Source organism: Symphalangus syndactylus, chromosome 2 (genome assembly GCF_028878055.3).
Source record: "Symphalangus syndactylus isolate Jambi chromosome 2, NHGRI_mSymSyn1-v2.1_pri, whole genome shotgun sequence".
In the NCBI taxonomy this organism is placed as follows: Eukaryota; Metazoa; Chordata; class Mammalia; order Primates; family Hylobatidae; genus Symphalangus; species Symphalangus syndactylus.
Window position 1 is genome coordinate 60,258,664 of NC_072424.2, and position 72,089 is coordinate 60,330,752.

The following is a 72,089-nucleotide window of genomic DNA, read 5'->3' on the forward strand; positions in this document are numbered from 1 at the left end:
AATGTTGATTTCTAGTGCATATAAGTATAATTGATTTTGTATATTGGTCTTTTATCCTGCCAAATTGACTTGACTCATTTATTAGGACTAACAGTTTTTCTATGAATACCTTAGGATTTTCTATATACAAGATCATGTCACCTGCATATAGAAATTGTTTTAGTTCTTTCTTTACAATCTGGAATTTTTTTGGGGGGTGGGGGATGAGGCCAAATAGCCCTGGCTAGAACCTCCAGTAAAATGTTGAGTGGTATGGTGAGAGCACACAACCTTGCCATTAAGAATGATGTTAACTACTGATTTTTCATAAGTGTCATTGGTCAGATTGTGTGTGATTTTATCAAGAAAGGGGTAATTGATTTTGGCAAACCTTTTTTCTGCATCCATTAAGATGATCATGTGAATTTTTTCCTTTATTCTTTAATATGTCATATTATACCAATTGATGTTTCAGATGCAAAACCAACTCTGCATCCTTGGGACAAATCCCACTTGGTTATGGCATTTAATCTTTTAAGATGTTCCTAAATTTAGTTTGCTAATATTTGGTTGAGGATTTTTTCATCTAAATTCCTAAGAAGTATTTGTTTATAGTTTTTCTTTCTTGTGACATCTTTCTGATTTTGGTATCAACAGATTCTCTCAGATTTTGCTTTTCTAGGAAATTCTTTCCTTTTCATTTATTTTTAAGAGATAGTTTTGTTATATATATGATTTTTTGTGGATCATTTTTACTTCGTACACTTTGAAAAAGTCATCCCACTGCATTCTAGTCTCCATTGCTTCTAATATAAAGTCAGATGTTAATCTCGTTGAAGTACCCTTGTATGTGATGAGTCTTTTTTTCTCCTGCTGTTTTCAAAATTTTTCTGTTTTTGGCTAACAGCATTTTCATTTTAATGTGCCTGGGTGTAGATCTTTTATGTTTTTCCTACTTGGAGCTTATTGAGCCTCTTAAATGTGTAGATTAATGCTTGTTATCAAATTCAGGGAGATTTCAGAAACTAATTTTTTAATTTTTTTTTGCTCCTTTCTCCTTCTTTCTAGTAATCCCATTTTACATATATTGCTGCACTTAATCGTTTCATGCATTTCCATGAGTCTCTGTTTACTTTACTTAATTTCTCTTTTTCTCTGTTCTACAGATTGCATGATCTCTATTGAACTATCTTCTACTTTACAGATACTTCCTTCTGCCAGTTTAATTGTTACTTTCAGTCAATCTAGTTAATTTTTATTTTTGTTTTTTTTATTTGTCAACTCCATACTTTTTTGAGATGGAGTCTCATTTTCTGTCACCCAGGCTGGAATGCAGTGGCGTGATCTCGGCTCACTGCAACCTTCGCCTCCCAAGTTCAAGCAATTTTCCCACCTCAGCCTCCTTGGTTGCTGGGATTACAGGCACCCGCCATAATGCCCAGCTAATTTTTGTATTTTTGTAGAGACAGGGTTTCACTATGTTGGCCAGGCTGGTCTTGAACTCCTGACCTCAGGTGATCTGCCTGCCTTAGCCTCCCAAATTGCTGAGATTACAGGCATGAGCCCCCGTGCCTGGTCCATAATTTTCATTTTATTGTTTTTATACTTTCTTTATTTGATTTTTTTCTTCTATTTGATGAGACACTATCCTCAAACCTCACTTTAATTATTTAGTTCTGTTTAGTTAGTTCCTTGAATATAGCCACAATGATTGTTTTTAAGTCTTTATCTACTGTATTCGACACCTGGGTTATATCAAACAAAATTTCTATTAACAACTTTTTTTCCTCTGCATATGTGTCGTACTTTCCCGTTTCCTTATAATTCTTATTATTTAAAACTGGTCATTTTAGATAATACAGCATAGCAACTCTGAATATTAATTTGCCCAAGCCTCTGAGGTAATATTGTTGTTTGCTTGGTCATGTTTTTATTTCGTAAGTGATTTGAATAAAATAGCTGTGAAGCTGATTTCCTTTGTGTACAGCCTCTGATATTCCTGCTTAGAACATTTTTGTTATTGTTTCTATCAGTTAGCCTGGATACGTTGGGGTCTCCTCTGCATCAGAATGGGTGACTTATTTGTTAAATGTTGTGCTTAAGCTCTCTTAGACAGTCAGGTGTTTATCCTTTACCTTTGGATGTGTAAGTGGTTTAAAAGTGGCTTTCACAATTCAGTAAGTTTACATTTTTTTTTCCCCACATTCTGCTAGGTACTAGTAGCTTAAATTTTTCCTCTCTGATCTCTCCTAAAAAGGCACAGCCTTGGACACCCACACAATCTTCCAGACTGCCAGAGATGACTGCAATTTTGTTTTTAAGGCTTCTGTCCTGGGAGTCGTTCCTGGTTCAGGGTAGCTTCTCATTCAGCCAATGTTTGGTTAGGGGTTGTACTCAAACCCCTTCTTTGTATCAATTAGGTTTCTGCCTTTTACTGATGCATCTGCATGTGGCTCAGGGAATGTCATTGAGTCTATTCAGAATGTTCCAGATTAGGTGCAAATCAGTGCTTGTGCAAAGCCTTCCCAGTCCCCAGAATTGATTATGATTTCAGGAGAGCTCTTTTTGGCTGTTTACCTGTTTTGTTTTTTTCTAAAAGTTTTTATTGCTCTGCCATTTTCCTTATTTCTATAAGTATCATAGTATTATGAGTGCCCTCTTTATTATTTTCTACCAAAATCTCCATCGTTTTCAACAATACTCTTAGGTGTTGAATTCTTCACTCTCTATTCTAAATAACATGAGTCCCCTCAGACATGCTGAAGAACTCTTAGTCCTTATGGCTTACTTACTCCGACAGAAATTCTGCATCATTACATGGAATCTGGAAGCAGAGAAAATGGCCCACTTGTTTTAGAGTCACACTCCTGCTCCACAAGTGGGTGCTGGAGGTGGTAGCAGTTCTAAACTTCTTGTTTTGCCCCTTCTAATGGGGAAACTTTTTCCCTACAAACAATCTGAGGCAGGGTAATCAGGCATGGTTATCATCCTGCTGCATTACCAGCACAGTGGATTTACTGCTCCAATGCCATAGACTCTCAGTTCTTACCAAGATTTTTAGTCAATTTTCTTGAAGGAATGATTCTCAATAAGCTGTATATCTTTAGAACAATGTCCAGAAATTTAAATTGTTGGTTTTTTGTTTGATAATTTTCTCTAGTTAAGTGACTGTTTTGGCAGAAAGCACATCTACTTCATTCCCCGCTTCTCTATTTCAGGAGCCTGTCCCTGCTCATTCGCTCCTGAGGAATCTAGGCTGTTCTTCAAACCAGGAAGATAGCTCAGTGTCCATCAGAGTTTCGGCAGGGAACAGGCGGCACATTCTGACATCAACCGAGACTAGTTTATTAAAAGTATGGAGACGTTTAAGAAACAACCAGTTTTAGTGAAGTATCCAGGGTATGCGAATATTAGGAAGCATTATTAGAGGAATTAAAGAGGCAACAGAAGAAATTGTTTTAATTGAGTTTTTCAGGAGGTAAAAGCCATGAGAATGGGAACCCCCAATGGGCTGTATCTGTGGATCCTACACTTAATTAGTTTCCTGCTCTGTTGTGAGTTTTTAACCACTCAATCTCTACTGGTTTCTTCTTATCAGCCAAAATAATTCAGGTGCAGGGAAGAAGTGGAGTGTAACAAGGAAACTACAAACTCTTTCTCCTCCTTCCACAGTTGAATCTTTTGTTGGTTCTTTCTGTTGTGCAATGAACCATACCAGGAACAGGTGAGAATGGATTTGGAGCAGACAAATAGAGACTAATCAGCCCTACTATAAACATGATTACTCAAACATTCTCGATATTAAAGATTATCACAGACTATGGCTTTATGTTAACTACTACATCTGACTCCTTTAGATATTTTCACAACTGTGCATCCAGGCTGAGACTGACAATCAACCTTACATATGATTGTTTAATCTTTTTACCATTTGGACTCTGTAGAATTTATTCCTCCAGTTTTAATTTCTGGCCCTCAGCATCCTCACCAGCCTGCTAAAGGGTCCCTAAAAGGCCTTACGTCCTATACATTGGCATGGCCTTTGCTAAGTACCAATTTTAATTATAAAATCTAAGGATGAGCTAGCTACAAAATGTGCCTGAAGGCAGAAGATGAACTGAAGTGTGACTTGAGTTTATATGTTAAAGAAAGACTTACTATAAAGGTAATAATTTAATTTTGATAAAGTTGCCAAAAATGTGTTCTTTTATTAAAACATAGTAATCTAAGAGAACTCAATGTTTTAAATTATTTTTTATCTGATAGAATAAAATCATATATATTATATATATATATAAACTTGGAGAAGAACACTTACTTTTTTTTTACAGAAGGAGGAACTTCACTCAGTTTATTGGGTACCTGAAAATAATTAGAGTATAACTGAAAGGAGTATGACTTAAGGTATAATTAGATACTTTTTAATACTGAATGGGTATATGACATGAAATTACATTCACTCAATTTTAGCAGTAGCAGTGTGTTAAACACTGTGAAGTCTCTAATATATATCAAGAATATATAGTTTGGACCACAGATACTTTTTCTCAATTAAATCAAAGATTAACTTATATTGCCTTCAGCATTCTCAATTATTTTCCCGTGAAAAACAAATAAAAATTACTTAAAATCTACATATTCTTAATGCAAAAATGTTAGTTTGAAAGCTTAGTCCTACTGACATTAATTTAAAACTTAACAGTATGTTGTAAAACATATTTAATATCCTACTATGGAATTGACAATTTTTTTCCTTTCCTAAAGGCCTAATTGATTATGATCTGTACCCCTTTCAAGAGAAGGGCATCTAATATATTTACAGGAATTGGAATCCATCCTCAGAATAATGGGGGACACATTCAACAATTATGATTGCAAGAGATCACCTACTCTGGGCTTTTTGAAATTTTTCAATAATCGATCAAGTATTTTAGACAGTGTGTGATTGGAAAATGTCTGGGAAAGTCAGTGAAACATGACAAATTACAGTGCAATTCTGGTGGGTTTGTGATTCTACAATCCATCATACAAAACCCATGCCTACAAGCAACAGAAGCCCAAGCGCATGCTTTTGACTAGATTTTCAAGGGAGTTGCAGCTTCTCATTGGGATTATAATTTAGTTTAGGGGGTTAAGAAAAATGCTACTTATGGAATTTTTCTTAAGATTGAGTATCTCTAATTTTAACTTTCTAATTTAGCTTTCTGTGATTTTTGCATCCTGGCAGTGTTATATATGCATTTGAAACAGAAGGTCAAAAGAAAGCATTTCATGCTCTGTCAAGAGAATTTCCTAAAGAGTGTCTCAAAAACAGGATAATTAAAAGTGACATTGAATATAATTTTATTTGATACACACAATGAAAATGGGATATAACTTTATCTAGTCAATGATACCTAGCCATAAGAATATTTTGATTCTTTGTGTTAGGAAACTATTTTCTTCTGTAAGTATTGTAACATAGTTTTCCCAACAAGAAGCAAGTCTCCATTTATCTGAATAGATCTTGGCTGTAAATTGTCCAAAATATACTAAGCCCTAATTTCCAAGTTGGCATCCTTGCTGGGGAAAGAGAAGGGATAAGCGCTGCTCTGAATGACGTATGAGAGTTAAAGTGGTTGGTCCTCATCTGGTGGAAAGAAGTGAGAAACGTGAAGAAAGGTTTTAACCCCAGAAAACTCTGATCATAGATAACAAACCATAAATTAGGAGCACTATTTAGAAGCATATTTACCATGAAACTGATAAAATTCATGATTTACAGCCCCTCATTTTCAAAAATTCTTTCTTGGTAGATATCCTATTAATGTGTTCAAACAAGTCATGTGTTTTTGTAACATTGCAAAAGTAAATCGTTGGTTAAAATAGCGCCAATCTACAGTTTTCTTGGGTGGTATTGGCTTAGGTATAGGCAATTTTGGGATCCAACAATAGGGATGTTGAGTTCAGATACATTCGGTTACAGTTTAACAGGTACGATTTTGCAATTTGTGGTCACTTCTATCTCTAATTAAATTGTTGCTGGCTGTCTTAGTCTAAGAATGGTTACAATGTTACATAACCTCAATATTCTGAAACAGGGACTCCTGCCCGGCAGGTGAAAGAAATATGAACAAATCGTACCTTTCCAAGCACAAGTAAGTAGATAGTGCAGGAGAAATAAGGTGTGAAATGCTTACAACTCCAAGCTGATCTTCAGAAGGTCTAAATATAAGAGCTCATATATGGAAGTAAATTATAACAATTCTAAATATTTACCTGACATTATAAAAAATGAGCTATAAAGCGAAAAGTAACTTTCTTGACTACCAATAAGAAACAATTTTTGATTATGCTAAAGAAAAAATATTTTTTATTCTTTCAATTTATTGTTATGAAAGAGCTATCAAAGGCTGCAGCTGCAAAATATTAAAAAGGTAAGATATTATTATGGGGATAGATGAGGCAGTTAAATAAAAATGTGTTGTTTTTTCATGTTTTGTGATAACTTTGATATTTGTCAGCTTTTTAAAATTTGGAATTTCAAAAACGTGAAATATTTTCTCTTTCTAAATAAATATTCAATGTTGTGCTTAGTTTATGTTCTTTTGCTTATGTAGGATAATGGAAATTGTATGAGCTTTACGTTTCACGAAACCCAGATCTGCTGCTTCCTTACTGTCTTCCATGATATTTTTTGCTCTAATCTTTCTGTGACCAAATCCTACCACCCTATTGCCAACACTCCCAGAAGACTTGGGATTAGTATGAAGTTAATCTTAAATCCAAAAAAATTCATCAACTCTGCTGCAATCCATTAACAGGAAAATGTTCAGATTACAAATTGTTTTTCTCTGGGACCAGGGATGTATGATTCACTGAGGTAGATATTTGGTGTTATCCTTATCTTCAGTATCAAACCTTACCCCTTCCAAAATACTAGTTCTTTCCATTGTAGATGCCTAGAATTGAGCTTAAATTATACGGATATGTTAAGAAATTTTTAAATTAACCCCTTACACCTTCCCTTAATTACTCTAGCTATTTTAAAAGTAATTTCACAATGGATTGTCAATGTTTCCTTTCTTATGTGTATTAGTTTGTTCTCACACTGCTAATAAAGATATACCTGAGACTGGGTAATTTATAAAGAAAAAGAGGTTTAATGGATTCACAGTTTCACATGTCTGGAGAGGCCTCACAATCATGTCATAAGGTGAATGGAGGAGCAAAGTCATGTCTTACATGGCAGCAGGCAAGAGAGCTTGTGTATGAGAACTCCCTTTTATAAAACCATCAGATCTCATGAGACTTATTCACTATCACAAGAACAACATGGGAAAGACCCTCCCCCATGATTCAATTACCTCCCACTGGGTCCTTCCCAGGACATGTGGGAATTATGGGAGCTACAATTCAAGATGAGATTTGGGTGAGGACACAGCCAAACCGTGTCATCAAGAAAAGCAATTTAAGACTATATGTCTGCATTTACTTAAAATTAAATTTTCAGAAAAATGAGGATGTTTCGAAATCCTTCTTGGGAAAATTCACTTTTTCCCTTTTTCAGTGTGCCCTACTTCCTTCCAGTAAAAAAATAATGAAGTCAGTGCTCATAGAAATTACTTGTGTGCTTCTCATATTATATATGGCTTTCTGTCTTAGATTTTAGTTACAAATCAAACTGACTAAATTTGTCAATAAGTGTGTAAACTAATTGAGGACAGAGAAGACATCTTAATTCTTTGCAAATAATGAGTTCAGAAATATTTGTTAAGATATGAGTACAATTTCATTTTTGCTCTTTATTGTGTAGTCATATCCAGAGTAATATAGTAATTAATTTTTGGCTACCTACTGCTGATTACATATTTACATTTGATTAGAGAAAATATTGATTTGTTTTATTGAATTATATATCTTTTATAACTTGAATCTTTATTCTAGTTTGGAATCTGTCTTTTATTTTTAAGGATTTGACATTTTCATTTTTTAGTTATTTGGTAATTTAAACATTATAAAATATGTGAGGACTTTTTTAAAAAAATAAGATATGGAACATTATAATATATAATCCACTATCTTTCTGCCACAAGTTTTACCATGAGAAATGATGTCTTTGTAATATTTAAATCTTTAAATATAATTTACACAAATAAATTTAGATATAGTCTTGATAAAATATTGAAAAAAGCAGTATAACATATTTAATAAGAAAATTAAAAATATTTAACTTTAAAACAACAGTTATATAATATAATGTGATATTTCTATAGCATATTACTACTTTAGTGGCACATTTACCAAATAAATAAATTAGACTGATGTCTTAAGAAAATCTCCCAATTGAAATGACATAATAACCCTAAATTTTTACTATTTATACTAACAATCAATTGGTCCTTAATCACCTGGATAAATAGCATTATAAATAGCACAAAGGAGTTCAGTTGAAAGTGACTCAGATGATCCTTTTCATTGATATTTCTATTGTATATTTTCAGAAATTATTTGGAATTGAATAAAGGGCAGAAAATGTATTTGAACAGCTTTTGTTAAGCATTTCATTAATTAATTTAAACATTTGTAACTGAACAGTTAGCATTGCCTAAACAACAAAGTCCAAATCATTTTCCTGATTATCAAATTTCTTTCCTTCTTTCCTGCCTTCCTTCCTTCCTTTCTTTTTCTTTCTCTCTCTCTTTCTCTCTTTCTTGCTTGCTTGCTTTCTCACTCTCTCTCTTTTTCTCTCTCTCCCCTTCCTTCCTTCCTCCCTTCCTTCCTTCCTTCCTTCCTTCCTTCCTTCCATGGCTGAGTAGTTACCAGAGGCTGGGAAGAATAATAATGGGATGAAGGAGAAGCGGGGATGGTTAAACAAGTACAAAAACAGTTAAAGCATAAATAACATCTAGTATTTTATAGCACAACAGGGTGACCACAGTCAATAATAATTTAATTTTACATTTTAAAATAACTAAAAGAGTATACTCGGGTTGTTTGTATATTTATACACAAAGAATAAATGCTTGAAGTGATGAATATCCATTTACCCTGATGTAGTTATTACACATTGTATGTCTATACCAAAATATCCCATATACTCCATAAATATATGCATCTACTGTCTTTCCTTCAAGCTCAGGTTTCTCTTCCTCTATTAATACTTCCAAAAACATTTCAGCTCACTTTAATCTCTTTTCCCTTTCTGAACCTCTGAAACTTTTTAACCACTCATTACAAATTAATCTTTAAAATTCCTTATGGCTTCACATTTCTCCATGTCTGAAAGAGTACACTCAAATATTTTGCACTGTAATTACCATTTCCCCATTTTAACTTTCCTATATCATCCCTAGTCTATGACATCATCTAGATTTCTAGAACCCATTTATTTTTCCCTAGTTATTCACCTTACTCACTTTACACCCTTATTGACCACATCACTTTCACAACACATTTTCATGCCTCACCTTACACAAGTACCTTGCTGCACTGACCTGATAAAAACTTCTTTGACTAACCCAATAATTGCCATAGGTATATACATAATATCTAAAAAATTGATATCTTCTAGGGCGAAAATTATGCAGCCATGTAGATCAGTGCCATTGCAAATCTAGCCTTCGGCCTCATTTGAAACTTCAGTGTGCGTAGAAAATCCTTTTGTGTCTTACCTAGCTAACAATATCATTTGTTTTTATCTTCAACAATCTCTCCAGACTGCATTTTTCTTAGGCCCCTTTCACAACACCCACCACAGTCACTTTCAACAGACTTTTTCCTTTTTTCTCTGACTCTGAATGGGTGAAATTGAATTTATTTCATGAACTCCTTCAAATTCGAGATCCTAATAACAAAGTAAACAGGTTTGCTATGATACTCCTTCATTTCATTTAGTCCACGCGAAAAGGATACTCCATTTCCTCTTCAGTTCAACCGATTCATGTCCAGCTAATGGCTTCTTTAAAATCACTGTAATCCTTCTCATCTACGAGATCTTCTTCTCTACTACTTCATTATTTTTAACATTCTACATGCTTTTTTCATACCTAAAGTCTGACCAGTCCTCTTTGCACTCACGAACAAATTTGTTATCTATATTTCCATTCAGAGTTATATTTCTAATCTTGTCAGTTTTTGCAGTTTCTATTCAACCAAGAGCAGATGAAAAATATTTTTTTAAAAAAATAAAAATACAAGAAAAAAAACAAAAACAATACAATATAACAATTATTTACATAATGTTCACATTGCATTGTTATTAAGTAATCTAGAGATTATTTAAAGTATACAGAGCATGCAAATATTGTTCCATTTTATATAAGGTACTGGAGCATCTTGGGTTTTAGTATTCCCAAAAGGTCCTGGAATCACAAACACCAAGAGACAACTGTATATGTAGATTTGATACATTATTGTTTGCTCAAAATTCTCAATATCTTCTCTTTAACTTTGTTTATAACCCAATGTCTTAGCCACACTAATCAGGCCTATCATGAGTCTAGCTTATCATTCAGCTGCCCTCAAGCCACATACATCACATTTCTTATATGCCACATATTATCTTTTATTTTGTATCTTAGTATATGTTGCTGCTTCTTCCTGGAATGCCTTTTCCCAATCTTTCCTGTGAAAATTCCCACATGTAACTTAAAGTTTGCCTGTTCTATAATATTCAACCAGACAGTTCATCTTCCAATGCCCTTATCCACCAGTTTGGGTTTCACACTCTTCTTTGTGCTCTGTGGCATTGTGCTCTCTTTCTGTCTTTTGCAGTTATCTCTGCAGTGGAGGTGCAGATAGCTTCATTTACCCAAGATCACATTAGCTTTAATATGAAGGGCTTTTCCCCCAAAATTAGCTTGTTGCAAACCATCAAATGACCCCATTTATTTTCTTCTGGTTTTGCTTTAACATATAATATTTTAAAATGCTAAAGTTGTATACTCTGTCTTTAACATTGTGGGCAAAATGAATATCACTGTTTAGCACATATTATAATGTCACGTTTACTTTGGATGATTTGTATATTTTATTAAGCAGTAGGCATTATTGAACAAAGTACTTAATACTATCTGTCTAATTCTGGGCATAAAGAACTGGACTGAAGTGTCTATGATTTATTGCTATGTAGTGGGCAGTGAGAGCCTCCCTAAAGGAAGGTTTGAAGATTATGTTTAGATATATGGATACAAACACAGAAAAACCTTCATCATTCATATTTACCTCAGGTCCCGGTAGATAGTACAACTTTATTCATTTATATATTTTATTTCTCCAATATATATTTATTGAGTATCCAACAGGTTCTAGGCACTGTGTTAGTTCACAGTTATATGCTGGCTAAATACTATAGTTGTATCTTGCTGTTTGACACAGTCTTTAATCTTACCATTTCAGTTTCAAATACAAAGTGACAACAATATCACATATCAAATAAGGAGAAAATAAATGCTTCTGATCTAATATAATTATTTGCAGGTATAAGGTAGACAAAGATAAATTCATGTCCAGCCTTGAATGATGCTAGAAGAAAAATTTCCATTAGATTTCTGCATAAGCTTTCATGTAGCTCTATATGGATAATTAGCAGATTAGAGTCGTTATTAGGCAATGCATACCCACCTTATAGCTGAGGAACACTTTTCAGTTATTAGTAGTCTACTGGGTCAGAAAAAGTGTAGCCATTTTCTGTTTGGAAGTGAAGGAAGAAAATAACCATTTTGGAATACTTTTCATGATTCTGTCAGTGTGCTAGCCATTCTTATATGCTATTCCATTTGATATAACAGACCTACTATTTATATTCTTACTTTCATTCCATGAACAATGATTCAAATATTCCGAAAAAAGGCATTCCCAAGGGCAAATATTTAATACATGTCAGAGTTATTAATAAGATTTTAATTCAGCATAATACTCTTCCTATTACCTGGTTGCTATATGATCAACAGCACTGGTTTGAATGGGCCTTCATCTGACCAAAGACACAGCAAAGTCAAATAATTTCTTGCTAGACGTGTGGCTGTAGGGTAGTAAACCAATGAAATCAGGAATAAGCACAAGAAAGCTTATTTGCTTTCAAGGAAATCATATTCTACAGCTAGCAAAAAATAAATTAAAATGTGAGGAACAGTCAATACGAATATTTCAGGCCCCAGTAGATAGTACAACTGAAAAAGAATTACACTTTGAACAGAATTAATAATATCACTTAATGGAGATGTCAACGGAAAAAATTCAATAGATGAAGAAACGTGTCCATCTGATAGATTTTCAGGACAAGTTGCCAGGGAGGATTATTTCAGGAAAATGATACCACACTAGATGAATTAGTGTCAAGATTTAGCCCCTCATACTTTTAGAACTATTTTGTAGGAATTTAAGCTCTCAAATCTGTCTATGAAAGTCTTATTTTCTGCCTCAGAGCAGAGACAAACTAGCACAAGATCACCTTACATCATTTTCTATCCTCCTAAAACATTTCATGAGAATCTTAGACCGAACATAATCCAGAAGTGACACAGATATTTTCCTTTTGAAACTATAGGTTTGGCTTTATTTGTTTCCCTTATCAGAACTAAAAAGAAGTTAAGACCGAAATTATTTTAAGATGTTTTTAAATGCAAATTTAAAGTATTTGTAGCTAACTTGTATTTCAAATTTGTATTAAAAAATCTTAAAATAATTCCAGTCTTAACTTATTTTTAGTTCCCATAAGGGAAAGAGATCAAACATGACCGTATACAGTTAGAAACCCTCTGTAGTCCTTCCTTGATTTAGTCGTTCAATAATATTTGAGTGTGTATTTTGTGCCAGGCTCTGAGCATGTACTAGGAATATAGAAGTACACAAAACAGACGTGGTCTCTGCCTTCATGGAGTAGCAATGTAAGGGAAAAACACTTCATAATATTTAAAAAATGCTTTAGGGATGTGAGCCATCTTGGTATACAGTCTAGATAATCCTTCCAAAATATCTGCTGGCACAAACATTTTAATAAAAGATTAATTAACTTGCTGTTGGTTATTCTAAGGGGTAACTGACATTAAAGGAAATGTGACAGCTTTTTTGCATATCTTCTGGTATTGCTATTGTGAAGAACTTATTGGAAATACAGAACCATTTGTTTATTCTCTGTAATGAGCATCTCTCCGTTTTGCTTTCCTGGTATCCATCCCTGCTATGGTCTGGTAACAACACCTGCATTTTCTGTGAGGAATTACTGTTCTTTCATTGTACACAGTTTGTGTGTCTATCAGTTCAGGTGCCCTGTGTTCTTTTTGCCAAGAAGCACGCAAGAGACTCAGGCCAGTATAATTTGAGCATTTTTTTTTTTCCTGGGCATTTTAAGACAAAGAGCATAAAAACACAGATAAGGAAAAAGTTGATTTGTCCCCTGACAGGACCCTGAAGAGTTAGGCCAATAATTCTGCAGCCTATATTCTCTTTGTAGCTCTCTTCTTTGAATTTTCTTCAGCTAAATCCTGCCCTAAGTGTTAGGGTACAATGGTGAACAAAAGAGATGTGATCTTTGCTCTGATAGTGCTTAAAACACAGTGGGGAGGATAGACATTTATCAAATAATCAAAGAAATAAATTAGTTGCAAATTGAGATTAAATAAAGGCCAGAAAAAGATTAAGATTGAGTATAAATGAGGTGTTCTTTTTAGTTAGTATCATGGAGGGTGTAAGCCCCTCCCCATCTCTCTTACTTGGAGGGAATTCTAAGATTCATTGAGAATTATAGTTTAATTTGGTTTATATAGGTAAATACACATGAACTCACACAGAAAACCCCAAGAAACCAGACAGCCAGCAGCCTCCATCAATAATGTTTGTTCTATCTGAGGAATATGTGGTAAAAACAAAAGTGTTTTTTTTTAATTCAGTATAATACTAATATCATCAAAACTAAAATGATATGAATCAAAAAGGTGAAGCAGTTATAATATTGTTAAGCTTGTATGGAATAAATAGAAGGCACTCAACACTTCACACTATATACTTAAAGTATGGGTAGCTAAGAGATAATTGAATATTACATGAAGGTAAACCATCTGCCTTAGTGATTGTGGTACATGTTGCCTCACAGTTGAAACTTTTCTATGCAAGTTTTATATTCCTTTTGGAAGAAGGACAATCATGTTGTATTTCTCTTTATAAATCATTTTCCATGACTCAAAAAGCAAAATCAAAACAAAAAAAAAACCAAAAAAGTCATTATCAAAAATAAATTTGCCAGAAGACTGAAAATATAAATTTAAGCAAACAAAGGTAAAAATCAAGGTTGAATAGTTATTTATTTACAGGTTAACTCTTCTCCTCATATAGAATTCATGCAACTGAAAACAGCAAATATTATAACTATACTTAATCCTGTAAATTTTTAAATTTCTTATTGGGTTAAAAATATTTATAGGTGAACCCATTATCTAATTTATGGATTTAAAATATTTCTTATTAATCACAACATGTAATTCTGATAAAATATTATAAATATTAGCAATAATCTTAATCATCAACATTAACCCAAATCCAAGGAAGAAATGGAAATAATGATTGGCAATATAAAAACAAGAGTTAGAATTTCGCACGGTTCTTGGCCTTGCGTCCTGGTGTTGCGACCCAGCTCATAGGTATTCACTGCTGTTGTCATGGTTCATCCGCTAAACTGCATTGTCGTTGTTTCCCAGAAGATGGGCATCATCAGGAATGGGGACCTGCCCTGATCCCAGCTCAGAAATAAATTCAGTTCCAAAGAATGACCACACCCTCTTCAGTAGAAGGTAAACAAAATTTAGTATTTTTGATTAGGAAGACCTGGTTCTCGATTACTGAGAAGAATCAGCCTTTAAAGTATATAATTAATTTAGTTATCAGTAGAGAATCCAGGAACCACCACAAAGACCTCCTTTTCTTGACTAAAGTCTGGGTGATGCCTTAAAACGTATTGAGCAACTAAAATGAGCAAATAAACTAGACATTTTTTTACAGTGGGAGGCAGTTATGTTTATAAGGAATCCATGAATTAAGAGATCATTTTAAACTATTTGTGACATGGATCATGCAGGACTTTGAAAGTGACAATTTTTTTCCTCTAGAAGATGATTTAGAGAAATATAAACTCCCAGAATACCCACAAGGTGTTGTCTATGATGTGAAGGAGGAGAAAGGCATTAAGTACAAATTTGAAGTATATGAAAAGAATGATTAATATAAAAGTGTTTCCTGATTTATTTCAAGTTGTTCTCCCTTTCTCTAAAATCTTATATATTGTTACATTAGAAAAAAAAAAAGATTTTGTTGACTTTAGATCTATGAATTATTATTTCTAAGCAGCATTTTTTATTCCCCATTAATCTTAGACTATATCAAATACCGTTTATAAAACATTCTTGCTATAACTGTCTAAGTGCCTCTCTAAGGCCAAACTGTCTCCAGTACCTGCTGTGGATAGATGCCATTTCACACTCATCACATGTGACACATTCACCAGTCCTTGACGTTGTCAGGTTTGTAAATGTTCACAGTATTTATTAAAGGTGAAGATGCACATACCCTTAAAAAAAAGAGTTAGATTACATAAGCTTGTTTTCTGACTCCTGCTATATATACTTGCACCTATTTGTCATCATTACTTTTTCACCCCCTTTTGGAAAATATGTTTTAAAATTTTGAAGAAAAATCTTAATTATTAATTATAAAATTTTCCCAGGTTATCCATCAAAAGACACTTATGAATTCTATATGAAGTTTGCCAGTTACTGAAACATGGTACACCTCAGATGACTTCCTGATTTTAATTTTATATTTAAAGATGTACAAATAAGTATCTTTTTGTGACTTAGATTTGCAAATCATTTTGTCTTAATATTATAGACATATTTTTCTTTTTTTTTTCTTTCTTTTTAGGTTTTTAATAATCAACATAGTTGAAATGGATAGATATGGGATTTTAGCCCCCAAGCTTTTCTACATATTCAAATTTGATCTAACCCATTTTAAACTCTAAACATACTTCAGGCATATCTAAATGGCTAAAACAATTTTAAAAAATATTATTTAACTTCTCTTATTAAAACTTATTGGCCAGGCGTGGTGGCTCGTGCCTGTAACCCCAGCACTTTGGGAGGCCAAGGCGGGTGGATCACGAGGTCAGGAAATCGAGACCATCCTGGCTAACACAGTGAAACTCCATCTCTACTGAAATACAAAAAACATTAGCCCGGTGTGGTGGCGCACTCTTGTAGTCCCAGCTACTCTGGAGGCTGAGGGAGGGGAATCGCTTGAATCCGGGAGGTGGAGGTTGCAGTGAGCCGAGAACGCGCCACTGCACTCCAGCCTGGCGAGAGAGCAAGACTCCGTCTCAAAAAACAAACAAACAAACAAAAAACTTATTACAGTGAATTACACAATGATTTGAAATAATTATAGTACTCACTGTTGTAACCTGTCCTTACATTTCATTAAATACTTTGATAAAACATGAGTTTTAGAAGAGGAAGAGCCTTTTGTTTTTAAGGATATATCACAATTTATTTATCCAATCCTATTTAATGGAGCATTTTATTTATTTTCCATCTTTCTTTACTATGTAGATTTGCAGGAAACATTTTAATAAATTTTTTTGCAACTAAGTCTTTGGTTATTTTTAAATAATTATTAATTGGAATTAATAGTATTGGATTTGTGCTGTATAATTTGGAATTGTAGAACAAATTTTATTGTTTACTTTCATTTTTTGCTATATATCTTTACTTTCCAACAGAATTGATTTCATAAAATGTGTAACCATATTTTCAACAATTATTTAAATAATGATTGCATTATCTGTCCTTTCAGACCACAAATTTTCATTCTGGAGTTTTGTGGTTATTTTTTTACAGTTATTTTTTAATTGAATGTTATTCATCCTAAGCCCTCTAGCATTACAAGGTAGCTGGGGAGAGGTCAGTTTGGCTGTTTTCCCCCTTAACCTCTCCATTATCTTCTCTTGTTTAACAAAGCAGAAAGGAAACCTAATAATAAGCAACAGTTTTCTTAATGAAAAAAAATGTTTGCTCTTTGGGCTTACCCGGTATATAATTTTTAACTTATAGTTAAATACCTTTAATAGAATTTACTTGAGAATTTATCTTTCTGAATTTTGTAATATGTGAAGGACTATTTTAGATGTATAGAATTTTCTCTTTAGCAGAGAAAATTAGTTTTCTACCAAATATACTTATTATTTTTGTTCTATTTGTTTACACATTGTCCTGAAGAATACATACTAAAACTCTACTGGGGCCAGGCACGGTGGCTTACCCCTGTAATCCCAGCACTTTGGCAGGCTGAGGCGGGTGAATCATGAGGTCAGGAGTTGGAGACCCGCCTGGCCAACATGGTGAAACTCCGTCTGCATTAAAATTACAAAAAATTATCTGGGCGTAGTGGCAGGCACCTGTAATCCCAGCTACTCAGGAGGCTGGGGCAGGAGAATCGCTGGAACCTGGAAGGCAGAGGTTGCAGTGAGCCAAGATCACGCTACTGCACTCCAGCCCTAGCGACAGAGTGAGACTCTGTCTCAAACAAAACAAAACAAAACAAAGAAACAAACAAAAAATCAAGATAACTCTATTAGATTTTTTCCTTGTCTTCATAACTATCACCTTTAACTGTTTTCATCTATTTGATATTTCTCTAAATTTCTTGACCATATTTATTCCCATACAAATTATTTGGCTTTCTATAGTCCATGTCTACCTTTATGAGTACAAAACGAGTTGTTTTTTTTTTTTGGCATTGTGTCATTATAATTTGTGGTCCCTTGTAATATTTCTAACTTTATTTACCTTTTTAAAAATCTCATCTCAGTAAAAAATTATTACCCTATCTTTTAATGTGTTCTTCACAAAATTAATGTTTATTCCCAATGACCATTCTTTTCTGTTGCCCATGATATGAATTATGAAATGTCTATTTATCCTGATTATTCCTTCAAACACCATACCCCCAACTATGATATTAGAGTTTTCTTGAATTCAGACACTCCTTGTGCATGAATTTAGGATCCCCTGTTTACACCTTAAGCAATCTTGATAACTAAGGTAAACTGACATCAAAAGTCCAGGAATTCAGCATTTTGGGATAAATAGGGGCTAAAACCAGCAGTTTTCCTACTTTTCTTTCTAACATTAGCTACATTGTTGCTCCCAAATATACTTGGTTTTTCTATGTCCTCCAATAGCGTATTTGTGATCTAGAAGAGAAAGGTAGCTAAGAGATACAATATATATATATAAAAAAAGATCCCATCAAAAAGTGGGCTAAGGATATGAATAGACAATTCTCAAAAGAAGACATTTATGCAGCCAACAAACATATGAAAAAAAGCTCATCATCACTGGTCGTTAGAGAAATGCAAATCAAAACCACAATGAGATACCATCTCATGCCAGTTAGAAAGGCAACCATGAAAAAGTCAGGAAACAACCAATGCTGGAGAGGATGTGGGGAAATAGGAATGCTTTTACACTGTTGGTAGGAGTGTAAATTAGTTCAAACATTGGGGAAGACAGTGTAGTGATTCCTCAAGGATCTAGAACTAGAAATACCATTTGGCCCAGCAATCTCATTACTGGGTATATACCCAAAGGATTATAAATCAATCTACTATAAAGACACATGCATACATATGTTTATTGCAGCACTATTTACAATAGCAAAGACTTTGAACCAACCCAAATATCCATCAATGATAGACTGGATAAAGAAAATGTGTCACGTATACACCATGGAATACTATGCAGCCATAAAAAAGAATGAGTCAATGTCCTTTGCAGGGACATGGATTAAGCTGGAACCCATCATCCTCAGCAAACTAACACAGGAACAAAAAAACACCCCATGTTCTCACTCATAAATGGGAGCTGAACAATGAGAATACATGGACACAGGGAAGGGAACATCACACACCAGGGCCTTTTGGGGGGTGGGGGAAAAGGGGAGGGAGAGCATTAGGACAAATACCTAATGCACACAGAGCTTAAAACCTAGATGATGGGTTGATAGGTGCAGCAAACCACCATGGCACATGTATACCAGTGTAACAAACCTGCACGTTCAGCACATGTATCCCAGAACTTAAAGTAAAATAAAAAAATTCCTCTCCGAAAAAAAGAGGTACAACATAACAAGAATATTCAACAATATTCAGGTAATACCTTTAGACATGAGATACTGAGTTAGAGACTGGAAATTAAAGCCCTGAACACACCAGACACTGCACTACACTACACCTTCATGGAGGTCACAGTTTAGTGGGAGAAAGTAGATTTTAAATAAATCAAATATATATATGACTATATATGTATTTAACTACAACTCTTATAAATGATATAAAGGAAAATTATATAATTGCTATTTATACAGGAAAAAGAATTGGCCGGTGTGGGAGATCAGAAAGCTTTGCTGAACAATTGCCTTTTAATGAATGTGTAGGAGTAACTAGGTGAAGGCAATTGAAAACAGGGATTCAGAAAGAGGAAAAATGTACATATGAAGGAACTGAAGTAGGCTTTTTGCAGGGTTAGTGAGGTCAGATTGCCCAGAGCATAATGAAAAGAACAGAGACTGGCAAGAAATGAGGCTTGAAAGGTATTCAGGGAACAGATCATGCAGGGATTAGATAGAGGGTACTTGAAAGGATTGGCTAGCCATGCAAAAAAGTTAGGACCTCATTTTGTGGGTGGAATTTGGGGATATATTCAGGCTTTCGTGAATCAACAAATTTATTCAAAAGCACAATACGATACACCTTTGCACTCTAAAACTGTGACACTGTTAATCATACTGTTCTTTGAAGATTTTTTTCACATGCATTAATTGATATTTCTTCACAATTTTTCGAAAAAAAGTCAGTAAGGCATAACCGTTGTAATTTTACAGGTAAAGAAAATGTAGCAAAGTAAGTTGAAGTGACTATCCTAAATTTTCATAAAAGTTGGCTGATGTTATATGATTCCTAAATTATTTCTTTTCTATTTAGATTGCATTGAGGGCTATTATGCAAAAAAGCTCATAAGATCTTTGAAGTGCTTATAGATTCTCCCTTGTTTTTTATTCTGAGACCCAATTTTCCTATTCCTCATAATTATTGCCTTTATCAGTTCAGAAAAGTGGTTTATTCATCCTGTTTCTATTTTTCTTATAAAATAAAGTGGAGATAATAGCCTTCAAGAGTGATATCAAAACTAACTAGGTGATATTTATTAAAAGTGCTGATGTTGGAAACATTACATAAGAACTAAGCATTAGGCTTATCTCATATGGGATTATGGGAGAAATAACTAATCAATTATTTCAACATGCTTAGAAATTCAAAGCACAATGCAAATACTAATCAAGTGTACCATGCATAAATGCAAATTCATTAGTAGAGAACATAGAAGATGCAAAACTTTTGAGTATGGTAACAAATATCCTAAGGTGTTGTATATTTCATGTACCTCATGAAAATGAATATGAAAAAGGCATGGACTATTGCATTCTCATACTCAAAGTACCCAGTGTCATGTAAATGAATGATAGCAATTAAGTCTCCTTCAAAATTATTTTGCAAGTGACAGAGTGTCTCCTTGACCAAACTGTAGATGTGCTTCTCTGAGCCCTCTTTTCAACTTGGCCTAATCCTTGGGCCTTGTCCCCAAGCCCATCCCACGTTGTAACAAGAATCCTTTTCACTGTACTATTTACAATAGCAAAGACGTGGAATGAACCTAAATGCCCATCAGTGGTAAACTGGATAAAGAAAATGTGGAACGTAGACAACATGGAATACTACACAGCCATAAAAAAGAACGAAATTATGTCCTATGCAGCAACAAGGATAGAGCTGGAGGCCATTATACTGAGCAGACTAACACAGGAACAAAAAAACAAATACCACATGTTCTCACTTTTAAGTAGGAGCTAAACATTAAATACATATGGACACAAATAAGGGAATCAAAGATCCAGGGCCTACTTGAGGGTGGAGGTTGGGAGCAGCATGTGAATCAAAAAGCTTTTTGTCAGGTACTATACTTATTACGTGGCTGATGAAACACTCTGTACACCAAACCCCCACACCCCCACAACATGCAATTTACCTATATAACAAACCTGCACATGTACCCCTGAACCTAAAATAAAATTAAGAAAACAAAAACTAAAAAAAGAAAAAAAAAACAAAGGCAGATTTTCAGAATGGATAAAAAAGCAAGGCCCATCTAAATGCTACCTACAAGAAGTACATTTTAAATAAAAAGACACACATTGGTTAAAGGATGGAACAAGATATACCACCTTAACACTTGACAAAAGAAGGCTGATGGGGAGTGGCTATTTAATACTACAGTAGATTTCATAGTAAAAATATTACCAGCAATAAGCAAGGTCATTTCATAATGATAAAAGTTTTAATTAAGAAGATATGACAGTCCTATACATTTATGTACATAATAACATAAAAGTTTCCAAATACATGATACAAAGAAAATGGACAGAACTGCAGAAGAAATAGACAAATTAAAAAGTATAGTCTGAGATTTCTGTATCCCTTTACTCAATTGATAGAACAAGGAGACAAAAAATCAGCAAGAATACAGGAGACTTGAATACATTCTCCTCAAGTACCCATGGAACACACCAAAATAGAGCTTACTCTAAATCATACAATATATCTTAATAAAAGGAATAAGTCAAAAGGATTTAAGTCATATGAAACATACTCCGTGACTAAAAAGCAATGAAATTAGAAATCAAAAACAAAATTATATCTGAAAAAACTCAACCATTTGGAAACCAAGTAACACAGATCCAAATAACCCTGGGTCAGAGGTAATAAAAACAGAAATTAGACAGTATTTTTAACTAAGTGAAAATGAAAATACAACATATCATAAATTGTGGAATTCAGCTACAACAGTATTTAAATAAAAATTTTCAACACTGATATCTACAATAGAAGAGTCTCAAATCAATGACTTTGACTTCTACCTTAAGAAACTAGAAAAAAAAGAAGAGAAAAACCCAAAGGAAGCAGAGGAAAGGAAATGATAAATACATGTTATGGTTTGAGTTTTTGTGTTCCTCCAAAATTTATATGATAAAGCCACATCACAGCAGTGATATTATTAGGAGGTGGGGCTTTGTGGACATGATTACATCATGGGGGCCAAGCCCTCATAAGTCGATCAATGCTCTTAAACAGGTGACCCAAGAGATCCCCTTAACCTCTTCTGCCATGTAAGGTCACGGGGAAAAATAATGCATGTATGAACCATGAAGTGGTCCCTTACCAGACATTAAATCTGACAGCACCTCGATCTTGGACTTTGCAGTTTCCAGAACTGTGAGAAATCAATTTCTTTTGTTTATAAGTTACTCAGTCTATGGTATTTTGTTATAGCAGGATGAAAAGACTAAGATGTCAAAGCTGAAACCAATAAAACAGAAAAACTGTAGGAAATGTCAACACCACCAAAGAATTTGAGGAGTTCAAGAAAAGTAATAAAGCTTTATCTAGTCAGACTGCTCAGGAAAACAAGAAGATACAAATTAATAACTTTGGAAATGAGTAATGTGATAATATTATAGATTCTATAGATACTTTTAAAAAACAAGGCAATATTACAAAATTTATGTGAATAAATATGGCAATTTAGCTAAAATTGAAAAATTCTTTGAGAAATAAAAATTACCAAATCTCAATCAAGAAAGGATAATCTGTATTGCCCTATATCTGTAAAAGAAAATTTAGCCATAGTTGAAAACCTTCCTACAAAAAACTCCAGACCCAGATAGCTATACTGCTAAGTTCTATCAAATAGTCTAGGAAGAAATAATATAATTCTACATAAACTCTCCCCAAGAAATCAAAAGGAGTACATAGCAAACCCATTCAATAATGTTAGCATTACCCTCAACTAAAACCAGACAAGGATTTTACAAATAAGAAAACTTCCTCATGAGTATGGATGTACAAATTCAACCAATTTTTGAAGCAAGCAAGATATCCTCCAATAGGTGAGTGAGTAAAATGTGGTACAGCCATATAATAGCATATTACTCAGTGATAAAAATAAATGAACTATCAAGCTATGAAAAGACATGGAGGAACTTAACTGCGTATTACAAAGTAAAATAAGTCAATCTGAAAAGTCTTCTTACTGCATTATTTCAACTATGCAATATTCTGGAAAAAGCAAAATTATGAATATGGTAAAAAGATCAGTGGTTGCCAAAGGATTGGCAAGAGAAGAAAAGAATACATTGGCAGAGCAGAGGGTTTTTAGGGAAGTGAAAATACTTCATATGTTACTGTAATGATAAACACATGTCATTATACCTTTGTGTAAAGCCATGCAATGTACAACAAGAGTGAACTCTAATGGAAACTATGGACTTTGAGTGATTATATGTCAATGTAGGATCATCCATCAAAGCAACTGTACCACTGCAGTGAGCAATATTCACCATGAGGGAGGCTATGCATGTGCAGAGGTAGGGGGTATATAGAAAATCCCTGGATCTTTCTCTCAATTTTGCTGTGAACATAAAACTGCTCTAAAAAAGTAGTCTTTCTAAAAAAAAAAAAAAAGAATCCAGCTAACTAGTATACAGCCTCTATGTAAAGCCATTTATCGATAAACTAAAAATATAACTACCATATAATGCAGCAAATCTGCTTGGTATATACTCAAAAGAAAGAAAATCAATGTATCAAAATGATATCTATACTCTCATGTTTATCACAGCACCATTCACAATAATGAAGATATGGAATAAACCTAAGGCTCAACCTAAGGGAATCAACCATCAATGGATAATTTTTTTTTTAATGGGGTATACATAGTGTGTGCGTGTGTGTGTGTATACCACATTAAATAAAACCTATGTATCCACTGATGAACATTTAGGTTGATTCCATATCTTCATTATATATATGTAATATAAGTATATATATAGTACTCCATCTATATATAATGGAGTACTATTGAGACATAAAAATAATGAGATCCTTCATTTGCAACATGGATGGGACTGAAGGACAATGCTAAGTGAAATAAACCAGGCACAGAAAGACGAAAGACAAACATCATATGCTATCACTAATAGGTGGGAACCAAAAAAAAAACAAGAAAAGAAAAGAGAACTCGGGATAGAGAGTAGAATCATGGTTACTGGGAAGGGTCATGGGAAGGGAGTTTGTTAATGGGAACAAAAGTATAGTCAGATAGAAGGAATAAGATTCAATGTTTGGTAGCACAATAAGATGACTATAGTTAAATAATTTATTCTATATTTCAACATAACTAAAATGATAGAATTGAAATGTTCATAACACAAATAAATGATAAATGCTTGAGGTGATTCATTCCTGGCTTACCTAATTTGATCATTATACACTGTATGCTTGTATCAAAATATTACATGTATCCCATATATATGTACAACAATTATGTAGCCATAAAAATTAAAAATGAATACGAAAGAATCTTGCTAAGTCAGCTTAGCAAGAATCCTCTACCCTTGATATCTAATCATCTGGCTTGCCTTCAGCAAGAATCCCATTAAGTCAGTTTAGCAAGAATCCTCCTCTGAGTAATTTTCCATCTACTGATGCCTTCACTTTGCTCGTTGTCTACAAATCCCCAGCTATCATTCCTGTATTCGGAGTTGAGTCTGCTCTTTTTACCCTATTGCAAAAATCATGACATCTATTGCAAAAATCATGACATCTATTGCTAATAATTCTGAATAAAGTCTTCCTCATGTTTTAACTAGTGTCAGAATAATATTTCTTTGTTACTGGTGATTGCCTTTATGCAATCTTTTTTCCTTTTTTACTGCTACTTTCCCACTCTCTCTCTTGAAAAGAATCTAATAATCTAAACCATGAGATTTGAAATTATTAAATTTTGGCATTTGTTTTAAATAACATAGTTCTTATCTACTATGAAAAAGGAATTTAATATGAGGTAAATATCTTGTAGAGATGACTTTGAAATATGTCATTATGATTTGTGTGTGCATATTTCATCTAAATTCAACAATTCGCAGCAGAAAAAGCATATACCAGTGAGGGAAGCCAATTCCATATATTTAAGAGTGGAAAGCAAACTGAGCATTATTTATTTATTTTTAAAACATATTCTCACTAGTTTTACATTTCTGTGATCATATGTAGACAGGGCTTACGTAAATATTGTCAATAATAATTAACATTATTACTGAGCTTGATAAAGATACATTCATTTCAACCTTTTACCCCCTTAATTATTTATTTGCATGTTGGAAACTATATGGAAAGAATTTCACAATATGCATTTTTCTCTTATAATTTAAAAAGATACCTCAGAAAATGTTTAGGTATGGAATCATTTCAATGTGTAGCTCATCAGAACTGTGTTTGCATATGTCAGATGAAAACTCTTTGATTCAATGGTTTCAATGCTTTAGCATTAGAAATATTGTTTTAACATTTGACTTGTGCATGTATGCCCACCTGAGTGTGTGTATGTGAGTGTGAGCATAGACACTACTAATGAAAAATATTACTATGGTTAAAAAACTTTTTAACCTTTTATTTTATATTTAAATCTATGGTTAGAAAATAAGATTGTTTACAATAAAATACTATCTTTTATTTTTTCTGCTATTCTATAGAGCTCTTTTTTTAACCTGAATAAATATTTTTAAAAATCTGTATGTTATTCGTGAGGTAAAACACAACTTTAATGCGTACATGTCTACTAAAGAAAACAGATAAGCTTATCCAAACATCATTTTATCTGCCCAATTGTCAGCTTTCATTTTATCACCAAATGTATTTCATTACCAAATGGCAAGAATGACATTTTCACTCTCAGCTGATGAATTATTTAAAACATTTTTCAACAATTATTATCTTTCAGAAAGTTAAAAGTCAATCAATGGTAAAATGAAAGAAAACATTTGCAAGTTAACCAAAAGTATCCGCTACATAGACAAACATATAATTTGATAGATATATGTAAATTTTTACCAGAATATAAATTTGTGACTGGATTTTTATTCACGTTTCTGTATCTAATTTTTTTCTATTTAATATATTTTATGTTTAATATATTTTCTCCCTAATCTATTTGTTGAGCAATTTATACTACCACCACCCCCTCCCAAAACCACTACTTCTTCCTCATTCCTCAATGATCAAACATCTTGTAAAATAAAATCTTTGGTAAACAATTTGACATATTCTATAGATGCTGTTCCTTCAATTGACTTTTTCTCTTCTAAGTTTGAGGACTCTACCTCAGCCAAACAAAATTACAGGCACAAAATTAATTGAACTTCAGAAATATAAAGCTATTCATCTGCCTTCATTTATAATTCAACACAATATTGACCTCAAAATGCCCTTCAGACTGGCCTAACATCTTTAACTTCAACGAACTCCTCAACTTTTAGAATTTCTCACCTCCTTGATCACTTTGCACTTCCATATTTCTCAAGTGTTATTTCCCAAAATGTGCAGCATTTAAAAAGAATTAACAGGATAAATACACTAATTTTAAATTTAATTATATACAGTGCAAGAAGAATAGATTTAAGTGAAATATCAGTATTTAGGTATAGATTGCATTTTCAAGAACATCTTGCGTCATGTACAATTTATTTTACTACAAGGTGTCTTTGCACTTAAACAGAATGTCCACTAGAGTGCTGCAAGTATCCATACAAGTCAGTCACTGTTGTGTGCAGACATTCTATTAATGATAAAAACAATAAGGCTGATATATCTTTAGAACTTATGGGCCACAATCAGTGAAGAAACACCAAGATTCATTTAAACTATGCATAGTTTTATCTGTTGTACATTTATGCTGATTACGCTTTATTAGGTTAGATGCAGAAAGTATATAGATATAATTGAAATAAAGTCAATCTCTCAGTTAATAAAAATTAGTTTTACCATATTGCTATCAGCCCTTTTACAACTCACTTCATTTTAATAATATATATATAGAGAGAGAGAAGTATCCATAGAGGCATTGTTTACAAATAATTTCTTAATTTTTATTTACAAAGAACATAGGTCATGCTGGAGATAAACTTTGATTAAATTTCTAAGATATATTGTTTAGCTTATATATCTATTCACTATATCAATGAAAATATTTTTGAAAAACTCCTTTTTAATGTTTTACTGGTTTTAATTTTAAAGTTCAACTTAACACCTGTAATGCATATTTCTTGTCCTTAGGAATGAGTTTTTTTTTAAGATCAGGCAATATTTTTACTTATCTTTATAGCTGCAGTGTATACTATGTATTTTAACAAAAAAAATGTGAATGGTCATCATTTAAGAATAGATGGACGAATACAATGCATTTACTAGCAAGCATCAAGAAAAGCACTTGCCCTAGCATGTATATATTTTATTTTCTGTATTGTTTACTGTTACTTACCTTTAGTATTAGTTCACATGAAATATCTTATTTCTTCTGTTAGAATTAGAAGTATAGGGTAGTGATGTTTTCATTTTAAATATAAATTGAGAAACAGTTTGTTCCATATATTATTGATAAATACTACACTGGAATTCAGATCTCCTTAGAACAGAATTATTTAAATGATTTTTTTATATGACACTGCCTAGAATTTGCCAGAATCTCCATGTCTGATCAGTCTATACCTCAGGAAAATGTGCTATATTTTAATAGCAAACATGTCAGTACACACTAATGAAGTATAAACAGTTAACTTCAAGTTAATTAACGTAAGCATTTCTCAAATAAGGCCAAGAACTCGTATTTTCACCAAAGTCAAATGAGTAAACAAGAGATCAGAGTCATTAAGTTCCTACTTCTGTTGATTTGTCTCAAGGATTAATGGATGCACTTATATTTATAGGACTGCATGTGCATGATTGCCGGTTGTTGCCAGATAGAGCCAGTTGGCGAGACAGGTATATTCATCTCTTCCGTAAAACTCCACAGCTTCCCAATGCATGCAAGTATTCAGTTGGTTTTGCATGACACTGGAGGCAAAACTGTAACTCCGGGCTCACTTCCCACAAAAATCCTTCATAAATGCTATCACTTAAATCATTTTCTGCCCTGCCTCTGTATGCGTCATGCTCTCTTTTTCTGAAATACTTTTTTCCCAAGTCAGCTCAAATTTCAGTTCATTTGTAGTGCCTTCTATGAATCCCAAATTGGAAATAATTGCTTTCTTATGTAGAATCCCACAGGATTTTGTTTACAGATCTAATTTTAACATTATCATATGTATTTCTCTCTGTCTTACAATTAGTCTATTTTTACAAGTGTATTTCTCTCGAAAACTGACTAATTGACTCACTTATTCATTCATTTGATGAATACCTGCAAGTATACATCAATGATTACCTACTATAAGTGGTCAATGAGTACCTACTGTGAGCTCAGAATTGTTATAGGCCCTGAGAATAAAATAGTGAACACGACAAAAATTCCTGCCTTCACAGAGTTTTCCAGAATGTAGCTAAGTCAGGTTATAAATAAGTACAAACATAAATATGTGCTATAATTGCAGGAAATAAATACTATAGAAAAATTAAAGTAGGCTAAGAAAATCAAGAGCGGTTACAAGGTTCCTCTCTGTGAAGAAAGAAAAGGTGAGATCTGAGTGCCTAAAGGAGGCAAGAAATTCACTATCTAAGGAAGGAATGATTGAAAGAGAGGAAGTAGCAAGTGCAAAGAATAGAGATAGAGTAAATTTGGCAAGATAGAGAACATAGAGATTAGCAAAGGGGAAATGAAAGAAGAAAAGTTCAGAGAGTGGAAAAATTATGTCTTATCACCATGCTTAATCTTCCCTTGGTTTCTTGTATTTCATACCACATTTAGTACACAAGATTTTACAGAGTACGTACTCAATAGTAATACAATGTTGTAATTTTGAGATAAGCAAAATCTGTGTTCGAATTGAAATTTATCTCTTTATTTGTTTAATGACCTTGACCTATTTGTTTAATGACAAACTTGTTGACTTAATAGAACTGGTAAAACTCCTTAGATAATTTAAAGTCTTTCTGCATTGAAAATCAGTTCTTTTTTTTTTTTTTTTCCTTTTTTTTTTTTTTTATTATACTTTAGGGTTTTAGGGTACATGTGCACAATGTGCAGGTTTGTTACATATGTATCCATGTGCCATGTTGATTTCCTGCACCCATTAACTCGTCATTTAGCAATAGGTGTATCTCCTAATGCTGTCCCTCCCCCCTCCCCCCACCCCACAACAGTCCCCGGAGCGTGATGTTCCCCTTCCTGTGTCCATGAGTTCTCATTGTTCAATTCCCACCTATGAGTGAGAACATGCGGTGTTTGGTTTTTTGTCCTTGAGATAGTTTACTGAGAATGATGTTTTCCAGTTTCATCCATGTCCCTACAAAGGACACGAACTCATCATTTTTTATGGCTGCATAGTATTCCATGGTGTATATGTGCCACATTTTCTTAATCCAGTCGATCGTTGTTGGACATTTGGGTTGGTTCCAACTCTTTGCTATTGTGAATAGTGCCGCAATAAACATACGTGTGCATGTGTCTTTATAGCAGCATGATTTATAGTCCTTTGGGTATATACCCGTAATGGGATGGCTGGGTCAAATGGTATTTCTAGTTCGAGATCCCTGAGGAATCGCCACACTGACTTCCACAATGGTTGAACTAGTTTACAGTCCCACCAACAGTGTAAAAGTGTTCCTATTTCTCCACATCCTCTCCAGCACCTGTTGTTTCCTGATTTTTTAATGATGGCCATTCTAACTGGTGTGAGATGGTATCTCACTGTGGTTTTGATTTGCATTTCTCTGATGGCCAGTGATGAGGAGCATTTCTTCATGTGTTTTTTGGCTGCATAAATGTCTTCTTTTGAGAAGTGTCTGTTCATGTCCTCTGCCCACTTTTTGATGGGGTTGTTTGTTTTTTTCTTGTAAATTTGTTTGAGTTCATTGTAGGTTCTGGATATAAGCCCTTTGTCAGATGAGTAGGTTGCAAAAATTTTCTCCCATTGTGTAGGTTGCCTGTTCTAACAGACCACTGTTGCTCCAAAGAACAAAGTTCTTGAACTAGGCTCATCTACCTGAACTTTAGCATTCCCTGTTTAAATTGTTCTGCATTAAGTTCTGAGGTTGTCTTTTTCCCCTTTCTTTCTAGATAAGACAACTGAAAAAATCTCATTCAAATGATGTAAACCACCAACTGATGAACATCAAATTTTTTTTTTCTTTTTTTTTTTTGTTTATTTATTTATTATACTTTAGGTTTTAGGGTACATGTGCACAATGTGCAGTTTTCTTACATATGTATCCATGTGCCATGTTGATTTCCTGCACCCATTAACTCGTCATTTAGCATTAGGTATATCTCCTAATGCTGTCCCTCCCCCTTCCCCCCACCCCACAACAGTCCCCGGAGCGTGATGTTCCCCTTCCTGTGTCCATGAATTCTCATTGTTCAATTCCCACCTATGAGTGAGAACATGCGGTGTTTGGTTTTTTGTCCTTGCGATAGTTTACTGAGCATGAGAACATCAAATTTTACCAATCACTTTATGTCTATGATGAAAAGCATTTTGAGATAAGAAATAGTTACAGTGATTCTCTTCTTTTTTTTTTTTTTTTTTAAGCCCACTCACACTCAGGATGTGTACAACAATGGGTGGGGATTTGGGGGCCATCTTAGCATCTGTTTTCTGCAATATAGCATGGCACAGTGGAGTGGCTAATAGCAAGGGCCCTGGGGGAGGCTGTAGGAGTTCAGGGCTGAGCATGATTTACGAGCCATGTGACATAACTTCTTCCTGTCTTGGTTCCTCCATTTGTGAAATGAGGGAGTGATAGGTACCTATCTTGTAGAATTACTAAGAGTAAGTCAATGCAGGTAAATCCCTTGAAACGATTTCTGATGCTTAAAAAGTGTTGACTCTTATTAATACAGTTTACCTAAGCATTTGTAAGAGTTATATATTCTGAGATGTTATTACTTTATCAAAGACTTAAAAGTAAGAAGTACAAACATAGTAGAATAAAGCTGGACACATTGGCTCACACCTGTAATCCCAGCATTCTGGGAGGCCGAGGCAGGAGGATAGCTTGAGTCCAGGAGTTCAAGACCAGCCTGGGCAATACAGGGAGACCTCATCTCTTTAAAACAAATTATTATTTAAAAAAAATAGCAGAATGACATGTAACAACTCTGAGAAGCCATGGAAGAAATGCTAATTAGAGGAAATATCAAATAGTCTATGAGACTCAAGTGGAACACCAAAATGACATAGAGTGAGAACACTGAAGGAGAAGAATGACTAGAAAAGGAGGGAGTAAAATGTTCCAGGACTAATCAGATGCAAATAATCCACCCGCCATTGCTGACCTAGAAACAAGGTACATACATCTCAAATTGTCTGTATAAATATGTTCTTCTTGTTCAAAAAAGAAATCTTTTATATATTTAGTGTTTCAGTGACCGTCTTAGTCTATTTTCTGTGGCTTACAACAGAATACCCCAAACTGGGAAATCTAGGAAGAAAAGGAATGTTTTTCTTATAGTTATGGAGGCTGAGAAGTCCAAGGCCAAGGGGCTGCATCTGGTGATTCTCTTCTATTTTCAATGTGTAGATTAAAATCAGGGTCAGTAGTGAAAATGTTTTTTCTCAAATTCTAGAAGACTATGCAAATGCTATCAGTCCTGCCAGAATTATCTATTATTCTCTTTGAGATAGAATAATCTTCAGATTGTATTTATGTCCTGCACTTACAGACTTCCTACCAGTCTTCTTACATATGTCAGTAGGAAATATTGATCATTTTAAATGTGAACTGAAGCAATGTCTTCATTTACTTCTTTGATGAGAGCTTGAGAGCTAGCAGCATACTTAATATGCTTGAGAGGCTCAGGATTGCTTTACTACAGAATAATAAAATAAATAGAATAATTTTACTTTTTAATATATTTACTTTCAGAATATGCCCTGAAAAAGTAATATTGACTAATTAATTATGAGTTTAGGAATAAACTTTTTATCCATCTTATTTCTACTAGCGTCCTCCTTTGTGTTTCCACTCTTCCTTTGTGTTCCCACTCTTCCTTTGTGTTCCTTTGTGCCTTCATACCCTGGAAAACATAACCTGTTCTTTTATATCTCTGTGAGGCATATTTTGCTTTCTTTGGTATCCTAGTCTCCCTTTACCAGTTCTCATCTTTAAACATCTCCTGTTTTGCACTCAGCTACAGCCACCCCCCACCCGTTTTGGACCCCATCACAACACTGCTGCTCAAGTGAGCACATCCTTGTGTACCCTGGTTGAGTGGCCATTGCTGATGTGCATGTGCACAGATGCCAGAGGCCTTGCTCCCCAGCCTGCACTTTCACTGCCATGGGAGCAAATATATGCATGGAGTCCAGCAGCCCTGCAGGCTACCAGTGCCCAATCACTGTGCCAACACTGCTGCCAGTGTGGACAAGCACATAAATGCCAGCAGCCCTGCCCCTGGCCCCATGGTGCCACCACTGCCACTGCAAACATGCACATGGAGGCTGGCAGCCCCACGCCCACTAGCTCCCCATCCCAGTCAACCAGTATGTACCCCGTCATGCTGTTGCTGCTGCTGGAATGTGCAAATAAGCAGAGATCTCACTGCCATTGCACAAACAAGGCACATTGGTTGGCATCACACATTAGAGCATTGTGGCCCGTGATCTAGGACCACCATGGCCTTTCCAGCACAACAGGTTTCTAACCTAAACAGACCAGAGAACAAAGCTACTGGCCCAATATCAGCCCCAAAAAGTTATGGCATGCAGCCCAGGAGTGTTAACTGAGCCTTAGACCCCTAAAATCTTCCATAAACAAAGTCAACTGACTGAACCCACATTATACTACAGTGAAACCCTCAATGGCATCAAAGAAGATAAAATAAAATAAAAGAAAAAAACCTATCCAAAGAACAGCAATTTTAAAGATTAAAGAAACATCAGCCCACGTAGTCGAGAAAGAACCGGAACAAAAAAACTCTGGCAACTCAAAAAACCAGAGTGTATTCTTACCTCCAAATGCCCATAGTACTTCCCCACTAATGGTTCTTAGCCAAGCTGAAATGTCTGAAATGACAGACATAGAATTAAGAATATGGATAGAAACAAAGATAACCAAGATTCTGGAGAAAGATGAAACCTAACACAAAAATTCTAAGGAATACAATAAAATGATGTAGAAAATAAAAGATGAAATGGTCATTGTAAGAAAGAATCAAACTGACTTGATACAGCTGCAAAACTCACTTCAAGAATTTCACAATGCAGCTACAAGTATTAAAAGTAGAATTTTCCAGTCTGGGAAAACAATTTGGAGCTCAAAAACCAGTTTTCTGAAATAGCTCAGACAAAAATTAAGAAAAAAAGTTAAATAAGAATGAACAAAACTCTGAGAAATACAGAATTATGTAAAGAGATAAAATATATGACTCATTGGCATCCCTGAAGAGAATGAGAGAAAGCAAGCAACTTGAAAAACATATTTGAGAATATCACCCATGAAAATATCCCTATCATCATTAAAGAGGCTGACATTCAAATTCAGGAAATGCAGAGAACCCCCAGAAGATAGTACATAAGAAAACTACACCCAAGACACATAGTCATCAGATTCTCCAAGGTCAAAATGAAAGAAAAAATGTTAAAGGCAGCTAGAGAGAAGAGGCATGATACATACAAAGGGATCCCCATTAGGCTAAAAGAAGACCACTCAGCAGAAATGCTACAAGTCAGAAGAGATTAGGGGCATATATTCAGCTTTCTTAAATAAAACAAATTCCAACATTTCATATCCAGCCAAACTAAGCTTCGTAAGCTAAGGAGAAATAAGATCCATTTCAGGCAAGTAAATGAATTGATTACCACTGGACTTGCCTTTCAACAGGTCCTGAAGGGAATGCTGTATATGAAAATAGAAGAACATTACCAGCCATTACAAAAACACTAGTGTACATAGACCATTGACACTATTAAGCAACCATACAAACATGTGCATACAATAAACAGCTAACAACATGATGACAGAATGATCAAATCCACACATATTAATATTAGCCTTGAATGTAAACAAGCTAATTGCTCCAATTAAAGGACACAGAGTAGCAAGTTGGATAAAGAAGCAAGACCCAACTGTGTACTGTCTTTAAGATACGCATCTCAAATGCAATAATGCCCATAGGCTCAAAGTAAAAGGTTGGAAAAAAATCTACCAGTAAAATGGAAAACAGAAGAAAGAAGGGGATAATAGTCCTCTTTCAGACAAAACAGACTTTAAACCAAGAAAGGTTAAAAAAGATAAAGAAGGGCATTGCATAATGCTAAACAGTTTAATTCAACAAGAAGACCTAACTATCCTAAATATATGCCCCCAACACAGGAGCACCCAGATTCATAAAGCAAATCCTTAGAGACCTACAAAGAAACTTATATTACCATACAAAAATAAAGGGAGGCTTCAGTACCCCACTGAAAGTATCATACAGATCATCGAGGCAGAAAACTAAGATATTCAGGACCTGAACTCGCACTAGATCAAATATAGCTGATAGATATATACAGAATTGCCTACTCAAAAATGAAAAGTTATACAGTCCTTTCATCAGCACATGGAACATGCTCTAAATTGACCACATAATTGGCCATTAAAACAACAACAACAAAGAAAACCTCATTAAATGCAAAAAAAGAAATAATAGCAAACACACTCTCAGACCACAGTACAATAAAAATATAAGTCAATGCTAAGATTGTTCAAACCACAGAATTACATGAAAATTAAGCAACCTGCTCCTGAATGACTTTTGGGTGAACAATGAAATTAAGGCAGAAATCAAGAAGTTATTTGAAACTAATAAAAATGAATATACAACATATGAGAATCTCTGGGACACAGCTAAAGCATTGTTGAGATGGAAATTTATAGCACTAAATGCCCACATCAAAAAGCTGCAAATATCTCAAAATAACAACCTAACATCACACCCTACAGGAATTAGAGAAGAAAGAACAAACCAATCCCAGAGCTAGCAGAAGACAATAAATAACCAAAATTAGAGCTAAATTAAAGGATGTTGAGACACAAAAACCCATACAAAACTTGAGTTCATGAGTTACTTTCTTGAAAAAAATAAATAAGACAGATATACCACTAGCTAGAATAACAAAGAAAAAAAAGATCAAGATAAACACAATACAAAATAACAGAAGACATTAACTGTGATGCCACAGAGATACAAAAATCATCAGAGGCTACTACAACACCTCTATTTACTTATGCTAGAAAACCTAGAAGATATTGATAAATACCCGGAAACATACAACGTCCCAGTATTGAACCAGGAACAGACTGAATCACTGAACAGACCATTAATGAGTTCCAAAATTAAGTCAGTTATAAAAGGCTTACCAACCAGAAAATGACCAGGACCAGATGAATTCACTCCTGAGTTCTACCAGTTGTATAAAGAAGAACCAGTATCATTTCTACAGAAACTATTCCAAAAATATTGAAGAGAAACTCCTCCCTAACTCATTCCATCAAGCCAGCATCATCCTCATACCAAAACCTGGCGTGCGCGCACGTGCACACACACACACACACACACACCAACATTCTGGCCAATATCTTTGATGAATATAGATGTAAAAATTCTCAACAAAATACTAGCACATTGAATCCAGCAGTACATCAAAAAGCTAATCCATCACAATTAAGTAGGCTTTATCCCTGGGGTATAAGGTTGGTTCAACATATGGAAATAAATAAATGTGATTCAACAAATAAACATAATTAAAGTAAAAAAGCACATGATTATCTCAATAGATGGAATAAAGGCTTTTGATAAAATTAAACATACCTTTGTGTTAAAAACCTTCAACAAACTGGGTATTAAAGGAACATATCTCAAAATAATAAAAGCTATCTATAAAGAATACACAGCCAACATCATACTGAAGGGGCAAAACCTGAGCATTCCCCTTGAAAACTAGCACAAGACAAAGATGCTCTCTCCATCATTTCTATTCAACATAGTACTGGAAGTCCTGGCCAGAGCAATCAGGCAAGAGAAAGAAATAAAGGGCATACAAATAGGAAAAGAGGAAGCCAATCCCTATTTGCAGATGATGTTATTACTCTGTACCTAAAAAACCTAAAAAACCCACACTTTCTGTCCAAAAGCACCTAAAATTCATAAACAACTTCAGCAAAGTTTTAGGATAGATCAATGTACAAAAATCAGCAGCATTTCTATACCCAACATTATTTTTGCTGAGTGAAAATCAAGAACACCAATTCACAATAGCCACAAAAAGAATAAAATACCCAGGAATACAGCTAACCAGATAGGTTAACGATCTCTACAAGAATTACAAAGCACTACTTAAAGAAATCAGAGATGAAATATACGAGGGAAAATAGCAGATAGAGGGGAGGACTAACTTGCAGCTTCCACTCGAACAGAGACAGTAGTGTATGGAGACTCACACAGTGAGCTTTTGCTTGAAGAACTACTGCAGGAACATGCCAAGAAAGTCTAGAGAACCCACAGACCCTTTGAAGGAGTTGTATTGCCCCTGCAGGCTCCGTGTGACAGCCAGGAACTGTGAGTCTTCTGGCTTTCTCAGCTGGGAGCCTTGTACCCTTGGGCAAGTCCTCCGCTCTGCTCACCAGCTGCAAGGAAATTAACTTGGTACTATTGGAAGGGCACAGTTGGAGTGAGACTAGCCTTTCGAGCTGTGGGCTGCATGGGAGCTGGGTGAGGCCTGTGGCTGCCGGCCTGCCCCTGCTTTCCTGGCGATCTGTGTGATGCAGCAGAAGGAGCCATAATCCCCCTGGGAACATAAGTCCATTGGTCTGAAAATCACACACCCATCCATCACAGCAGCCACAGAATGCCTCACCCAAGGAGAATCTGAGCTCAGACAAGTCTAATCCTGTTTCCACCTAATGATCTTTCTCTACCTGCCCTGGTAGCTGAAGATGAAGGATATATATCTTGGGTGCCCAATGGCCCTGCTCACTGCCTGAAAGCACCACCTCCTGACTGGAGGCACTCTTGAAAGCACCACCTTTTGGCTGGAGGCCAAACAATGGCAATTAAAAAAAAAAAAGCACACTTAAAAATACAACCAAGGACCCTCACAGAGTCCACTTGACTCTGCTACCTCTACCGGAGCAGACACAGGTATCTACAGCTGAGAAAACTGAAGATTAATCACATCACAGGACTCTTTGCAGACACTCCCCAGTATCAGCACAGAGCCTGGTAGCTCCACTGGGTGGCTAGACCCAGAAGAGGAATACCAATAACTGCAGTTTGGCTCTCAGGAAGCCCCATCCTTAGGGTACAGGTGAGACCACCACATCAGGGGAGCACCCTATGGGACAACAGAATCTCAGCAGCAGCCCTCAAGCCCAAGGTCTTCCCTCTGACATAGTCTACATAAATGAGAAGGAACCAGAAAAACGATTCTGATAATATGGCAAAATAAGCTTCTTTAACAGCCCCAAAAGATCACACTAGCTCTCCAGCAATGGATCCAAACCAAGATGAAATCTCTGAATTACCAGAAAAAGAATTCAGAAGTTTGACTATTAAGCCAAACAAGGATGCACCAGAGAAAGGTGAAGTCCAACTCAAAGAAATTAAAAAAAAAAAAAATAACGCAGGATATGAAAGGAAAATTCTTCAGTGAAATAAGTAGCATAAATAAAAAACAACCACAACTTCTGGAAATGAAGGACACACTTAGAAAATTGCAAAATGCACTGGAAAGTCTTGGCAATAGAATCAAACAAGCAGAAGAAAGAACTTCAGAGCCCGAAGACACAACTTTCAAATTAACCTAATCTGACAAAGACAAAGAAAAAATAGTTTCTTAAAAATGAACAAAGCCTCCAAGAAGTTCGGGATTATATTAAATGACCAAACCTAAGAATAATTGGAGTTCCTGAGGAAAAAGAGCAATCTGAAAGTTTGGAAAACATATTTGAGGGAATAATCAAGGAAAACTTCCCTGGCCTTGTTAGAGATCCAGATATCCAAATACAAGAAGCTCAAAGAACACCTGGGAAATTCATCACCTGGGCACATCGTCATCAGGTTATCTAAAGACAAGACGAATGAAAGAATCTTAAGATCATCACCTAGGCAAATAGTCATCAGCTTATCTAAAGACAAGACAAAGGAAAGGATCTTAAGAGCTGGGAGGCAAAAGCATTAGGTAAACTATAAAGGAAAACTTATTAGTTTAACAGCAGATTCCTTAGCAGAAGTCTCACAAGCTAGAAAGAATTGGGGTCCTACTTTTACCCTCTTTAAACAAAACATCTATCAGTCAAGCATTGTGTCCAATAAAACTAAGCTTCATAAATTAAGGAAATATAAAGTTTTTTCCAGACAAACAAATGATGAGAGAATTCACCACTACCAAGCCTGCACTACAAGAACTGCTAAAAGGAGCTCTAAATCTTAAAACAAATTATCAAAATACACCAAAATAGGATCTCCTTAAAGCACAAATTTCACAGGACCTATAAAACAGCAACACAATGGAAAAAAAACATATTCAGGAAACAAATAGCATGATGAATATGACAGTACTTCACATCTCAATACCAACATTTAATTTAAACGGCCTAAATGCTCCACTTAAAAGATAAAGAAAGGCAAAATGGAATTTACTAGCCAAGTATCTGCTGTCTTCCTGAGACTCACCTTACATAAGGACTCATATAAACTTAGGTAAAGGGGTGGAAAAAGATAATCCATGCAAATGGACACCAAAAGTGAGCATTGTAGCTGTTCTTATATCAGACAAATCAAACTTTAAAGAAACAATAGTTAAAAAGACAAAGTGAAACATTATATAATGATAAAAGGACTAATCCACCAGGAAAATATTACAATAGTAAATATATTGATACCAAACAATATAAAATTTTGGTTCCCAAATTTATAAAACAACTACTACAGACCTAAGAAATGAGATAGACAGCAATACAATATTGGAAGACTTAAATACTCCACTGACAGCACTAGACAGCTAATCAAGACAGGAAGTCAACAAAGAAACATTGGACTTAATCTATATCCTAGAACAAATGGACTTAATGGATATTTACAGAACATTCTACCCAACAAGGGAAGAATATACATTCTATTCATCAGCTTATGGAACATTCTCCAAGATAGACCACAAAACAAGTCTCAACACATTTAAGGAAATCAAAATTACAGCAAATCCTTTCTCAGACTGCAGTGGAATACAATTGGAAGTCAACTCCAAGGTGAACGCTCCAAACCATGCAAATACATGGAAATTAAATAACATGCTCCTGAATGATCATTGGGTTGACAATAAAATCAAGATGGAAATTTAAAAAAAACTTTGAACTGAACAATAATAGTGGCACAACCTATCAAAATCTCTGGGATACAGCAAAGGTCATGCTGAGGGGAAAGTTCATAGCATTAAATGCCCACATCAGAAAGTCTGAAAGAGCACAAATAGACAGTCTAAGGGCACACCTGAAGAAGCTAGAGAAACAAGAACAAACCAAACCCAACCCAGCAGAAGGAAAGAAATAACCAAAATCAAAGCAGAACTAAATGAATTTGAAACAAACAAACAAAAATCCAGTTCTTTGAAAAGATAAATAAAATTGATGGACCATTAGCAAGATTAGCCAAGAAAAGAGGAGGGAAGATCCAAATAAGCTCAATTAGAAATAAAACAGGAGATATCACAACTGCTATCACAGAAATACAAAAGATCTTTCAAGGCTACTATGAACACTTTACACACATAAAGTAGAAGACCTAGAGATATGGATAAATTTCTGGGAATATACAACCCTCCTAGATTAAGCCAGAAAGAAGCAGCAACTCGGAACAGACTAATAGCAAGCAGTGAGATTATAACGGTAATTAAAAAGTTACCAGAAAAAAAAGGCCAGTACCATATGGATTCACCACTGAATTCTATCAGATGTTCAGATAAGAATTGTTTCCAATTCTGTTTACACTATTCCAAAATGTAGAGAAAGAGGAAATCCTCCCTAAATCATTCTATGAAGCCAGAATCACCATAATACCAAAACCAAGAAAGGACATAACAACAACAACAAAAAAACTACAGACTAATATCACTGATGAACATAGATAGAAAAATCATCAACAAAATACTAGCTAACTGAATACAACAGCATATCAGAAAGATGATCCACCATGATCAAGTGGGTTTAATACCAGGGATGCAGAGATGGTTTAACATCCACAAATCAATGTACCTTATACACCAAATAAACAGAATTAAAAACAAAAATCACATGATCATCTCAATAGATGCAGAAAAAAATTGACAAAATTTGCATCTTTTCATGATTAAAATCCTCAGCCAAATTGGCATACAAGGGACATACCTCAACATAATAAAAGCCGTATATGACAAACCCACAGCCAACATAATACTAAGTGTGGGAAAAGTTGAAAGCATTTCCCCTGAGAACTGGAACAAGACAATGATGCCCACTTTCACCACTTCTATTTGACATAATACTGGTAGTCCCAGCCAAAGCAATCAGACAATAAAAAGAAATGAATGTCATCCAAGTCAGTAAAGAGGAAGTTAAACTGTCACTGTTTGCTGAGGACATGACTGTATATCTATAAAACCCTAATGACTCATCCAAAAGGCTTCTAACTGGTATATGAATTCAGCAAAGTTTCAGGATACAAAATTAATGTACACAAATCATTAGCTATGCTGTACACCAACAGTGACCAAGCTGAGAATCAAGAACTCAACTGCTTTATGATAGCTGAAAAATTAATAAAAGAATAAATAAATAAATAAATAAATAATTCAAACAAACTTAGGGATATACTTAGTCGAGGAGGTGAAAGGTCTGTACAAGAAAAACTACAAAACATTGCTAAATGAAATCATAGATGACACAAACAAACGGAAACACATCCCCTGATCATGAATGGGTAGAATCGTTATTGTGAAAATGATCATACTGCCAAAACATTCTACAGATTGAATGCAATTCCAATCAAAATACCACCATTATTCTTTACAGAATTGGAAAAAAGCAATCCTAAAATTCATATGGAACCAAAAAAGAGACCACATAGCCAAAGCAAGACTAAACAAAAAGAACAAATCTGGAGGCATTACATTACCTGACTTCAAACTATACTATAAGGCCGTAGTCACCCAAACAGCATGGTACTAGTATAAATACAGGCATATAGACCAATGCAACAGAATAGAGAACCCAGAAATAAAGCCAAATACAGGCAACTGATCTTTCACAAGGCAAACAAAAGCATAAACTGAGGAAAGGACACCCTATTCAACGAATGGTGCTAGTATAATTGGCAAGCCACATGTGGAAGAGAGGGGGCTGAGGGACAAAAGACTAGACACTGGGTAACATGTATACTACTCAGGTGATGAGTGCACCAAAATCTCAGAAATCATCACTAAAGAACTGATTCATGTAACCAAACACCACCTGTTCCTCCAAAACCTACTGAAATAAAAAAAAAAAAGAAAAAAAATCAGAGATAACACAAAAATGAAAAAATATTATATGCTGTGAATAGGAAAATTCAATATTGTTAAAATGGCCATACTGCCTAAAGCAATTTACAGATTCAATGCTATTTCTATTAAACTGTCAAGGAAATTCTTCACAGAAACAGAAAACAAACAAACAAAAAAAATTATCTTAAAATTCACATAGAAAAGCAAAAAAAAAAAAAAAAAGCCTGGAAAGCCAAGGCAATCCTAAGCAAAGAAAACAAAGCTGTAGGCATCATCTTATATGACTTCAAATGCCACTACAAAGCTACAGTAATGAGAACAGCATGGTGCTAGTACAAAAATAGACACATTGAACAATGCAACGGAGTAGAGAGCATTGAAATAATGCTGCACACCTACAACCATCTTATCTTTGACAAAGTCAACAAAAGCAAGCAATGAGGAAATAATTCCCTGTTCAATAAATGGTGCTTTGATAACTGGCTATCTATATACAGAAGACCCCTTCCCTACACCATCTACAAAACTCAACTCAAGATGGATTAAAGACCTAAAGTTCAAATCTAAAACTATAAAAATCCCTGAAAAATAACCTAGGAGAAATCATTCTGGACATAGGATGGATCAAAGATTTCATGATAAAGGTGCCAAAAGCAATTGCAACAAAACCAAACATTATCCAATAAGACCTAATTAAACTGAAGACCATCTGCACAGCAAAAGAAACTATCAAGGGCATACAGAGAACCCACAGAATGGGAGAGAATATTTGCAACCCATGCATCTGACAAAGGTCTAAGATCCGGAATCTATGAAACAAAAACAAATCAATGATCCAAAAACAATCCCATAAAAAAAGTGAGCAAAGGACATGGACAGACACTTCTCAAAAGAAGACATACATGCAGCCAACAAGCATAGGAAAAAATACTCAACATCCCTAATCATTAGAAATATGCAAATCAAAACCAAAAGGAGATACCATCTCATATCAGTCGGAATGGCTATTATTAAAATGTCACGAAACAATGAATGCTGCTGAGGCTGCAGAGAAAAGGAAACACTTATACAGTGTTTGTGGCCAACTCAGTATAATGTTGGCTGTGGGTTTGTCATAGATGGTTCTTATCGTTTTGAAGTATGTTCCTTTGATGTCTGGTCTGTTGAGGATTTTTATCCTGAAAGGATGTTTGATTTTATTGGAAGCTTTCTCAATGTCTATTGAGATGTTCGTATGCTTTTGATTCTGTTTATGTGATAAATCAAAAGTATTGATGGGTGTATTTTGAAGTGCCTTGCATCCAAAGAATAAAGCCTTTTTGATCATGCAGTATTAACTTTTTAATGTGCTGCTGAATTCAATTTGCTAGTATTTTCTTGAGAATTTTTGTGTCTATGTTCATGACGAATAGTGGTCTGAAATTTTCTTTTCTCATTGTGTCTCTGCCAGATTTTGGTATTAGGCTGATGCTGACCTCATAGAATAATATGGGGAGGAGCTTCTCCTCCTTGATTTTTTTTTGGAGTAGTTCTTTAGGATTGGTACCGGTTCTTCTTTTCACATCTGGTAGAACTCAGCTGTGAATCCATCTGGTCCAGGACTTTTTTGGTTGGTAGATTGCTTATTAGTAATTCAATTTCAGAAGTTGATATTGGTCTATTCATGTTTCAGTGTCTTCCTGATTCAATCTTGGGAAACTTCTTCCAGGAATTTATTGATTTCCTCTTGATTTGTGTGTACAGAGTTGTGCATAGTAGTCTGTAAGGGTCTTTTGTATTTCTGTGGGATTGGTTATAATATCATATTTGTCATTTCTTATTGCACTTTCTTGGAAATTTGCTTTATTTTTCTTTGTTAATCCAGCTAGAGTTCTATCAGTCTTATTTATTTCTTCAAAAAAAACAGCTCTTGGTTTCATTGATTTTTTTGTATGAATTTTTGTATCTCAATTTCATTAAGTTCTCAAATTTTAGTTATTTCTTTGGCTAAATTTAAGGTTGATTTTATTTTCTAGTCTCTTTAGATGCAAAATCTGATTGTTAATTTGAGATCTTTCTCACTTCTTAATGAAGGTTTTTAGTACTAAAACCTTCCTCCAAACACTCCTTTGGCAGAATCTTGGAGATTTTGGTATGCTGTGTCCTTATTTTCATTAATTTCAAATAATTTCTTGATTTATGCCTTTTTATCCAGGAGTTATTCAGAATTAAGTTGTTTAATTTTCATGTATTTCTGTACTTTTGAGATATCTTCGTTATTGATTTATATTTTTATTGTGTTGTGTTCCAAGGGTATACTTGGTATGATTTCAATTTTTTTTAAATTTATTGAGGCTTGCTTGATGACTGAGCACGTGGTCAATTATACAATATGTTCCATGCATATATGAGAAGGATTATATTCTGTGGTGGTTAGGTTGAGTGTTCTGTAGGTGTCTATTAGGCCCAATTGGTCAAGTGTCAAGCTAAAGTCCAGAATTTCTTTGTTCGTTTTCTGCCTCGATGATCTGTCTAACACGTTAGTGGGGTATTGAAATCTCTTACTGTTATTGTGTGATTGTCAAAGTCATTTCATAGCAAGAACTTGTTTTATGAATCTGGGTGCTCCATTCTTGGGTGCATCTATATTTAGGATTATTAAATCTTCGTTTTGCATTGTACCTTTTATTATTGTATAAAGCCGTTTATTATCCTTTTTAATTCTTATTTATGTAAAGCCTGTTTTATTTGATATAAGAAGAGTGACTCTTGCTCTTCTTTGTTTTCCATTTGCATGGTAGATCTTATGCCACTCTTTTACTTTAAGTCATGTGGGTGTAGTAACATGTAAGATAGGTCCCTTGAAGAAGAGAGATGATTGGGTCTTGTACTTTAACGATACTGCCACTCTGTGTCTTCTAAGTGGTGTGTTTAGTCTGTTTGCATTCTAGCTTAGTATTGCTATGTGTGATTTTGATCCTGCCGTCATGTTGCTAGCTGGTCGTTATGTAGACTTCATTGTGTAGTTGCTTATAGTGGCTGTGGACTATGTGTTTAAGTGCACTTTGTGGTAGTACGTGTTATTCTTTCAAATACGTGTTTAGCACTCCCTTAAAAAGACTTCGTATAAGTCTTGTCCAGTTGAAATGTATTCCTTTCAGCATTTGCTTGCAGAGAAGGATTTTATTTCTCCTTCACTTATGAAGCTGAGTTTGGCTGGATATAATATTCTTAGTTTGAATTTCTTTTATTTAAGAATGCTGAAAATACGCCCCCAATCTCTTCAGGCTTGTGAGGTTTCTGCTGAGAAATCTGCTGCTACCCAGATGGAGTTCCCTCTGTTGGTAACTTGCCCTTTCTCTCTAGCTGCATTTATGACTTTTTAAATTTTTTATTTCATTTTATTTTATTTTTGCTGTGGCCTTGGTGAATAACTATGTGCCTTGGGGATGATCATCTTGTGTAGTAACTGCCTGGGATTCTCTGTGCTTCTTTGAATTGGGACGTTGACCTCTCTAGTGAGATTAAGGAAATTTTTATAGATTGTAGCCTCAAATATATTTACTAGGTTGCCTATTTTCTCTCCTTCTTTCGCAAGAATGCCAATGAGTCATATATTTGCTCTCTTTACATGATCCCGTATTTCTCAGAGGTTTTGTTAATTTTTCTTTTTCTTTTTCTTTCTTTTTTTTTTTTTTTTTTCTGAGAGGGAGTCTTGCTCTGTCACCCAGGCTGGAGTGCAGTGGCACAATCTTGGCTCACTGCAACCTCTGCCTCCCGGGTTCAAGCAATTCTCCTGCCTCAGCCTCCCGAGTAGCTGAGATTATAGGCGCCTGCCACTGTACCTGGCTAATTTTTGTATTTTTAGTAGAGACGGGGTTTCGCCATGTTGGGCAGGCTGGTCTCAAACTCCTGACCTCGTGTTCTGCCTGCCTCAGCCTCCCAAAGTGCTGACATTATAGGTGTAAGCCACACACCTGGCCTTGTTCATTTTTCTTAATTATCTTTTTCTTTATTTTTATCTGACTCAGTTAATTTGGATAACTGATTTTTGAGATCTGAGATTCTTTCCTCAGCTTAGTCTATTCTGCAGTTAATAATTCTAGTTGTATTATGTGGTTATTGTAGTGAAATTTCCAGCTCAAGAAGTTCAGTTTGACATCACAAATACATGGGAAGATCACTTCATGCTTATGGATTGGAAAAATCAATATTGTTAAAGTGGCCATACTGCCCAAAACAATTTATAAATTCAATGCTATTCCTACAAAACTACCAATATCATTCCACACAGAAGTTTCTAAAATTTATATGGAACCAAAAACGAGCTCAACTAGCTATAGCAATCATAAGGCAAAAGAACAAAGCTGCAGGCATCACACTACCCAACCTCAAACTATGCTATAAAGCCACAGTAACCAAAACAGATTGGTGCTGATGCAAAACAGACATATAGACCAATCAAACAGAATAATAAACACAGAAATAAAGCTGCACACCTAAAATCATCTGACTTTCAACAAGGCTGACAAAAACAAGCAATGAGGAAAGGACTCTCTATTCAATAAATTGTGCTGCGATAAATGGCTAGCCATATGTAAAAGACTGAGGCTGGATCTCTAACTTTCACCATATACAAAACTTAACTAAAAATGGATTAAACATTTAAATGTAAGACCTCAAACTATACAAATCCTAGAAAACAACCTAGGAAGTAACTCTTCTCAACATCAGTCTTGCCAAATAATTTTTGGCTAAGTCCTCAGAAGCAACTGCAACAAAAACAAACATAGACAAATAGGACCTAACTAAACTAAAGAGCCCTGCACAGCAAATGAAACTATCAACAGATGAAATAGACAACCTATAGAATGCAAAGTATGCATCTGACAAAGATCTAGAATTTAGAATTTATAGGAAGTTTAAACAAATCAACAAGAAAAAAACAAATAACCCCATTAAGGAAAAGAACATGAACAGGCACTTGACATAGAAGAAGACATACAAGTGGCCAAAAAACTCATGAAAAAATGCTTAGTATCATTAGTCATCTGAGAAATGCAAATCCAAACTGCACTGAAATGTCATCTCACATCAGTTAATGGCCATTATTAAAAAAGTCAAAAAAACAATATGTCCTGGTGAGTCTGCAGAGAAAAAGCAACACTTACGCACTGTTGATGGGAATGTAAATTAGTCCAGCCGCTGTGGAAAGCAGTTGGAGATTTCTTAAATGACTTACAACAGACCTACCATTTGACACAGCAATCCCATTACCGAGTATACATCTAAAAGACAACAAATCATTCTACCAAAGGATACATACACTCGTATGTTCATCGCTGCAGTATTCACAATAGCAAAGACATAGAACCAACCTAGACATTCTTGGTTGGTGGATTAGAAAAAGAAAATGTAGTACACCATGGAATACTATGCAGCCACAAAAAAATATATAAAATCCTGTCCTTTACAACAATATTGATGAAGCTAGAGGCCACAATCCTAAGCAAATTAATGCCAGAAAAGAAAACAAAATACCGCATGTTTTCATTTACAAGGGGGAAGCTATACAGTGAGCACACAAAGACATAAATGTGAGAACAATAGACTGTGGACTACTAGAGGGTATACCTCAGCATCACATAGTATCATGCAGCAAATCTGTACATGTATCCCCTGTATATAAAGAAAACATTGAAATTATCTAAATATTTAAGAAAAATGAATGAAGTTCAGTATCAGAAGCTAAATGTCCTTTTAAAGCTATATTTATTTCACGTTACTCTGATTAAAAGGTAGTATTATCAAAGAGATGTCTGAGATATTACAGAAACCAATCAAATTTTATTTCTTAAATTAATTTCAAGTGTGACACACTGAACAAGCACACTCTCCTTCCCAGTAAATAAGCAAACACACACACTATGGACAGAATGTTTGTGCCCCCTGAAAACTTATTTTGAAATTGTAATTCCCAGTGTGATGGTATTTGGAGATGAAGCTTTTGGGAAGTAATTAGGGCTTGAAGTGCAGTCCTCATGCTGGGATTAGTGCCCTTATAAAAAGAGACATGAGAGTTTTCATACTTTCCCTTTAACATGTGATGATACACAAGAAGGTATCCCTGTACAAACCAGGAAGAAGGCCCTCTACAGAAACCAAATCAGCCAGTGCCTTGGACTTACCAGCCTTCAGAACTGTAAGAAATAATTGTTTGTTGTCTAAGCCACCAAGTCTATGGCCTTTTTTATAGCAGCTCAAGTTAACTAAGACAATACGAAAATTAAAATTAACCAATGAAGACAAAGCAAAATAAACAAAATGAAGTCTCTATAGGAAGAAAACCGAACGAGGAGGAAGAAGAGGAGATAATTGATAATAGCTTGACAGACTGATAGACACTGCTCCTCATAGTCTCTCAGAACTGTTTTAGGAAAGTGAACCTGACAGACTGGCAGCTGACACAGAAATATAAACTATAGCATCTGAGACAAAAAGAACTGTTCAGCCGAGCCCATTCCAAATTGCTAACACACATAATCATGAGTTAAATAAATGGTTGTTACTTTAAACAAATAGGTTTCTAGAGCAGTTTGTTCCATAGCAAAGGCACAACTGTGACACAAACCCAGATCGCTCTCTTTCTGTCTTCCTAATTCCCAAGCAGAACAGGAGAGGCAATGTGAGTACACGAACATTTAGCTTATTTACCTTGACTTCAGCTAAGTTATGGTGCAATAAAATATATCTGCCTTAACCAATAAGTCCTAAAGATTTCCTGTTCATTTCAGCTATTTGTTTAGATTCCACTTGCATTTCTTCATCACTTCATTTATATTTTACCGCACAATATTTTTTCAAAATTCACCTTAGTTCTGCCTCCGTTTCATTTCCTCCTTCATTCTCAACTTAATACTTTTCTCTATTACTGTACTAATCTCATGAGGAGCAGAATCTAATCACCTAGACAGCTTTCAGAGGTAGCTGTATACTTTAGTGTTAATTTAAATATCATGTCAGATTTTGCTAACTTTCCTTACTTTACTCTTTAATGCTCTAAAACTGGAAGCATTTTTTTAGTCTGTAATTATTTATCTTCCTAGATTTTCCCCCCACTGTTCCCTGAATTTACTGAAAAAAAATCACATTATTTTCAAAGAATTAGCATGCAAAATATTAATAGTATAAAAATATTAACAATTTGTATGAGTATTATTAAATGTACATTACCAAATAATTATACTCTTCTAAACATTTACCAGTTGCCCCAACATCATTTTTTAAAATTTATCTTTCATTAACTGATAAAATACTAACTTTATCATATAGCAAATTCAAAAATTGACTCAAATTTGTTTTTGTACTTTCATGTTCAATTCCATTGACTTGCCTAGTCCTTTCATTAAGAAATCTGTTTAATTATACTATCTTTTAATCTATTTCAACATCTTCTAGAACCTATTTGTTTCAGTACATTATTATTCTTTTGTAGCATCTATATGACCCTTTTCATAAGGTATTTTTGTGTATATAAATTTATATTATTGGTCAAGTTTCATAATAATCTTAGTGCTTCAATTAAAAGTATTTTGAATTAAAAAAACTATTTAGGGGTACTAAATCATATGACTATCTTCATGAATATCAGAAAAAGCATCTGACAAAATTCAATTCTCCTTTATGTTAAAGCATGTATAGAAGAGGAATTTATAGATCTTCCTTTAATATAATAAAATTTACATAACTTAGTACAGTTTCCAGCATGTTACTTAGGGAAATAACAGAGACTTTTCTGATAAAGTCAAGAAAAAGATAAAGACATAGACTTTTGTCATAATATTTAACAGTTAGTTGAAGATGTTAGCCAGTGTCATTAAACAAGAAGAAACAAATATAGGTTACAAATTAAAAATTATAGATTAAAAATATTTGAGACAGCAAATTTATATCAACCATCACAATAATAGGCCATTGTGTGTAGTCACCACTCAATCCTCTCCCTACTGCATCATCAGTTGATTTCTTGAAGTTTCTGCATATATTGGTTACACAAAGATGGAAGGAAGAAGGTTAGATGAGGGTAGGCTAACAGAATCTGACAAGTTCACAGATCAGAGGGGCTTAAAAGATAGCAATAAGTAAATATCTGTACAAATCTCTGGATGGAATAGATCCTGTGACTCAAGATTCCACTTTTTCACAGATGGTGATGATTAATAATTTGAATTCTGAGGGAATCATGATAATGAAACCTGAGAATAGAGACCCTTAAAGTGTTTACTTTGCATAACCTACATATCATTGATCTTGTCTCTTAGAGATCTGGTTAAACTAGGCCTAAATCTCAATTCCATTATCCAAGAGAATATAAAGTTCTGCTCACACTTTCTATGGTTTTACATAATTTTTTAAATTTTACTCACATTCTCTCTCTGCTTCTGAATCTACATGGGATTCTCTTGATTTTACTGTCATTCTGCTTGGGAAGTTAGCTCTTTTTCTGGGTTTTACAAATATATCCTCTCACTAAATTTACTCTTATTAAATTTTCCGAAGATTTTTAAATAATGAAAATTAAATCATCTTCTACCATATTACTAGCTTCATATTCCACATCTTACACCTTATCCCCACCACCCCCCATATCTTTGCCTTCTAGTTTTTTCTATTGTGAACTATTTTTTTCTACGTTCAATCCCTGGGGACTTACATGCTATCCAAGGGGACTTGCAAATAATTATTAATGACAAACCTAATATCCTCCCTAAAAGATGTCATGGTTGATAATGTTTTATTTATCTTGTTTCTTTTGAATATAAAATGAAGATCATATAACTTTGGTTTTTTGTACATGGCTGTTGGGAGCATGACTTCAGAACTTTTGCTTGTCTAAATTCTTCTGATTATAAAAGGGTTAGGTATCTGATTACTCTAACTTGCTATATATAAAAGAACAATTATTGGTCAGCTTCACCAAAAGTTACATCAGAATTATTTAGGACAAAATCTGCTGATGAAAAGTAATTAATGAAAAAGCAGACTTTGGTCTTGGCATGCATGACCAAATATCTAAATTCATATAGCCAAGAGGATTGAAGATGGCATTTAATTCATTTCTCATCATTCATATGAGGACAACAAAGAATAATAAAAAAAAGACTTCCCTGTTGCCAGAGTTGCTGACAACACCAGAGCTAGAATGCAGATCTTTGAATTTGTTGTCCAAAATGCTTTCTACTCTGTAGCGTCTAATCCCAAAAGGCATATTTTTCTCTGTGGAAATGCAAGAGTTAAAAAAAAAAAAAAGCAGAATGTCTTCTGACTGAGGTACAAAGAGATAAACTTCCCTCGAAGTATGAATTGAATAGCTGTTAAGAAGTATGACAAGCTCCCATTTTGATCTCAGAGATTATAGTTCCTATTCTCTTCCGATGAGATAGACAATTAGTCTAGCAAGGCCTATGGATGGTGAAACTTGACAAATGGTAGAAGGGAAGATTTGTTTTTTTTTTTTAATTTAATTTTATTTTTTTATTATACTTCAAGTTTTAGGGTACATGTGCACAACGTACAGGTTAGTTACATATGTATACATGAAGATTTGAAAGATGTAATTGAAACTGCAGGTTTTTTTTAGAAATGAAGTGCGAAGATTTTGTGTGTGTGTGGCAGAGCAGAATGATTTATTGATTCCAAGTTACAATGTATTTGTGAGGATTTATGCAAGATAATAAATGAAAATTATGGTAAAAACAACAGGTATTTAACCGTATTGTTAATTAATACACATCAAAATATAATCAACAAGTTGAAAATCATGCTATTTTAAAACAGATATAGCAATTAGAGAGAAACGATCTAATTTTACATTTTTTAAAATGGGAACACAGGTAATTCTCAGCCTACAAATGCAGACAAAACCCGTAAGTCAGATGTTCTTAAATTGCAATGCACGTCAATATTACCTGGGAAGGTTTATAAAGAACATGTACCTGGCTCCCATCCTAGACCTCTTGCCTCCAAATACCTATGGAGTGAACTTGAAGAATTCCTGTTCTGAACATGTTCCCCTGGTGATCCTAATGCCCTACTCTTGTTAGAATTTGGTCTCTAAATATAGTATTATTGATATCCTATGTTGATCTAATGAATGGGAAAGAGATTTCAGCCACCATTCACTCATTATCAGTCACTTGACAACTGCTGATGCCTCTACACTGACATCTCCAGGTGGTGAGTGATATAGGGCATGATTATTCACAAGGACAGAGGATTTTTTCTGTTGAATGAATTTTTATCTTTACCTCTATTTTGCATTTTAAAGAATCTGGTTACTCCTTTGTGTTCATTCATGGTAAATTGACTACTTCAAAGGAGTTTAAACAGACTTTATTGATTAGAGATGCCCAGAGAAATACTACAGAGTAAGAATGTGAAGTGAATTGACCAAAACTCTAATATTAAATATGATTTAGATAATAAAATAAAGCTTATACAAACTAGTTAAAAAACAACTAATGGTAATTTTAGTGTTTTCTTTATTGTCATTACCTATCAAAATGCTGATTACTATATTTAAAGTCATAGAATAAGTAAATTATTGTGCAATTAAATCTTGTATTCATTTGGATCTTTCTAATGTAAAGGAAAAACTATGAAGACTGAGACTTTTTAACTTTTTCATATGTAAAATTACAAAAATAGAAGTAAAACTAATAGCACTTATCTTTATTTTTCTTATGTAGCTTCAACAATCTGTCATTTTTGTATTATCTAGTTTCATACACACTTCATCCTTCCACGAGATTGTTATGTTTGTTTATTACTTTTTAAGTTAAATTTCAGAGGCATTTTGCAAGTTTTGAGAGGGTGAGGATAAGTTCTAAAACCACTCTCAAGCTCAATAATTTGCCAGAAGAACCGACAGAACTCACTGAGCGATTATATTCAAAGTTATGATTTATTACAACAAAAAGATAGACTAAAATCAGTCAAGGGAAGAGTCTGGAAAGATTCCAAATGCAAAACTTCCATTGTTGTCAGGGAGAAATTACAGTCTGGCTTTGATGTGCAACGTTAGGAAAAAGTATTGCCAACCTAGAGAACTCACCCAAGCTAAAAAGTCTGAAGATTTGATTGGGCCTTCATTATGGAGGCATGATTGACTAATTTTCCACATGGCTGAACTCAGTCTCTAGACCTCACCTCCATCCTTGGTGGTCTGGCTGATAAGGTGTGACCCAAAGTGTCCACAGTGAGTCACCTCATTAGCTTAAACTATCAGGTGTAGTAAAAGGGGCTCATCACGGATATCAAAACATTTCTGCAACTTTAAAAATTCCTAGAGTTTAAGAGGTGACCTCCTAGGAGTTAAGGACAAAGATCAGATCTCTCTTTAAGAAAGGATAAGTTCTGCATGCATGTATTATGATGTATAAATCTTAGCTATTCAATTTTGTAACTCATATATCTATCACAGTAAACAAATTTTTCATCTTTCTAGGACATTTTCTTGATTTCTTTTCTACTCAGATCAATCCCCATTTTGGCTACCAGTATTTTTTTTTTTCTTTAAGTTCTGGGGATACATGGGCTGAACGTGCAGGTTTTTTACATAGGTATACATGTGCCATGGTGGTATGCTGCACCCATCAATCCATCATCTACGTTAGGTATTTCTTCTAATGCTATTCCTCCCCTAGCCCCCAGTCCCCGACAGGCCCCAGTGTGTGATGTTCTCCACCCTGTGTCCATGTGTTCTCATTGTTCAACTCCCACTTATGACTAAGAACATGCAGTATTTGGTTTTCTGTTCGTGTGTTAGTTTACTGAGAATGATGGTTTCCAGCTTCATCCATGTCCCTGCAAAGGACATGGACTCAATTTTTATGGCTGCATAGTATTCCGTGTTGTGTATGTGCCACATTTTCTTTATCCATTCTATCATTGATGGACATTTGGGTTAGTTCCAAGTCTTTGCTATTGTGAACAGTGCTACAATAAACACGAATGTGCATGTATCTTTATAGTAGAATGATTTATAAATATTTGGGTATATACCCAGTAATGGGATTGCTAGGTCAAATGGTATTTCTTGTTCCAGATCCTTGAGGAATCACCACATTGTCTTCAATAATGGTTGAACTAATTTACCCTGCCGCCAACAGTGTAAAGGTGTTCCTATTTCTCCACATCCTCTCCAGCATCTGTTGTTTCCTGACTTTTTGATGATTGCCATTCTAACTGGCGTGAGATGGTATCTCATTGCGGTTTTGATTTGCATTTCTCTAATGACCAGTGACGATGAGCTTTTTTTCATATGTTTGTTGGCCACATAAATGTCTTCTTTTGAGAATTGTCTGTTCATATCCTTTGCTTACTTTTTGATGATGTTGTTTTTGTTTTGTTTTGCTTTGCTTTTTTGTGAATTTAAGTTCCTTGTAGATTTTGGACATTAGCCCTTCATCAGATGGATACGTTGCAAAAATTTTCTCCTCCTCTGTAGGTTGCCTGTTCACTCTGCTGATAGTTTCTTTTGCTGTGCTGAAGCTCTTTAGTTTAATTAGATTGCTTGTGTCAATTTTGGCTTTTGTTGCCATTGCTTTTGGTGTTTTAGTCATGAAGTCTTTGCCCATACCTATGTCCTGAATGTTATTCCCTAGGTTTTCTTCTAGGTTTTTTTATGGTTTTAGGTCTTATGTTTAAGTCTTTAATTCATGTTGAGCTCATTTTTGTATAAGATGTAAGGAAGGGGTCCAGTTTCAGTTTTCTGCATATGGCTAGACAGTTTTCCCAACACCATTTATTAAATAGGTACTCCTTTCCCCATTGCTTGTTTTTGTCAGGTTTGTCAAAGATCAGATGGTTGTAGATGTGTGGCATTATTTCTGAGGCCTCCATTCTGTTCCATTGGCCTATGTATCTGTTTTGGTACCAGCACCATGCTGTTTTGGTTACTGTAGCCTTATAGTATAGTTTGAAGTCAGGTAATATGATGCCTCCAGCTCTGTTCTTTTTGCTTAGGATTGTGTTGGCCATGCGGGCTCTTTTTTGGTTCCATATGAAATTTAAAGCAGTTTTTTTCTAATTCTGTGAAGAAAGCCAATGGCAGCTTGACGGGAATAGCATTGAATCTATAAATTACTTTGGGTAGTATGGCCATTTTCACAAAATTGATTCTCTCTATCTATGAGCATGGAATGTTTTTCCATTTGTTTGTGTCCTCTCATTTCCTTGAGCAGTGATTTGTACTTCTCCTTGAGGAGTTCTTTCACATCCGTTGTAAGTTGTATTACCAGGTATTTTATTCTATTTGTAGCAATTGTGAATGGGAGTTCACTCATGATTTGGCTCTCCATTTGTCTATCATTAATATATATGAATGTTTGTGATTTTTGCACATTGACTTTGTATACTGAGACCCTTTATTTTTTATTTCTTTCATGTTATATTAGCTTTACTGAACTTCATATCAATGCAATCTGGGTAACATATTTTTGATAACGGCATCCTGAAAAAGTTGAGAAATTTCCTTCTGTAGAAGAAATGTATAAAAGTGGCTAACAATGTCAAAAATAACCATTTCAAGGCATGAAGCAGAATACAATGACAAAAATCTGAGAGGAGCATATTCCTACAAATTGGTTCACTATCAGGTAATAATGGTTGTAAGTCTCCAGCCATCTTAATTTCTATTCAGCTCTAATTCAGGATGCAAAAACTCAGCTTTATCAGAGGCATGTGGTGTCCACTATCTATAAGTGATGGATTCAAAACAGGCAGAAACACACACACACCCCAAACACACATACACACACACAATAAATAATTAAATAAATAATTACATTCCAGGTTAATAGTTATAAACTTTGCTTTCAGTTTAGACCAATGGCAGATTAGGCATAAATTTAGCAGACAGATCCTGGAATTGAGGGAGAGGTAGAAGCACTGACATAATAAACTCTCCACCAAAATCCTGGCTTGCTATTAAACTACATGTACAAGGAAGAGACCTCAAAGCATTAGACAGAAAATTCAAATTCAAATTAGATTTTATAACTTGCCACACCTTTAATGCTGCACTATGCAATGCATTATGCAACTCACATACAACTCAGGTGGCAGAAAGTGGAAGGTTTACAGGTCCCAAATGTGTGATCATAGACTCTTAGCCCCAGCTCAAATTATTGGCTGACTAGCAAACAAAACTATACAGGAGACAGCCCTAAATGGGGATACATACACACCCACACCCACACACACACACACACACACACATACACACACACGATTGTATACTGTAAAGGTGATAGTTATGCAGTTTAAGTCCACGCAAGTAAGTAAATCAAAATCCGTTGGAAGAATAACACAAAATTTAGAAATATTGAAATGTCTTATCTACGATGAACAGTTTTCAAAAATTGGTAGGAATATAATCAATTAAAAAGTGTGAACAAAATCCAGGAAAAATAAAAGGCATTCAGTATAAATTGACTCTGATTGGTTTTTGACATTGGTTTTAGCTAAAAATAAATAAATAAATAAACCATTAAGACAGCAATGATAAATGTGCTCAAAGAATTAAATAACGATATGCTAAAAATAAGAGAGAGATGAAAGCTGTAGTAACAACCAATTGGAAATTATAGACCTGAAAAGTACAACAACTTAAATGAAAAATTTACTGGCTGGGATGTATATAAAACAAGCAATTGCAGACATGATCCTATAGGTAGAGAGACATGGATGGGACATAGGTTCTGTTCTAACAAGTGAATTTACCATTTCTCTGCTTGCAGTGACATTTTCTGTGAGAAGACCTTGGTGTTATTCCTTATTCTGACTTTCCTTATAATCTTCTGTAATGTATTTAACATATCTGTGCCTGTTTTCTTATGTCTTAGAAACTAAAACAATAATAGTATGAAAATATGTTGCAATTTATTTGGTAAGAATCATAAGTTAATTTATACAAAATTAGCATATTATGCATATTTAAGTACTATGATTAACACTTATAATCATGATGAGAGGTTTTATGAATAAGCTAGTAGAAATTTCCAGCTCTCTAGGAAAATTTTATTGAGAAAGCTTCCTAATGGCACATCTTAGTTCATCAGGTAAAAAATGATTGCCATTTATAACTATCTCACAGTATCTCTAATGTACAAAATTTCAAGTTCTAAAATAGTTCAATTTTTCTATTCTAAGATTCCAGATTTAACTTCAGATAGAATAAATTTTAGACACGGAAAAATTTCAGCAATAGCACATCATCTGGTCAAAATCACCTTCCTGAATTTTCTGAACTTATCCCATTCAATTCTTCCCCATTCATAAACATTGAGGCACATACACAAGAATGTGCAAACGATGTTGCCTTTTACTATAATGAGCTTATAAAGATGTCAATATGAATCCCACACTTTTAATTTCATTCATTGTTACATATATTAAAGCCACTTTATTTGAATAAAACAATAAATATTTTTTCATAAAATGAGATTTAAGGAAGAATTATAGATTTTACAAACTAATTTAAGCTTAAAGACTATGAATATAAACTTCTTTCTTCCTTATAATGATAATCCAATATAATGACAAGAAGGGATACTTTTTAATGGTATACTAACAAGGAGTAAATGAAAGACATAATATTGTTGGACGATAGTTCTACAAACTTTGGAAGAAGAAAATCTGATGAAAGAGTGTTGACTGATGGACTAGAAGAAAATAATTCTTACTTAGAATAATATGCAAAAGTTGATATACCTGAAGAAGGAACTATCTGTGCAGAGGCTGCTAATTTCCCTCAGTATTTCTGCTTTTCTTCCTTTTTGATAATGAAAGCACTTCAACATCTAGCCTCTCATTCTTAACAAGAAATAGGGCTCAGCTAGGAATTACATACTTTAGCCTTCCTATGGCTAAATACATCCATGTGCCTAAGTTCAGATCAATAAAATGTAAGCAGAATTTCACGTAAAATGTCTCAAGTACAATCTTAAAGTGAAAGTTTACTGTTTTCTATCCTCTTTCTGCTTTACTTTGTCAGGAAAAAGGAGTTGCCTTGCTCTCCAAGACAGAAATTTTATGCCAAGTATAGCAAAATCAATCTACCATCTTGGGTCTATGAATGTCATGGAATGGAGTCACCTATCAGCCATGAACTGTACACAAACATCTTATCTTCTATGTCAGAAATAAATTAGTTTCTGTTTGTTTAAAGAATTGTATTTTGGAGTGTCTTTGTTAAAGCAGCTTAGACTTTATCTTATCTAATATAATATTTTTCCTGACAAAAATCACAGAGAGGCTCCAAGCCATAAGAAGGAGATTACAGTTAAGAATAAGAATAAGCGATTGAGCTTAAAGCAAAGTATTAGTTTGAAATTTGTAAATAGAACACCCCCACCCACAACTTCATTCCAATAATATCACTCTTCCCAACACTCCATTCTGCCGTCTACTACCTTGAAAGGAAAAGAAAGTGCTATTCTCTTTGGAAATTAAACTGATTCTTTGGAAGAAATAGGACAGTTAAGTTTAGGTTTACTCAGGGCAGGAATTAGGGTGAGTTGAGTATAGTTGAGTGAGCTGAGTAGAGATTTAGATGCTACCTTTATATAAATTATTGATATTTTTCCACTATGGATTTTTGCATTAATTTCAATTTTTTTTTTTAAATTATGCTTTCCAATTATCTTGATTACTGAGCTTTTTGTCACCATCCGAAATTCTGTGCCAGATGTAAGTGTTTCACTTACATCACTGTAGAGGACCAGCCAAGGTTTTACCAACTCAGTCTTCACTACTGACCATTTAGATCTCTTAACAATCTTAAGGATACCTTATTGACAGCTTACTCTAAGCAAATTTTAATAGCTAACAAGCTCAATACAAATGCACAAAGGTACTAATTTTGTCATTCTTTTATATTTAAATAATTTCTCAATTTCATCCAAATTGTAAAAATATTTTTAAAGCCAATTACTACTAAAAAGTTTATCTAAACTGGGCACGGTCACTCACACCTGTAATCTTAGCACTTTGGGAGGCTGAAGTGGGCAGATTGCCTGAGCTCAGTTTGAGACCAGCCTGGTTAAAACGGTGAAACCTTGTCTCTACTAAAAATACAAAAAAATAGCAGGGCATGGTGGCACACGCCTGTAATCCCAGCTCCTCAGCAGGCTGAGGCAGAAGAATCACTTGAAGCCAGGAGGCGGAGGCTGCAGTGAGCCGACATTTTGCTACTGCACTTCAGCCTGGGCAACAAAACAAGACTCTGTCTCCAGACAAAAAATAAAAAGAAAAAGAAAAACAAAGGTTTATCTAAATAAGTTGAATAACAACAGTTCGTATTAACTTTTAGATAAAATCTATAGATGTCGTTATGTAATAATAATTATTATTTTTTAAAATTATACTTTAAGTTCTAGGGTACATGTGCACAACGTGCAGGTTTGTTACATATGTATACATGTGCCATGTTGGTGTGCTGCACCCATTAACTTGTCATTTACATTAGATATATCTCCTAATGCTATCCCTCCCCCTTCCCCCCACCCCATGACAGTCCCCGGAGTGTGATGTTGCCCTTCCTGTGTCCAAGTGTTCTCATTGTTCAGTTCTCACCTATGAGTGAGAACATGCGGTGTTTGGCTTTTTGTCCTAGCAATAGTTTGCTGAGAATGATGGTTTCCAGCTTCATCCATGTCCCTACAAAGGACATGAACTCATCCTTTCTTATGGCTGCATAGTATTCCATGGTGTATATATGCCACGTTTTCTTAATCCAGTCTATCATTGTTGGAAATTTGGGCTGGTTCCAAGTCTTTGCTATTTGAATAGTGCCGCAATAAACACTCATGTGTATGTGTCTTTATAGCAGCATGATTTATAATCCTTTGGGTATATACCCAGTAATGGGATCACTGGGTCAAATGGTATTTATAGTTCTAGATCCCTGAGGAATTGCCACACTGTCTTCCACAATGGTTGAACCAGTTTACAGTCCCACCAACAGTGTAAAAGTATTCCTATTTCTCCACATCCTCTCCAGCACCTGTTGTTTCCTGACTTTTTAATGATGACCATTCTAACTGGTGTGAGATGGTATCACATTGCAGTTTGATTTGCATTTCTCTGATGGCCAGTGATGATGAGCATTTTTTCATGTGTCTGTTGGCTGCATAAATGTCTTCTTTTGAGAAGTGTCTGTTCATATCCTTCACCCACCTGTTGATGGGGTTGTTTTTTTCTTGTAAATTTGTTTGACTTCTTTGTAGATTCTGGATATTAGCCCTTTTTCAGATGAGTAGATTGCAAAATTTTCTCCCATTCTGTAGTTTGTCTGTTCACTCTGATGGTAGTTTCCTTTGCTGTGCAGAAGCTCTTTAGTTTAATTAGATCCCATTTATCAATTTTGGCTTTTGCTGCCATTGCTTTTGGTGTTTTAGACATGAAGTCCTTTCCCATGCCTATGTCCTGAATGACATTGCCTAGGTTTTTTTCTGGGTTTTTTTATGGTTTTAGGTCTAACATGTAAGTCTTTAATCCATCTTGAACTAATTTTTGTATAAGGTCTAAGGAGGGGATCTAGTTTCAGCTTTCTACATATGGCTAGCCAGTTTTCCCAGCACCACTTATTAAATAGGGAATCCTTTCCTCATTGCTTGTTTTTGTCAGGTTTGTCAAAGATCAGATGGTTGTAGATGTGTGGTATTATTTCTGAGGGCTCTGTTCTTTTCCATTGGTCTGTATCTCTGTTTTGGTGCCAGTACCATGCTGTTTTGGTTACTGTAGCCTTATAGTATAGTTTGAAGTCAGGTAGCATGATGCCTCCAGCTTTGTTCTTTTGGCTTAGGATTGTCTTGGCAATGCAGGCTCTTTTTTGGTTCCATATGAACTTTAAAGTAGTTTTTTCCAATTCTGTGAAGAAAGTCATTGGTAGCTCTATGGGGATGGCATTGAATCTATAAATTACCTTGGGCAGTATGGCCATTTTCACCATATTGATTCTTCCTACCCATCAGCATGGAATGTTCTTGCATTTGTTTGTATCCTCTTATTTCATTGAGCAGTGGTTTGTAGTTCTCCTTGAAGAGATCCTTCACATCCCTTGTAAGTTGGATTCTTAGGTATTTTATTCTCTTTGAAGCAATTGTGAGTGGGAGTTCACTCATGACTTGGCTCTCTGTTTGTCTGTTATTGGTGTATAAGAATGCTTTTGATTTTTACCCATTGATTTTGTATCCTGAGACTTTGCTGAAGTTGCTTATCACCTTAAGGAGATTTTGGGCTCAGACAATGGAGTTTTCTAAATATACAATCATGTCATCTGCAAACAGGGACAATTTGACTGCTTCTTTTCCTAATTGAATACCCTTTATTTCTTTCTCCTGCCAGATTGCCCTGGCCAGAACTTCCAACACTATGTTGAATAGGAGTGGTGAGAGAGGGCATCCCTGTCTTGTGCCAGTTTTCCAAGGGAGTGCTTCCAGTTTTTTGCCCATTCAGTATGATATTGGCTGTGGGTTTGTCATAAATCCTCTTATTATTTTGAGATACGTCCCATCAATATCTAATTTATTGAGTTTTTAGCATGAAAGGCTGTTGAATTTTGTCAAAGGCCTTTTCTGCATCTATTGAGAAAATCATGTGGTTTTTGTCTTTGGTTCTGTTTATATGCTGGATTACATTTATTGATTTGCGTATGTTGAACCAGCCTTGCATCCCAGGGATGAAGCCCACTTGATCATGGTGGATAAGCTTTTTGATGTGCTGCTGGAATCTGTTTGCCAGTATTTTATTGAGGATTTTTGCATCAATGTTCATCAGGGATATTGGTCTAAAATTCTCTTTTTTTGTTGTGTCTCTGCCAGGCTTTGGTATCAGGATGATGCTGGCCTGATAAAATGAGTTAGGGAGGATTCCCTCTTTTTCTATTGATTGGAATAGTTTCAGAAGGAATGGTACCAGCTCCCCCTTGTACCTCTGGTAGAATTCGGCTGTGAATCCATCTGGTCCTGGACTTTTTTTGGTTGGAGGCTATTAATTATTGCCTCAATTTCAGAGCCTGTTATTGGTCTATTCACGGATTCAACTTCTTCCTGGTTTAGTCTTAGGAGGGTGTATGTGATAATTATTAAGAATTTAGATATCATACACCACTCCTCTTTACTTCCTAATACACCTGATGTTTATATTATATTTTTCTTTAAATAGTCAGTATTTATTTTATTTTGACTATATAGATCTTTCATTGTTAAGCCCAATACTATAACAAAATTTTTAATTTTTTTCCCTTTCAACTTTTTTGTTTTGTTTATCATTTGCATGCTTCTCTCTGTCTCTAGTAAACACTAAATGGAAGGCAGGTTTTCTGAGTCCTTGAACCTGAGAAATATCTTAATTTTACAACAATAATATTTGAATGATGATCTGACAGGCTATAGATTTCTAGACTGAAAATTATTTTCTTCCATATTTTTGAAGGCATGTATATCCCAACTTTTCAACTGTAGTATCTGTTGACTATTTGGGTACTATTCTTATTCCCACTTCTTTTCATATTACTTCAACTTTTTTCCTATTGGAAGTGTTTAGGTTTTCCTTTACTACTGGTGTTGTACATGTCATAATGATGTGACTTTGATGGGAGTTATTTTCTCTTATTTCATAGTTATTTCATAGGCACTTTCAGTTGTGATGAATGTTCTTGTGATTTTATTTTCTGATATTTTCCTCTGACTACTTTCTTATTTGTCTTTTTACAAACATTTTAACATTGAACCTCTTTTTTATTGCTTACTAATTTTGCTTCTTTTCATTTCTACTGCTAAAATATTTCTCTTGGGGATATTTTTGGAGAGGCATTCTGGAATTTGTCTTCAAAATCTTTAATTGAATATTTAATTTGAAATATCTCAAGAACAACATTCAAAATTGCATCCTTTATTCCTTATTTTATAGTGTGTTTTTATTATAGTATGAAATTTTAGAGTATGTTTTTAAAATTTCTTTTTTTAAACTTTTAGGTGTGGTAGTACATGTTCAGGTTTGTTATATAGGTAAACTCCTGTCACAGGTGTTTTCTCTACAGATTATTTCATCACTCAGGCACTAAGCCAAGCACCCAATAGTTATTTTTTTCTGATTCTCTCCCTCCTCTCACCGTCTACCCTTTGATAAGCCCCAGTGTCTTTGTTCCCCTCTATTTAGTCATGTGTTCTCATCATTTAGCTCCCACTTATAAATGAGAACATGTTGTATTTTGTTTTTGGTTCCTGCATTAGTTTGCTAAGGATAATGGCCTCTAGGTCCATTCATGTTCCTGCAAAGGACACGATCTTTTTTTTTATGACTGCATAATATTCCACCACGTATACTATCACATTTTTTAATCCAGTCTACCAATGAAGGGTATTTAGGTTGATTCCATGTCTTTGTTATTTTGAGTAGTGCTGCAATGAACATACGTGTGCATGTGTCTTTAGAGTAGAACAGTTTGTGTTATTTTGGGTGTATGCCCAGTAATGGGATTTTTTGGTCAAATGGTATTTCTGTTTTTGGTTCTTTGAGGAATTGCCACACTGCTTTTCATAATGGCTGAACTCATTTACACTCCCACCAACAATGTATAAATGTTCCCTTTTCTCTGCAACCTCACCAGCACCTATTATGTTTTGATATTTTAATAATAGCCATTTTAAGTTCCTTATAGATGTAGAATATCAGACTTCTGTTGGATGCATAATTTGAAAATATTTTCTCCCATTCTGTAGGCTGTCTGATTACTTTGTTGGTAGCTTTTTTTTGATGTGTAGAAGTTCTAAAGTTTAATTAGATCCTGTCTCTCAATTATTGCTTTTGTTGCAATAGCTTTTGGAGTCTTTGTCATGAAATTTTTGCCTAGTGCTATGTCCAGAATGGTATCACCTAGGTTGTCTTCCAGGGTTTTTATAGTTTTGAGTTTTACATATAAATCTTCAATCCATTTTGAGTTTTTTTTTTTTTGTATACGGTATAAGGAAGGTGTCCAGTTTCAAGCTTCTTCATTTTGCTAGCCAGCACCATTTATTGAATGGGGAGTCTTCCTGCATTGTTTGTTTTTGTAGGCTTGGTCAAAAATCAGATGGTTGTAAGTTTGCAACCTTATTTCTAGGCTCTGTATTCTGTTCCATTGGTTTTTGTGTCTGTCTTTGTACCAGTACCACGCTGTTTTTGTTACTGTTGCCCTGTGGTATAGTTTGAAGACAGCTAGCATGATGCCTCCAGCTTTGTTCCTATTTCTTAGAATTGCTTTGGATATTTGGGCTCTTTTTTGGTTTCATGTAAATTTTTAAATTTTCTTTTAGTTCTGTAATGAATGTCACTGGACATTTGATAGAAATAACATTGAATCTGTAAATTGCTTTGGGCGGTATGACCATTTTGGTAACATTGATTCTTCCTATCAATGAGCATGAGATCTTTTTCCATTTGCTTGCTGCATCCCTAATTTCTTTGAGCAGTGTTTTGTAATTCTCATTGTAGAGATCTTCCACCTCCCTTGCTATCTGTATTCCTAGGTATTTTATTCTTTTTGTGGCTATTATGAATGAAATTATGTTTCTTATTTGGCTCTTAGCTTGGTTGTTATTAGGATATATGGGAAAGTTACTGATTTTTGTATGTTGATTTTGTATCCTAAAACTTTGCTGAAGTTGTTTATCAGCTGAAGCAGCTTTTGAGCCAAGACTATGGGATTTTCTAGATATAGAATCATATTGGCTGCAAACAGGGATAGTTGCTTTCTCTATTCTTGTTTGGATGCCCTTTATTTCTTTCTCATGCCTGATTGTTCTGTCTAGGACTTCCAACATTATGTTGAACAGGAGTGGTGAGAAAGGTCATCCTTATCTTGTGCCAGTTTTCAAGGGGAATGCTTCCAGGTTTAGTCCATTCAGTATGATGTTGGCTGTGGGTTTGTCATAGATGTATCTTATTACTTTGAGGTATGTTCCTCTTATACCTAGTTTGTTAGGAGTTTTTAACATAAAGGGATGTCGAATTGTACCAAAAGTCTTTTCTAAATCTATTGAGATGATCATGTGGTTTTTGTCTTTAGTTCCTTTATGTGATGAATCACATTTATTGACTCATATACATTAAACCAAGCTTGCATCCCAGGAATAAAGTCTACCTGGTCATGGTGTATTAATTTTTTGATGTGTTACTGGATTTGGTTTGCTAGTATTTTATGGAGTATTTTTTCCATCAATGTTCATCAGGGTTATTGGCCTGATCGTTTCTTTTGTTTTGGTTGGGTCTCTGCCAGATTTTGCTATCAGGGTGACGCTGCCCTCATAGAATGAGGTTGGGAGGAGACACTCCTCCTCAATTTTTTGGAATAGTTTCATTAGGAATGGTACCAGCTCTTCTTAGTACATCTGATAAAATCTGGCTGTGAATCTATCTGGTCTTGGGCTTTTTTTTTTGGTTGGTAGGCTGTTTGTTACTGATTCAATTTTGGAGCTCATTATTCATCTGTTCAGGGATTCAGTTTCTTCCTGATTCAATCTGGGGAGAGTGTGTCTATCCAGGAATTTTTCCATTTATTCTAGATTTTCTAGTTTGTGTGCATGGAGGTGTTTATACCAGTCTCTTATGGCTATTTCTATTTCTGTGGGGTCAGTAGTAATATCCCCTTTGTCATTTCTAATTGTGTTTATTTGAGTCTTCTCTATTCTTTTTTATTAGTCTAGTTAATGGTCTATTATTTTATTTCAGAAAATTAGCTCCTGGATTTGCTGATCTTTTGAATGGTTTTTAGTGTCTCAACCTCCTTTAGTTCAGCTCTGATTTTGGTTATTTCTTGTTCTTCTAGGTTTGAGGTTGGTTTGCTCTTGTTTCCTGGTTCCTCTACATGTGATGTTAAGTTATTAATGTGACATCATTGCAGCTTTTTGTTATAGGCATTTAGTGCTATAAACTTCCTGCTTAACACTGCTTTATCTGTGTCCCAAAGATTTTGGTATGTTGTATCTTTGTTCCCATTAGTTTCAAGGAATTTCTTGACTTTTGTCTTAATTTCATTGTTTACCCAAAAGTCATTCATGAGTAGGATGTTTAATTTTCAAGTAATTCTGTGGTTACAAAAAATCTTAGCATTGGCTTATATTTTAATTCTGCTGTGGTTTGAGAGAGTGGTTGGTATAATTTTATTTTATTTTATTTTTTGCATTTGCCTCGGATTGTTTTATGTCCAGTTCTGTGATCAATTTTAGAGTACATGCTATGTGGCAATGAAGAATATAGTGAAGTATTTCCTGCAGGTATACAAATTTGTGTAGACAATGCTATTGCACACATAATACACTGCAGTATAGTGTAAGCATAACTTTTATATGACTGGCAAACTAAAACATTGTTTTACATGCTTTGTTGTTATATTCGCTTTTATTGTGAAGGTCTGGAACTCAACCCCCAATATCTCTGATATATGCCTGTGTCTATATTTATATTTATAGATATATCTATGTCTAGCTATCTTTATATAGCCTTTTGGTCCTACTTCTGTGGAAAGCCCTAATACACCCCCAGAGTTCCTCACTTTTCTCTTACTGTTAATGCTAAAGATACTAGATATTTCATTCTTTTTTAGATCTGGGCCTGTCACAGAATAATGAAAGTAAAGCTGAATAAAGAGTGTTACTTAATACATGTATTTGATAAAATCTAAAAACAAAACCATTTCAAAATTTTTATTACTCAATAAGGATCAAATATGACAAACAATTTGTCCACTCACGTAGATAATTAATTGAGGAATCTAGATCACAATCTAGAACTTTCAATACCCATTCTATTTCCTATTATCATACTAATGGAAAAGTGCAATTCACTTTCTACTACTAAGGTGATATTTAATAGGGTGCAGTTTTTGACAGAAAGATAGGAAATAATTATTTTATCCAGACAAATGTAATAAGATATATAAAGAAGAAAGCCATATACAAGTAATTACAGTGGAGGTTCAGAGTGGATAGATAAAAAATTGTTTGTCCATAACAGAAATTTAAACCATTGAGTCAGGGCGCTGAGATGTCAAAACATATACACCTTGCATATTAATGAAGAAGTTTTTGGACTAATTTTTAGGTTTTCTTCATAATCATAAACACTCATAAAAGAAAGTTAATGAAAGATATGCCAACTTCTAGAATATAAAGATTTCAGACAGGTAGGAAATTTATCTTAAGTGAGATGGAACCAAAAATAAAACTTAACTTGAGACCAAAGTTTGTCATGAGCATCAAGGAATAACCCTTCCTGTGATAAGAGTTATAAACTTAAATTACTGCCCAATCTGGTCCCCAGTAAACATGTTCTAATTTCGGGAAGTGCCACCCTTTCATTTGTGAATCTTAAAAACAGGTGTAATCATGAAGGGAGTAAATACTCCTACATATTTGGAGCACCAGTAACAGAGGCAGTCAGAAAGGTAGGAGAAAAAAGTACAGCAGGCCAGGCACTGTGGCTCATGCCTGTAATCTCAGCAATTTGGAGGCCCAAGGCGGGTGGATCACCTGAGGTCAGGAGTTCAAGATCAGCCTGGCCAACATGGTGAAACCCCGTCTCAACTAAAAATACAAAAATTAGGCCGGGCGCGGTGGCTCACGCTTGTAATCCCAGCACTTTGGGAGGCCGAGGCGGGTGGATCACGAGGTCAGGAGATCGAGACCACGGTGAAACCCTGTCTCTACTAAAAATACAAAAAAATTAGCCGGGCGTGGTGGCGGGCGCCTGTAGTCCCAGCTACTTGGAGAGGCTGAGGCAGGAGAATAGCGTGAACCCGGGAGGCGGAGCTTGCAGTGAGCCGAGATTGCGCCACTGCACTTCAGCCTGGGCGACAGAGCGAGACTCCGTCTCAAAAAAAAAAAAAAAATACAAAAATTAGCCAGGCGTGCTGTGGGTGCCTGTAATCCCAGCTACTCAGGAAGCTGAGGCAGAAGAATCGCTTGAACCTGGGAGGCAGAGGTTGCAGTGAGCCAAGATCGTGCCATTGCACTCCAGCCTGGGCAACAGAGCAAGACTCTGTCTCAAAAAACAAAACAAAACAAAACAAAACAAAACAAAACAAAACAAAACAAAGTACAGCAGAGCTGCCTCGTAGGCAGGAGAAATAATATTGTAAGTCACTGGTGTGCACTAAGGAGGGTCTAGGAGGTCTTCATTCTCAATCTATGGTCTGAGTCATTAATTAGCGGCAAATGCAGCTGGGCAACAAGTGGAAATACCAGGTCTGTGGTTTTCAAATGAATGAGCTCTTTACCTAACAAGATTTAGGTCAGTTTAATTATACACACATGAAAATATTTAAAAGATAAGTTAGTTTATTAAATGTTGAGAAATTTTTGACTTCTTTTGTTTTACTATAACAGGTAATTAAACTGAACTTACAATTTATTTGAGTATAAATAAATTTTTATAAAAAGTAAATTTTGAGGATGTACATGTATAACACAAAGACAAAAATTCTTTTTTTTTTTTTTTTTTTTGAGTCAAGGTCTCACTCTGTCACCTGAGCTGGAGTGCAGTGGCTTGATATTGGCTCACTGCAACCTCCACTTCCCAGGTTCAAGCCATTCATATGCCTCAGCCTCCCAAGTAGCTGGGACTACAGGCATGCACCAGTACACCCAGCTAATCTTTGTATTTTTGGTAGAGATGGGGTTTTGCCCCATGTTGGCCAGGCTGGTCTCGAACTCCTGGCCTCAAGTGATCCACCTACTTGGGCCTCCCCAAAGTGCTGCGACTATAGGCATGAGGCACCGTGCCCACCCTGTATGTTACAAATTCTATTGTTAGTCATGACAGTGAGCATTTAGTGTTCCTTTTAATAAATTTTGTTTATGAATTTTGCTTAAATCTTGTTTAGTTGGTTTTTGGCAGTTATAAAAACATGAATAATTATAAACTTTATGTTTAAGCAGAGAAAATAAGCTCAAATCTCACCATATCACCGAATCTACACAACTTGTTAAATGAGAAAATGAAAATAGTGTGCATAAATTACTGCAATTTTATTTCTCCTTTCAGGGTCATATTTTCACTGCCCAAAATAATGAATATTCAGTTAAAAAATGACCTTAGGAAAAAAATCCATATGACTGTCCTAATTCTATTTCCAGGGGATTCATTATAAACTTTCCAAAATATATATTGCTCATGTTTACCATGGCTTTTGTTCAACATAAGTATTAAAAGCTGAACTTTTTTTAACTGTTAAGTTCAAGAGTACAGGTGCAGGTTTGTTAGATAGGTAAACTTGTGTCATGGGGTTCGTTGTACAGATTATTTCTCCCTCCTCCTCCCCTCCATCCTCTGAAAGTCCCCAGTGTGTGTTGTTCCTGTCTATGTGTTCATGTGTTCTCATCTTTTAGCTCTCACTATGTGAGAACATGCAGTATTTGGTTTTGTGTTCCTGCATTAGTTTGCTAAGGATAACGGCCTCCATCTCCACCCATGTCCCTACAAAGAACATGAACTCGTTCTTTTTTTATGGCTGCATAGTATTCGATAGTGTATATGCTGAACTTTTTGAATTTTAAGGTATTTTATAAAATATTTTACAAAGAATAAACACGATTAAAAGTGAGACAGCATTTAAACAATTTTGATTTCTTTGGACTGTATTTTTCTATTTTGAGCAGAATCTAAATTTTTACTTTTATAATACAGTATTGTTCTGTGTTGAGTAATTATTCCAAATGCTTTTAAATTTGTTCATATAACATACAATTATATGTAGTATATATTCTGACATATTCTTATTAAAACTGTGATCTGAAAACATTATAATAAAAAAGAAAGAAACAGAACTCTGATTTCCCAAAATTCTTGTTAGAGCAGCTACATTATGGTTATGTGCAAAGTAATCCATTGATTTTTTCTAAAATATCCATTCTCCTTGTGAACAAAGAGAAGAAAATAGGCATTTGCTCCTACTGACAAGGGTCTTCTTACTAGCAGTCACTTAAAGAAAGTGATGTTATTTTATTTATCAGAACTTCTGTAATGGACCTCCACAATGGTTCAATCATTAATTGAGTTTTCCTAGAACAGGACTTTTTAATTCACATGAAACAAGCAACTATTCACTACACAGTTTTTATAAATAAAGATTTTTTTCTCAAAATGATTTGTATCTGCTATATTTTAACTTTAGAATAATTTCTTTTTATTTAGTTGTACGTTTTCCTTTCATTTTCGGTTGTCATGTAATAATTGTACGTATTTATAGGATACGGAGCAATATTTCAATACATGTATTCCATGTGTAATGATTAAATCAGAATAATTAGTATATTCATCATCTCATACATTTATCATTACTTTGTGTTGTAATCATTCAAAATACTCCCTTCTAGTTTTTCAAAATATAAAATAAAGTGTAGTTAATCATATTCACCCTACAGTGATGCAGAACACCAGGGCTTTGGAATGATTTCTAGTCAGAGTTTGAAATATTTTTTTCTAAAGGTCTATAAGTTTCAGAAACACGTTTTATGTGTAGATTATCTCATGTCTCCTTTTAATAAACCAGTGGATACTACAGTTGTACAATTCAAATAAGTAGCAAACTTGCTTAAATACAAACTATATTTATTTGAAACTCCATTGGAAATGAATTAATTGGATCTTATAATTTTACTGTTCCTTTGCGTTTTAAGTTGACTTTGTCTAATGGTGGTATCATTTCAAATTCTTTTGACAGGGAAAGAAACAGGTATGATTAAACAAACATTCTTTGCTATCATAAGAGTTCATGAATTGCTTAGTTTGGAAAACTAGAGAATTGAATGATTCATTTTTTCCTTCATTTATTTTCCTTTATGTGATTTTATTAAATATAAAGCTGCATGATCCAAACATCATGACATGTGCATGCACAAAAGACTGAGCGAGAGAGAAAGAAAGAACATCAGACAGAATGACAAAGAAAGGGAAGGAAGGAAGGGAGGGAGGGAGGGAAGGAGAGAGGGAAAAGAAAAAGATACTCAGGAAAAGATGCAAAAACAATGAAATAGAAAGACCGAAAAGCACACACACAAAGACACAGAAACAACAAAATAGAAAATAAGAAAAATAAAAAGATTCACTAATTTTATAATTTTTCTCAGAATGTACATCTATACAAAGAGATATTCCCTCCCTTCTCTGGGCATAAGGTCTTGGTAAGTTGCAGTTGCAGCACGCACTAATGCATGATATTTCAGAGTATGGGCCCTAGAGTCAGATAGAACCAAATAGTAATTTAAATTCTGCAATTTATTAACTATATGACCTTGGATAAGTTACTCAACCATTCAAAATTTCAGTCTCATCATATGTAATACAGGAAAAAATAATGTTACCACCTCCTTTGTGATAAACATATAGCTTTAAAAATGCTTAGCAGGGTATCTAGTACACAACCACACTTTTCTATATTCTAAAGCTTGAAAGAGGCCAACTGATTGTTCACAATCTTTGTCACTCTTCAAATAACAAAAAAGAATGAGGAAAGAGATTAAGAAAGGAATAAACATGTCTGAAATCCACTTGTTATTCATGTGTAATATTGGATGCAAAGCCTGGACTTGTAACTTATTAATGGCATGAAATAAATGTCATTAAGTAAGCCCTACCACAAAATATCAGAACAAAAACATTCAACAGATCTTCAAAATGACATTGCCTATATATTTTGTGTCTCTCAGTTGAGATTATATCTTGGAATTAATTTGAAGGAGAAGAGTTTTCGAGAAGAAAAGTCAACACTGGGGAGTGTGGGATGGTTTTATGAACAAAAGTTTAAAATTTTTGCTTTGATTCAAATTTCTAAATCAATAAATAAAAATTGCTAGATGTAAGTTAAAGCAATAATTTAATATGTATGGATTTTAAATATTTTTATCTCAGGACTGAGTAGCTGACAACTCACAGGCAAAACACTGCTTTGCTCCTTTTATTCATGACCTATATTTTAGCCTACTTTTAAAGTTTGAGTTTTTCCCCATATTATATTTTTTGAGACCTAAAACACATACAATTTTTTTTCTTTCCCTCAACTTTTACCACCCCATGACTGGACTCTACACACCAATATTCTCTTCCACGATAGATATTTAGGAAAATAATTTTCAAAAATAATGTAGAATAATTACTTAGCTTATGGATGTCCTTGTGGAAATGTTTTATGATGTACTTTCCTTTCACTAGCACACAGTCTGAAAAAAAATTCTCCTCTCTTCTCACTATACATTTCTCTGATGTTAGCAGTTTTTACTTTTTGTTGCAATAATTGATTTTCTTGTCTATTTTTCTCCACTAGTTTATAAATGTATTGAAAGAAGCTATTGTTACTTATTCATCATTGAATAGTCAGAACATAGCATTCTATGTGGTTTTGTACTAAGAATTCAATCCATATTTGAAATAGTAAAAAAAATGAAGGGGTGAGTAAATGACAT

At 34.6% G+C, this 72,089-nt stretch overlaps 1 pseudogene; it reads left to right on the forward strand.

The window, feature by feature from the left end:
- The first annotated feature begins 14,615 nt into the window (after positions 1–14,615).
- Positions 14,616–15,175, forward strand: LOC129470123 (dihydrofolate reductase-like; annotated as a pseudogene).
- Positions 15,176–72,089: the final 56,914 nt, after the last annotated feature.